This window comes from Spinacia oleracea, chromosome 2, assembly GCF_020520425.1.
Source record: "Spinacia oleracea cultivar Varoflay chromosome 2, BTI_SOV_V1, whole genome shotgun sequence".
NCBI classification, from domain to species: Eukaryota; Viridiplantae; Streptophyta; class Magnoliopsida; order Caryophyllales; family Amaranthaceae; genus Spinacia; species Spinacia oleracea.
The window spans coordinates 76,067,692-76,128,639 of NC_079488.1; the positions used below are offsets into that span (position 1 = coordinate 76,067,692).

General features: G+C 37.1%; 4 protein-coding genes and 1 pseudogene across 5 annotated transcripts in view; all 5 read left to right on the plus strand.

The window, feature by feature from the left end:
- Positions 1 to 491, plus strand: part of LOC110799091 (uncharacterized) — a 678-nt gene extending 187 nt beyond the window's left edge. Inside the window, exon 1 of the mRNA XM_022004294.1 lies at positions 1 to 491. This exon is cut by the window's left edge and continues 187 nt beyond it. Coding sequence (XP_021859986.1) covers positions 1 to 491 — 491 coding nt within the window.
- Positions 492 to 4,231: 3,740 nt separating this feature from the next.
- Positions 4,232 to 6,351, plus strand: LOC130459137 (uncharacterized). Its single transcript, XM_056836086.1, has 8 exons — positions 4,232 to 4,289; positions 4,422 to 4,640; positions 4,759 to 4,815; positions 4,861 to 4,941; positions 5,036 to 5,074; positions 5,162 to 5,597; positions 5,934 to 6,071; positions 6,117 to 6,351. Exons 1-8 carry the CDS (start codon positions 4,232 to 4,234, stop codon positions 6,349 to 6,351), a joined length of 1,263 nt encoding a protein of 420 aa, XP_056692064.1.
- Positions 6,352 to 6,360: 9 nt separating this feature from the next.
- LOC110799092 (uncharacterized) lies at positions 6,361 to 10,963 on the plus strand (annotated as a pseudogene).
- Positions 10,964 to 23,742: 12,779 nt separating this feature from the next.
- LOC110799100 (uncharacterized) lies at positions 23,743 to 55,885 on the plus strand. Of its 2 annotated transcripts, XM_056837054.1 has the most exons (16): positions 23,743 to 23,971; positions 24,071 to 24,148; positions 25,875 to 25,924; positions 26,057 to 26,110; positions 26,694 to 26,746; positions 28,563 to 28,635; positions 30,508 to 30,569; positions 31,551 to 31,619; positions 32,509 to 32,614; positions 33,197 to 33,264; positions 34,157 to 34,257; positions 35,707 to 35,802; positions 35,912 to 35,979; positions 36,366 to 36,411; positions 37,574 to 37,678; positions 55,709 to 55,885. In XM_056837054.1, exons 1-15 carry the CDS (start codon positions 23,903 to 23,905, stop codon positions 37,652 to 37,654), a joined length of 1,074 nt encoding a protein of 357 aa, XP_056693032.1. In that variant the 5' UTR covers positions 23,743 to 23,902; the 3' UTR covers positions 37,655 to 37,678; positions 55,709 to 55,885. The 2 variants fall into 2 exon arrangements, with proteins under 2 accessions (XP_056693032.1, XP_021859993.1); XM_022004301.2 differs by lacking the exon at positions 55,709 to 55,885 and having other exon boundaries at positions 23,744 to 23,971; positions 37,574 to 37,866.
- An 852-nt stretch (positions 55,886 to 56,737) lies between these two features.
- LOC110799096 (small polypeptide DEVIL 10) lies at positions 56,738 to 57,882 on the plus strand. Its single transcript, XM_022004299.2, has one exon. It carries the CDS (start codon positions 56,836 to 56,838, stop codon positions 57,016 to 57,018), a length of 183 nt encoding a protein of 60 aa, XP_021859991.1. The 5' UTR covers positions 56,738 to 56,835; the 3' UTR covers positions 57,019 to 57,882.
- The last annotated feature ends 3,066 nt before the right edge of the window (positions 57,883 to 60,948 follow it).

The window sequence follows — 60,948 nt, forward strand, 5'->3', positions numbered from 1 at the left end:
AGATCCGTGATCGTCTTTCGAGTTCTAGGATTACCAATTTCCAAGAGTTGTACGATCGAGCAATTAACGTCGAAAGAATTATCAAGCTTCGAGAAGAAACATATGGAAAACGAAAAGGAAACTTCAAAGAAAATCAATCGAACAATAAGAAACAAAATGTTAGCTATCAAGGAGGGAACAACGGAAACCAAAACTTTAACAAGAATCGTGGATGCGCCAAGTGTGGAAGATGGAACCATACTGAGAAAGAATGTCGAATTGGTACGCGAGATTGCTTCAAATGTGGTAGCAAAGATCACCAAATCAGAGATTGTCCGCAAATACATCGAGAGCAAGGTGATAAGAGAAACGATGTGAACAAAGGAAATGGTGGCACTACAAATTTCAACCGTAATCCCCCACGTGGACCAACTTCGAATGGAAGAGTGTTTTTAATGCAAGGAAAAGACAACGATGCAAATGACAATGATGATTTCGCTAGTATGGAGTGAAGAATGAAGCAGAATGACCTTTTGAAATCGTGTGATCGAACATCTAGAGAAAAATATTTTAGAATAAATGATGGAAATTTTGAAAGTAAAATGCGCTAATCGAATATCTAACTAAGATGTATTACCATCATTAGTTATATGAATGTTATGCTTATGTTAAATGTGAAATTTTCAATTAAAGAATTATGTGTTTAAGATATGCTTTATGGATTATGTTCATGCTGACATGATTGTATTGGTAATAACTAATCGTTACACATGGAAGTCGTCTTCGATGGAAGTTCTCATGAGCTCAGAGTACGAGATTGTTATAACAAATGAATTTTACAAATTATTTGACTATTATAATTATTAGATAAATATTTATTTTCATTATATATATATTTTCAGAATTATAATTTTGTAATAAACATTACTACTTCATGAAAATATTTTCAAACAAGATCTCACAAAGTAAAATGGGAGCCTAGTCTATGCTAACAAGTTTGCCCCTTTTATGTTCTTTGCTCCTCGATCCTATTTTATGAGGTAAAGTGGAGTTACAAAAGACGATGGCGGAATGTAATTAACCTTAATGACGGTTAGGGTTCAATATATAATTTTGCCCCTTTTGTATTCTTTGCTCTTCGATTATAGGACTCAAGTTGAAGCGGAGTCATAAAAGATGATGGTGGAATGAATGCTAGACACTGTCGGAATTGAAATGAGATTGTGAGATCTTGGTTTTAAAATAAAATATCATACTTTTATTCGAATATTTTCGATTTTCAACAATCATTTTATACGTCTAATTTTCAAGTTTCGAGGACGAAACTTTTTCTAAGGGGGTAAGGATGTAATACCCCGAATTTTTTTAAAACTCGATTAATTATGCTTAATTATTTTTATTAGCGCAAAACCGTTTTAAATCTCACTTTTTGAACTTTCAATTTTAAATTATTTTGACTTAGAAATTTAAATATTTGAATGGTAAGATTATTATTATTATTATTATTATTATTATTATTATTATTATTATTATTATTATTATTATTATGATTTCATAATTTTTGATTTAAAGTTGTAAATATTTTCGATTTAAGTTCAAGTAGAGGAGTAAAAATCAGAAATTTTCCTAACATTTTGCAATTACCAAAGTACCCTTTTTTTCAATTGAGAAACCAAAAATCAGTTTCTCTCTTACTCCCTTCTTCTCCCTCACGCCACTTTTCCTTTTTCTCCATGGAAGTCAAGCTTACTTTCCACTTGTCACCACCCTTATTCATCTAAATATGACTCATCAATTCCATGACACTAATCAGAATTTCCATACCTTAGTCATCAAATTCTGAATTCTTCTTCACATTTTTCAATCAATTAAGCTTCACATTATTTGTCAATCAATGGAGCTTCAATTGAGGTCATCTCCTATGTCATCCAACACCATTCATCACTATAAATATCCGGCCAATTGAACCAAAAAACATCAAATTTGAATTAACCTTCAATCAAGCTTTCACCATTAAAAATCATGGAGTTTTCACCATTCTTACCTCCCTTGTTTTAATTAAACCACCGTCGACAACACCACTGCCTAGCCACCACCACCACTGTCGAGAGCCCTTCCAAACACGGTGCACCTTCAAGTGCAGTCAGCCAACACCACCCCTTCACCCCTTCGCCTTCTCTTCCTCTCACACTCTTCTGTCTCTCCCTCTCCTCTCCGTGCGGGCAGCACCGCCGCCCCATCCAGAAGCCACCACTGTAGCCCCTTTTCACCGGCATTCTCCTGCGCCGCGAAAGACCACCTCCAGAAGCATTCCTTCCTTCCACTTCGTTCGTTCGCCGACTTCTTTGCTCTGCCGCTCTTCCCTTCGGTTTTGTGCTTGTGTTCCAGGAAAAGTGGTTTTTTGGAAACCCACTTCCTAATACAAAGAATTGGTTGACTTTTCTTTCCAATTAATTGGGTAAGTTTTTTGTACTCTTTTACTTTCTAATTCTAAAAGCCCAAAGTAATAAATGGCTAATGCTATGTGATTAAGTGAAGACTTTAAGTTTTTTTTTTATTAAAAAAAATAAACTAAACTAAGATCTACTGTCTATTTTTATTTTAAAACGTAAAAACTATACTTGTGTAGTTACTAATTGGATTGTTAATACTCCTAACTTACACGAATAATCAGTGCTCGGAACTCGGGAAGAACGGTCCATCAAAAAGGAAGTATAAACTACGGTTGAGGTAACATCTATTGCTAACACCCACAATCCCCTTATGAACTGTGTTTTATGAGATTATGAAATATGTTTATAATGATATGTTTTTATTGGATTGTGGGATATGAAATATGTTTATAAGTGTGGTTTATGAATGATGATATTTAAATGTGTTTATGAATGATTTTATAAGAATGATGTTTATGAGTTACGAATAAGATACGAAACATGATAAATAAAAGTGCAACAGGTTCTGGCAGTTAGTGGGGTTACTATTTCTAGGTCGTGCACGTACCGCCGTACCGCGGGACACCCAACAAGGGAGAGTGCTCCTTGAGGGTTACCGCAAGCTAAAAAAGAAACGAATTAGGTACGGGCGTATGTCCAACAAGGGAGAGTGCTCCTTGAGGACTATCGCAAGGTGGGAGACGTCCCGCAAGGCTAACTTGTCAGTTACCAAGTAAAATGGATGTTTTATGAAAGATAATAGGAACTATTAAAGTTTCAAGATATAAATGATGTTTTACTGCAATGAGTTTATTAAAGTATTTTACTATATTCTATTCTCCCTGATTGCAAATTAAATAAAATGAATTGAAATGAGTTTACGTTGTTAGGGTAGTATGTTACTGGGCCTCGGCTCACGATGTTGCTTTTGTTTTAGGTACGAAGAAGATCATGGGATGCCTTAGAGTGAGGATGCAACCATCAAATTCACGATCGGTGTTTAGTAAAGATAACTATGTCTCACTAGTAATAATGGATGTATTAACTAAACTCTAAGTTTAATTTCAAGTAGTGAGCTAGAATTTAATATTAATGTTTAGTCAATACTAGAAGTATTTATTAATAAAGTTTATTTAGTAATTTAAAAAGGTTATGTCGCCTTGTATTTTCCACGAGGGAAATACGGCATGTGACGCTCCGACTAAATTAGGATTTCCGCTGCTAATTAAAGATAATTAACCTAATTAATGGTGTTTAGAAGTCGGGGCGTTACACTTATGCTTTTTCGTTAGTTTCGAATCCCATAAAAGTGACAGATTATCCAATCCTATAAAAGTGACATATTTTTAAATCCCATGAAAGTGACAGATTTTTGAATCCCTTAAAAATGACAGATTTCTAAATCCCATAAAAGTGATGGATATCTAAAAGATAAAATAATAAAAGATATTGTAATCTAGGGAAAAAAAGAGTTTGACACTTTATTGATGATTACGGAAAATATAGTGTAATGACATATTTTTAAAACCCTAAAAGTGACGGATAATTATGGGATAAAACTAAAAAAGAATCATTAATAGTTTGCCGCCAATATCAGATTCTTAATTTATACATTTTTCACTGTAAACCCTAACAGTTTCTAAAGTAGAAAAATAATGAATCCACGTTTGCTAGATAATTATCATTAATAGGTCATTTTTACGCATCATTCTTAACCAGAAAAGTTTGATCAGAGGCAGAAAAGAATGCATTAAATGCTTAAGAAAAATGCCAGGATGAACAGAATAATCATTTTAAGGGAAAAGCGACAACGACTATCAATGGAAGCAAGAAGGACATCAAACCAGTCAAGAAGACCACTAAGAGATATATCAAATGGCAAGTACCCTTAAGCATTCTTTAGCATTTACATTTGAGCATTATAGAGGGTATTTGCATTGAAAAAAAAAAGAACATATTTTTTAGATAAGAGTATTCTTAATGTTTTGTTAATGTACCTCAACTTTGTAGTCTCCGATGATCATGGCCAATCATCTTCAAGTCAGAAGCAATTTCGTACTCCTGGAGAACTAGCAACATCATCTGTGTATCATAGCACCGAAAACTCTCATTGCATCAATGGGTTTGCTGCATCTAATCATTCACCTGAATCAATCAAACAAATGCCGACCAGTGGCATGAATATAACACCAGATAGATTCACAAGCGAAAAGAATATTAACCATGCAAGTACTTCTTTAGGTATCTATTATATTTTACAGGCTATTACACCGTAAAAATTCAAATTAAAAATTCAGTCAGATTCCGAACTACTTATACGTTAACACAAGTATCATTCTCATTATAGCATTTGGGCATCATATGGATACCGATAGCGACCATAACTCAAATGTTGATTATGAAGGTATTGGCCGACCATTTATCTTTTGTTTAATGTATTATTCTGTAGCTTATTACTATATCAATTTCAATACAGAACACGAGATCGTCGATGAACTGATTGAGGACGACTCAAATATTGACATTGAAGGTTTGAAACATCTCATCATTTCCACGCCCACCCTCTCTATTAGTAAAGCTAATTGTAAATTAATTATGCTACATTTTTTTTTTGGAAATTCAAGGTGGGAACGATATATATGCGGATGTTACTGGTTTTGACGGTACTTATTCCGTAACTATTTATATTTTAATAACTAACAATCACCTAAATGATATTTATGTTCCAAACGTATTGATTAAACATGTAGGCTATTGGGACATTGGAGATCCAACATACACATGTGAATATTGTGATGCATTCATGTGGTTTGAAGAGAGAGCAAGGAAAGATCGAAAAACAAACCCAAAATTTAACAAATGTTGCATGCAAGGAAAGGTTCAACTTCCTAAGCTCCGAGATCCACCTAAAGTACTTCAGGATCTATACACAAATCAAGATTCAGAGAGCAAGAATTTCCAGGAAAATACACGACCATATAATATGGTGTTTTCTTTTACTTCAATGGGTGGGAAGATTGATTCATCCGTCAACAAGGGACGTGGTCCATTTACCTTTAGACTATATGGACAAAATTACCACAGAATAGGGAGTTTATTGCCAACAACAGGATCATCACCGAAATTTTCACAACTCTATATATATGATACTGAAAACGAAGTATCTAACAGATTGCATGCTTACGGGTGTGTTGTGATTACCTTAAAATTATGTTGAAATTGCATATTTACAGATTATGAATTAAGCATAAAGAATTTTTTAATGCATTTACATATTATGCATAAGAAATTATATAGGAAACAAACAGATTATATTATGCATATAGACTTTGCATAAAGAATTTTATGCATAAACCGATTTATATTATGCGTAAAAAGATTTATAGTATGCATTGACAGATTTATAGTACCCGTGACATGCAAGATATAATCAATAGAAGTATTTTGAATCATTGGTGACCCCACTGGCGTGACTTAAAGTGTATTCCTAACTGATATTTTTTGCCATTTGTATTCATGCAGCTCAAACAGTGAAAGAAATGCAAGGAACGCATTAGATGATTCAATTGTTGAAAGGTTGCGAGAGATGTTGGATGCATACAATCCTCTAGCGCAGGCATTTAGGGTGGCTAGGGATCGATTTGAATCCAATAATGAGGAGTTTGTTAAGCTTAAACTCATTGGAAATAGGTAAAGTGATGGCAGAACTTACAATCTACCAACTGCATCCGAAGTGGCTGCTCTTATTGTTGGAGATATTGGGAGTTCAACAGGAGAAAGAGATATTATAGTTGAGACACAAATGGGCCAATTGAAACGTATAAACGAGTTACATCCATCTTATCTTCCGCTACAATATCCGTTATTATTCCCCTATGGAGAGGATGGATATCGACTTGGTATTCAATTAAGGGACACATCTTCCAACAGAAAAAGATAGAAATTGACCATGAGGAAATTTTTTGCATTTAGAATATGCGAGAGAAAAGATGAATCTGTCACTATTTTGTGGGCTCAAAAATTACTCCAACAATTTTTGGTTGACACATACACAATGATAGAATCTGAAAGGATGTGCTTCGTTCGGACGCATCAAAAACAGTTGAGAGTAGACAAGTACAAGAATCTGAGAGAAATACCAGGACAAAACACTAATTCTTCTTCTACCGGAAAACGCATAGTCTTGCCTTCATCATTTACTGGTGGTGCTAGATACATGGTTCAAAATTACCAAGATGCTATGGCTCTATGCAAATGGTATGGATATCCTGATTTATTTATTACCTTTACATGCAATCCAAAATGGCCAGAAATCGTGCGATATGTACAGAAAAGACTTCTTAAACCTGAAGATTGGCCAGACATTCTATGTAGAGTTTTTAAAATGAAGCTAGATCAGTTGATTAAAGATTTGAAGGGTGGAAAATTATTTGGAAGAACACAAGCTTGTGAGTTATAATATTTATATAATAAATATATTTTATGATTTTTCATTTATTTTAATCTTTAGTATATTCTTTAGTCTAATATGAAACTTTATATGTGCAGTGGTCTACACAATTGAATTTCAAAAGCGAGGCTTACCTCATGCTCATATTGTATTGTTCTTGCGCCAAGAAGACAAGTTTCCTAATGCGGATGACATCGATCGGGTTATTTCTGCAGAGATACCTGACAAGGAAACAAATCCAGAATTATATAAACTGGTTATAGACTCCATGATTCATGGTCCATGTGGTGAATATAACATGCGTTCCCCCATGCATGAAGGATGGGAAGTGTACAAAGAAATTCCCTAAAAATTTCAACGAGAGAACGGCCGTGGATGATCAAGGATTTCCTGTGTACAGAAGATGCAATAACGGTCGAACAGTAGAAAAGAATGGAGTTACTTTGGATAATATATATGTCGTTCCATATAATGCTTATCTTTTATTGAAATATGGAGCTCACATCAATGTTGAGTGGTGCAACCAATCACGTGCAGTAAAATATCTTTTTAAGTATATTAGCAAGGGTCATGATTGAGTAATTGCATCGTTGAGTCAGACAAGTGAAAGTGACGACACTATAAAAGATGAGATAAAAGCATATTACAATTGTAGGTAAATCTCAACGTCACTTAAAAGACCTTATATGGTTTTCTAACTTCTATTTAAATGTTGAATATTTCACATAGTTTCTTTCTTTTCCATTTTAGGGTGAATTTCATTGTGCTTATCATTAATCTTCGCAAGTTTACAGGTATATCCATTTTAGGGTGAATTTCATTGTGCTTATCATTAATCTTCGTAAGTTTACAGGTATATCTCTCCATGTGAAGCGGTATGGAGAATTTTGGGATATGATATTCACTATAGGACTCTACAGTTGAAAGGTTGAGCTTCCACCTACCCAATGAACATAATATTGTGTTTGAAGATGACGAGCCATTGGAGGACATCATGAACAAGCCGGGGGTTGATAAGTCAATGTTCTTAAGTTGGATGGAATGTAATAGAACAAATCAGAAAGCAAGAGAGTTAACTTATTGTGAATTTCCGACGGAGTTTGTGTGGAACAAAAACGGGAAGAATGAATTGACGAAAAGGGCACAAAGATTTTCTATTGGAAGAATTTACTATGTCCCTCCGGGAATTGGAGAATTGCACTACTTAGGTGCTTTGTTGACTACAGTAAGAGGTGCGACATGTTACGAAGAAATCAGAACAGTCAATGGTGTAACGTACTCAACATTCAAAGAGGCTTGCTATGCTCTTGGATTACTAGACGATGACAGGGAATACATTGATGGTATAACTGAAGCAAGCTTTTGGGGATCAACAGGGTATTTAAGGAGTCTATTTGTGACTTTATTGATATCAGGAAGTATGTCTAGACCCGAGTTTGTGTGGGAGAAAATATGGAAGTTCCTCAGAGATGATGTTCTTTTTAGGCAGAGAGTTATTCTTCAAATTCCCGGTATGACGCAATATTACGCATTTACAGATTATGAATTAAGCATAAAGAATTTTTTAATGCATTTACATATTATGCATAAGAAATTATATAGGAAACAAACATATTATATTATGCATATAGACTTTGCATAAAGAATTTTATGCATAAACCGATTTATATTATGCATAAAAAGATTTATAGTATGCATTGACAGATTTATAGTATCCGTGACATGCAAGATATAATCATCTTATTATAAATTCTCTAATCTTAATATAATCATCTAGATATCTACATATATTATTATGCGATCAATCGGGGGAAATCTGTCATTAGAAAAGATAAGAACAGAATCTGATTTGTTCGTGTAGAGTATCAGTGTCATTAGAAAAGATAAGAACATAATCTATTAGCCTATTTTAAGTTTAAGAAAATCACAAGTCAAAGCCATCCATATTGGAAGGAAATTAAGTCATCTTTATCACATCACACATTGCAGTAAAGTAAAATAGAATTCTGATTGTGAATTTGGGATGTCTTCGTTTTATGAATTTGAAGAACAGATTAAGTAAAACACATAAATATTGTACAGGAGGGAGGATTCGACTCAATGCAGCAACTTTCTTAGCACTGCACGGAAAATTTGGGTGGGGGATTAAGGAACAGAGCTGCCTGCACAACCATATTCATAATTTTGGTTATATCTTGCGGTATAGCTGATGCATACAATACTTTGCCTACTTTCTTATATACGAATTTAGTATTAGTCATTGGTAAATTTGATGCAATCCCTAAATATCTACAGATCAGACGGCAAGTATGCATATTTTTAATCCCCTGGCAGTAGTATTATTGGTAATAGACTTTTTTAGATTCAATAGTAACTTGCACATAACTAACACGCAACCATTTCCATACTAATGACATTGTTTCCTATTGTAGACTTGACGTTAAGTGAAGAGCGGCTGAAAAACCACACTTTGGCATACATAGAGAATTTACTACAGAGTAATGGACGAAGTCTTTCACAATTTCCGTCGATGCCATTACCAGATCGGGATTTGATTTCAGATGGGTTGAACAAACTTATTCATGAAGAACTTTCATATGACAAAATATCCATGGAAATAGAGCAAAAAAGATTACTTTCATGTCTTACGGATGAACAAAAAGGCGTTTATGATGAAATAATTGGTGCTCTTGCTGGAGATAAAGGAGGTGTTTTCTTTCTTTATGGGTATGGTGGCACAGGAAAAAACCTTCATGTGGAAAACACTTTCAGCCGCTATTCGATGTAAAGGGGAAATTGTACTTAATGTTGCATCAAGTGGGATCGCCTCTCTACTACTACCAGGCGGAAGGACCGCTCATTCTAGATTTGCAATTCCTATAAATGTAAATGAAGATACCACTTGTGAAATCAAGCAGAGAGCACCCTTAGATGATCTTTTGATTAAGGCAAAACTTATTATTTGGGATGAAGCCCCAATGGTTCACAGGTTTTGTGTTGAGGCTTTGGATAGAAGTTTAAGGGACAATATGCGATTTAGTAATCCAAAGAGTATGGAGCAACCCTTCGGTGGCAAGGTAGTTGTTTTTGGAGGAGATTTTCGACAGATTTTACCGGTTATCCCAAAGGGAAGCAGACAAGATATTTTTTATTCAGCTATTAACTCTTCATACTTATGGGACTTTTGTCGTGTACTTTCTTTGACACGTAATATGAGACTTCAAGCGGGAAGTTCGGATTCAAATTTGAATAAGATCAAAGAATTTTCAGAGTGGATATTAAGAGTAGGAGATGGTAAAGAAGGAGATCCTAATGATGGGGAAGCAAACATACAGATTCCTGAAGATATATTGATCAAAGATGGAGGAATAAGTCTCATTGAATCTATTGTGGATAGTGTGTATCCTTTCATGTTAGAGAACTTGGATAACCCAAATTACTTTCAAGAGAGAGCTATTCTTGTTCCAACAAATGAGTGTGTGCATGTGGTTAATGAGCATTTACTGTCCATGATTCCAGGCGAGGAAAAAATATATCTTAGCTCAGATAGTATTTGCGCATCATATAGAAATATAAGAGGCAATCAAGAGTTATATACACCAGATTTTTTGAACAGCATCAAAAGTTCCGGTCTGCCAAATCATACCCTAAAACTGAAGGTTGGTGTCCCAGTTATGCTACTTAGGAATATAGACCAACCTAATGGTCTATGCAATGGCACAAGATTAGTAATTACTCAGTTGGGTAACCACATAGTCGAGGCTAAAATTATATCGGGAAACAACATTGGTATGAAAGTGTTTGTTCCTCGCCTGCTCTTAACCCCATCGGACATAAAATTGCCTTTCAAGTTTCAACGAAGACAATATCCATTGGTTGTTTGTTTTGCTATGACGATTAACAAAAGTCAAGGGCAGTCTCTCTCACACGTTGGTCTATATCTTCCAAGGCCAGTATTTATAGCCATGGTCAACTTTACGTCGCAATCTCAAGAGTTACAAGGAAAAGTGAATTGAAGGTGTTGATTTGTGATAAGGATGGCCAGACATATAATACTACCCAAAATGTAGTATACAAAGAAGTGTTCCAGAATTTAGCGTAATGAGGTAATTTCAACTAATTCTTATACTAAAATAACTACATATTTTTTGATACACAGTTTTAATGGAAAATACTCTGTCGTAATGGATTTCCCTCTGATTTCAGCTTCTCCCGGTGCTCCAGTTCCAGATCCAGGTACTGTAGGTCATTATCCTTTCTTTTCTGGTTTCATGAAACCTCACTACCAAATCAACTAAGGTCTTTATATCTTTGTTTCAAGTTTCAGTCCTTGCTAATATATTAGTGACTAATTAATTTGATAAATGTTAATTGATACTCCGTCCTCCTAATTGCAGATATATTATAAGGCAAGAAAATCCAGGAGGCAAAGTGGACAATTATAGTAATTCTTTGTGTACCTTCAATTGTTTTTCTATCTTTATTATGCTTTATTTTTTAGTTGAAACACAGTAACTAAAACTCACATGATTGATAGCGTACCTTAATTAATTTCAGTTGGTCTTTTTCACGATTAAACTGTAAGATTAATTCATGCATGCTCAAACTTAAATCAGATTGGTCTCTAGACTGAATAATAAAATCAAATAACTTACAGAAATATAACATGAGTTGTGAAAAGTAAGCAATTTCATACTAAACGGTCGATGGTGCCTGCATCACAGAAATTAAACTTTGAGATAGATTCTCTCGGCTATAAGTCTTTAACCGGCCAAAAAACAAGTCCTCTAAAATAGAAACGTCGATGTCATAAAATAGAAACAAGTCTCTCTTTTGTTAATTTTTGAGAATTTGTATAGCATTCCCTTGATTATAAAATGGCTAAAAACAAGCTAATGCGTTCTCCAAAAAACATCTTCTCAAAAGAGAGATTAGAGCAACCTCAAGTTTTAATTGGTGAGATAACAATCCAGAATGGAGAAAGAAAATGCAATAGAAGGTGGAAATTATCCATCAAACACCTAAATAAATGTTTGAATGAGAGAAAGAAAATACAACAAAAAGTAGATTTTTTTTTTTACACTTTAACTATATAGCTGCTTAAAAAAAACAACTTTTCAGGCATGTTTGTCCCTGCAATAAGGGGAGCAAAATATCTAATAGAATTGTGCTTGTGCATCCAAAAAAATATTCAAGAAATCATCACAAGAATCATTTGCAAAAGAGCAGAACAAGTTCCCGCCCAAAGTTTTGTAATGCCCAAAACTCACAATGAAACACGGAAATGATTTACAAATTAAAAACAAAAGGCAATCATTGAATAAAATACTCTAAACAATATATCAAAAGATTAGTATGAAGCATATGTGAAGAACCCCCGTCATTGATGTACCCTAGACACAAAGATCGTTTAACACGTCTTGCATTCATTTTAACAGAAACTCTCATGCGTGGGAAGTAGGCATAACTTCGACACCGAGAAAATAGGACAAATCACCCAAGTCTTTTAATGAGAACCTGCTTGCAAAATTCTTGATAAAATTTTCAAGGTTAGTTGCATTAGGGCCAGTGACAATAATATCATCTACATATACGATGAGATAAATAGGTGTAGTAGAGTGATGCATAATGAACACAGATGTATCCGGAACACATCGTTGAAAGACTTGACCAACCAAGTAATTTTGGAGTTCGGTGTACCAAGCCTGGGGAGCTTGCTTGAGGCCATAAATAGCCTTACGAAGTTTGCAGACATGAGAAGGATATTTAGGATCAATAAATCCGGGAGGTTGAGACATGTATACCTCTTCATGTAGAGTTCCCTGCAAGAAAGCATTGTTAATATCAAGTTGGCGCAAGTGCCAATTTTGAGAGACAACCATACTTAAGAGAGTTCCAATGCTTGCGGGCTTGACAACCGGGCTAAAAGTTTATGTGTAATCAACTCCTGGTCTTTGTTGAAAACCCTTGGCAACCAACAGAGCTTTGTATCTTTCTATCACCCCTTTCTTTGTGTATTTAATCCGAAATACCCACTTACATTTTACAATGTTTTGAGCGGTGGTTGGGGATGCTAAATCCCAAGTATGTAACGTGGAAAGGGAATGGAGCTCCTCTTCCATAGCTTTTCTCCACAAAGGGTCTTGTAAGGCTTGGGCAACCGTCTTTGGAGCTTTTGGTTTTTGCTTAGTAGAAGTATTATGCACATACTTCTTATTGGGTTTAAAGATATTGTTTTTGGACCTAGTGATAATACCATTAGGTGGGTGGGTTGGGGTAGTTGTGGGTATTGGGCTTGCTGTAGGATTTGGCAGCAAGTTGGACAAAGGGGGAGTAGTTTGAGGAGATGGAGATACGGGTAGGGTAGAGGGGGTTACCGGGTTTGTGCATTCGGATCCCGATAAGTCGGGTTCTTGGAGCGGGTTGGTGAAGGGAAGTGGGCTGATGGTATGTGGGCTTGAGAGGCTATGATTTGCAGAGTGGGCAGATTGGGTTGGGGAATTAATTAGCGGGCTGGTTGGTGTGGAGTGGCCCATTTGATCTGGGCGTTCTGGTTGAGGCATATGAATTGGACTTTGTAGGATTGGTAAACTCATAAGGCACCATGAGTTTGGATGTGGGATTTTGGTGTTAGTGTCTGATTGTACAAGACACGAGTACGGGTATTCCGTTTCGACAAATTGGACATGGCGAGATGTGTACACCCTATTATTTGTCGGGTCTAAACAATGGTAGGCTGATTGGGTTTTAGAATACCCAATAAAAATACAAGGTGTAGACTTAGGATCAAGTTTATGAGTAGTGTAAGGTTTTAACCATGGATAACAAAGGCACCCAAATCCCCTTAACTTTAAATAATTTGGCGAAGTGCCGAATAGACAATGATACGGGGACTTGTGAGAAAGTTTAGGAGTACGGAGTCTATTTATTAAATATGTGGCAGTGGAGAAGGCAAAGGACCAAAATAAGAGGGGTAATTGAGCATGATGGAGGAGGGAAAGCCCGGTCTCAACAATATGACGATGACGACGCTCGGCAAAGCCATTGTGTTCGGGAGTGTGAGGAGGGGAGGTAAGATGAGAGACTCCATCGATAGTCAAAAGTGATTCTAATGCTGTGTACCCCCATTATCGGAATATAAAACCCGAATAGATTTTGAAAAATATTTCTCAACTAGGGCTTTAAATCTAATGAATACAGCTTTTGTATCGGATTTATTTTTGAGATGATAAAACCATATATATTTAGTAAAATGGTCAATAAATATGACATAATATTTAAAGCCATCAAGAGAGTGAACCGGAGAGGTCCATAAATCTGTATAAATTATGTCAAGAGGCGCATGAGAAATTAAAGTGGATTGATTAAAGGGGAGTTTGTGACTTTTATTGCATTGACAAGCATTACAATTAAAAGACAACGAACTAGAGACATCAAGTTTAAAATCCGAAATAATATTTTTAAAAATGGCTAAAGAAGGATGGCCTAGGCGATGATGCCAATTTATTGCCGGAGCTTTGATAGTAGATAATGCTAGGATAGGTGAGGAAGATGTCCACTCATACACCCCGTGTTTAGTTGGGCCCTTGATAAGATGTTCCCCCGTGATCCGATCCTTCAAAATGAAAGAGTTAGGTGAGAATTCAATAACAAGATTATTTTCGAAACACAACTGTGATATGGAAATAATGTTACGCGACATGTGAGGTGCACATAAAACATTTGAAAGATGAATAGATTTGGAAGGAGGGATAGAGAAAGAGGTAGAGCCTGTATGAGTAATGGGGACTCCAGTTCCATTACCTATAACAATCTCCTCCGTACCATCATAAGGGTGATGAAGGGCGAGGTTGGATAGATCATGAGTGACATGATGTGTTGCCCCGGTGTCTATGAGCCAGGTGGACGAAGGTGAATTGTTGCCGGCAGTAGCAACGTGGGCTTGAGGTGGTGTTGCTTGGTTCGGTTGAGGCGGCAGTGTAGGCTTTGTAGTTGGGAATTTTTGCTGAAAAATAGAGCATCTAAAGAGAGAGTGTCCATGAGCATGACACCACTGACAACGACCCTGGTACCCTGCTCCTCTTGTCATTGTCCTTCTTGTATGTGCCTCCTGTTTTGGTGTGGTTGTAGTGGGCCCGGTTGTAAGCATCATTGGAGGGAGTTGGCGTAGAATGCCGTGTGGATGTGGCATGGGCTGAGATTGGCAGCGGAGAAGGAGTAACAGCAGTACGGAGAGCAACTTCTTTGAGTAGTAGTTTCTCATGCAACTGGTCAAAGGTAATGAGGAAATCCCGATCATTGATGGCATCGATCACACTTTGATAGTTCGGATCTTGAATACCCTCAAGCACACGTTCAATTAAGTCTTCTGGTTTGTAGGGCTCGCCAAGGACAACTAGTTGATCTGCGCAAACCAGAATAGAATTCATATACTCAGTAATGCTTTGCGTACCTTTCGAAATGGACTTGAGGTTGGCCTTAATCAATTTGGCGTGACCACGAGTGTTGCGAGCAAATGCGTGAGCAAGAATTTCCCATGCCTCCCTTGCTGTTTTGGCCCTAGAGACAAGGGGAACAATGTTGGCTTCAAGGTTTCCAAGCAAAGCACCAAATAACAACTTATCCTGCCGCACCCATGTAGAGTGAACAGGATTGAGAGAAGATGTAGTGCCGTCGCTAACGGTGGCAACAGGTAGAGGATGAGAGCCATCAAGAAATTTGAATAAGCCATGACCCGAAAGTATGGCCTCTAGTTGAAGCTTCCATGAGAGATAGTTGGTGTTAGTGAGCTTGATGATATTGGTCAGATTGACGATGATGAGAGGAGAGGACGGCTGAGCGTCATTCAGGATGGTGTTGGAAGCCATGTGTGGCGTTGGAAAAGAGAAAAATAAAATAAAAAATAGGTTAAAGATCTTCCTGCTTTGATAGCATATAAGGATGAGATGAAGTTGTATTGCATTGAAATACTTACAAGCTATATATATTACAAGAGGAATAGCTATTTACGTATAGAGTATAATCTAACTAAGGAAATGAGAATAATATATCATGAGATGATTATATACAAAGAAAGGAGATAATCACGTAAATAATTATAGAAGATATTATCTTAAATAGAGAGATAATCATGGAGATATTCTAGGAGGAATAATATCAGTTGTTGACTTGATATTATTCGCTACACATACTATTGAAAATTGTACAATTATAAAGTATTCCATCATTCTATTGAAAGTACCATTCTATTGAAAATGAGTAGCATTATAAGTAAAAACAAAGTACCATTATAAGTAATAAAAGTATCATTCTATCTAAACTGAGTACCATTATAAGTAACAAAAGCACAATTCTGGAATCGAACACACAACGTGGATTCATTAAACCACATTAGCTATTTCAAATTTTCCCTGATTTTACCAAATTAAACCCGTTTATGTATTTGACATACATAACAAGTAGCCGCAGCGATAACGGGTAGACCATTGCCCTCTGTACTGGTTATATAATTTAAGTTGCACATAAACATATTACTACTATTTGACTGAGTTGGTAGCAAACATGTGTTTAATTTACCATGGTTAGGGGTTCGAAGCCCCTTCAAGCATGTATTTTTTAATTTTATATCGATGAAACTATATTTTCTTATTTTATTTAATGCTTGACAAATATAAATTTGCCCCCTAATTATGAATTTATGGCGTCGCCACTGATTCACGCCATGAAATATAATCTCTTTAGCGAGAAATGTTTATTTTATAAGGGAACATATGAGGTCAATTTAGTAATTGTACTTTTGGTATCCCCTATATATATATATATATATTTGTTTTTGTTTATGTATTTTGGTGGGGATTGTAGAAAAATAAAGAAGAGAGCAATACTATTAATTCAAGCAATATTGTTGCCATCGCCTTCGGAGAAGTTCGTATGTAGCATCTTCAAAACCCCATTATTATGAGCTTATGTCATGTCTGCTGCTAGATTTTGTTTTTTATTGGAGCTTATACCATGTCTGCTGCTAGATTTTGTTCTTATTGTAGCTTATGCCATGTCTGCTGCTAGATTTTTTATATTTGTGTTTTGTTTTATACAGAAATGGAGTCATGTGGATCATCCTTGGTAGGGAGGAAGAGAAAGAGGCAAACCGAACTGAGGAAGTCATTTCGGTTTGCTGTGATGTGTTTCAAAATACATCACAGGGGCATTTCTGTAAATAAATTGAATTTCAATTGTACATGTTTTAATCGTAATGGTACATGTTTTTATCGTAATGGTACTTCGTTTAATGAAATGGTACTTTTTTTTAATGAATGGTACACAAAATGCCTTGTGATGTACATCACAGCATGCCGAAATTCCGCTCCCAACAGAACTACTTGTTAATTTACTAGTTATTATAAATTCCATGATTGTCATGTACTTTGTACTACGCAGTTAGGTGTAACTCTACAAAGAATATACCGAATTAGAGACAAGAAGCATAACAGATTAGTTAATTTAAACTCATTGACCAGGGATAATGATGTAGCATGTAGGAGTGAACTTCGTATGAACAGAAAAACGTTCGGTGTACTTTGTGAGATGGTTAGGGATATCGGTGAACTAAACGGAACTCGAAATATATATATACTACGATGTATCATCAAACAAACACAACTTATAATATACGAAGTATCATCAAAATAACAACTTGACTACGAAGTATCACCAAACAACAACTGGATTACGTACACAAATAATAATCATATAAAACTAACATGTCATCACTCCACAAAAAAACCATTCATCAATCATAAATCAAACTTTAAAGATACAAATTATCATAAAAAAATGAGAAAAGAGAAGATAAAAATCAACCCTGCAGAGGGCTGCTATGTGAATGGAGGCAGAGTAATGTTGTTGGTGGAAAAAATATTGAAGATTACGCTTCCCTTTTTATTTTTGTCAATCCCACATTTTATTTGATACCTAGAGTATTGGTATGGGTCAAACTCACCTCCCCCAAGGTTTCTAAACTCCATACTTCATGGATTTAAGGTATGGGTTTAAAATTTCTAATTTTGCAAACTAAACACAAGGTATGGGTTTTAGTCATTCTAAACTCATTCATGATAGCTAAATTCCGCGAACCAAATGCTCCTTAAACGGAATCCCATTTTGGAGGAGAGTAGTGAAGAGAGGAATGTATATCCTCTTCAATGTTAACGAGTTTTGTAAAGTGATAGTATCTATCTATCTATCTATATATATTATACTAAAAGAGAGGAAATCAATGTGGAGCTGACAAATGTCGCTCTCTGATTTGCCTCTCTTTTAATATAAATATAATATATTTTTAAAAAAATTTAAAAAGTAGTATTTCTTTTATAGATTGTTTATCTTTGTTATAAAAATACTAAAGTATAATATGTTTCTAATAAATGACGTTTACCGCTACTTACCACCAATCGTAAGACTTACAATAGCTATCGATGCATTTCAACCGTTTAAATTTAAAGACCAATATAGTCAATTACTTTGTACGACTATAAGTTTTAATAGATAATTAAAGGACAAACAAAAAAATAACCAGAACATTAAGGGTTTTCCAATCAATAGAGACGTTACAATACATATTTAGTGATTACCACTCACAACTCCCCCCAAAGCATTGTCTTCGATTCTTTAATTTCTTCCAAGATCCGACTAACAATTAAATGTTATCTTAATCACTTTTCTTCCACCCAATTTTTTTTATTACTATATGTATCCATGACTTAAAAACCATTGATGACCTTGCAAGGTTGAAGAACAACTCCGATGAAGAAAGATAAAGAAACGGATGATTTCAATTAATTAATTAGGGCTAAAATAAGAAAAGTGAATTGCAAATTTGGGAACTCTTAAAAGTCAACTATCAATAACATCTATGGAGGGAAAGAAAGTAGACTTGATAAAAAAAAATAAGAGGGAGGTTAATGAAGTAAATACCCGTGAGTGATTCTCATTAGTTTGATCAGTAATATAAAATGTTACTAAGATATAATTTAGGTTGTTGTTATGGGAACTAACTAACTAAGGATATACTAGATATTTACATGCTAAATTTAAAATGTACATAAATTATTTAATGTACACAATCTAATTTACATAAAAATATAATCTATCATAATATGTACGTACATAGTGATACATTGCAGTTTCACTACATAGCGGTACACGCATTCACTGTCTCATTTGTTATTGTATACTTCGTAAATTTTTGTTAACTACTCCTAAAAGCATATTTTATATACATACTAACTACTAAGTATTATCCATCTATATATATGATATAAATGACAACATGCGATACAAATTTAATTCCAAAATAGTTGGGTCCAAAAGATTGCATCTTAGGATACATATAGTATTTTGTAAATTGCTTCTAAAATATTTGAGTCCAAGGATGTAGTCTAAATACTATACTCACTATATTTTATTGTTTATAGTTTTGTTAACCGTATAGAAAAATATTTTATATACACACTACGTACTAAATATTATATATGTCCATGTATATATATGATTTGAACGAAAATAGGCCCTAGAAATTTGCTTCCAAAAGATTGCATCTTAGGATACATATAGCGTTCTGTAAATTGTTTCCTAAATATTTACTTCCAATAGATTACATCCTAGGATACATCTTTAGATTAAGTTACCAATATATTTTTATTCTTAAACATTCATATACTATGTTAAATATTCTATCTCTTATTTACCAAATATAAAAATATTCTATCTCTGTTATTTTTCCTAAAACTAAAATTCGGATTACTTTATATGTTACTCGATTAAATAAAAAAAGGAATAATTATTACGGAATATCAAACATACGGAGTACTCTATTTGTTAGGACATGTGACTGCATCAATTATTTTGAAATAAATGAAGTATGTTTATTTATTTACAAGGACCAACATATTATCTAACCCAATTTACATTTTTGTTAAATCAATATATACTTTTAATTGAATTAGACATACTTCATATTCCTACTTCCACTCCCGAATGATCTTTACGTTAACTATTTGCACCATAATTAAATGCTATATACTATGTAATATTCTATCTCTTATTTAATTACCAAAAAAAATATTCTATATATTATATTAAATGAGAGGAAATCAATGTGATGATGACAAATGTCACTCATTCAGACCTCTCTTATAGATATAAAATAAATTAAAATAAAATACTTGATTCTATAATTAGTTTGTTAACATTTACCTCAAAAATATATTTGATTCTCTTTTCCTGAAAATAAAAAAAGATTTCATTTTGTACATAGAGAATATAGTTTTAAATTATATATCTCTTCTATATTTGTTAAAAAAAAACCAATATAAGATTATCTTTTTATAAAAAATTAATCCATTATACGGAGTACATTGTATATTGTTATAAAAATTCAAGAGTAGTCTACTTATTTGTATTTCGTACTTGAATAATTCGAACACAAATAAATTAGAAAATCATTCAACTACGAATAAGAGTTTATAAAAAAATCACAATAGTACTATGTAATATTTTAACAGCTAAACTAGTGTGTGGTTCGGGCGATGCCCCGATTGCTACATTGAATAGTTAAAATTTTAGATTTTTCTTGAGCAAAATATTTGATAAGATACATGTATAGCATGAAGTGAAAGCATTCATCAAGTTCGTCAACTACATAAACACACTAAGTCATTTATCACGAGAAATAATTTTTCAATTGCATCATCTTACAATTTGTATAATTTTTTTTCAGGAAATAAGTGATTCAAAATTTACAAACACCAAATTAGACTTATGCAGTCATGCAAGGCATTTATGTAGTTGATGCTTATGAGACTTATGACATCATGTTTATTCATGGTTGTCCTAATTCTTTAATTAATATTTTTTTCCAAAATAGTCAATAGAAAATAAAAAGTCACATAAAAGTTTAGTTGTTGTAAACTTCATGTTAACATTCATTTATAAATTAATGCGAAGAGATAAACCACAAATGGTTGTTGGTTAAGATGGTAATGAGAGTTATCCTCCACACTTGAGGTCGATCTGGAGTTCGAACCTCATTGTACGTACAGATTTTTGGTTGTCCATGATTTGACATATCATTTGGTGAGTGGATGATGTGGCGCAAAAGGAAGAGTACTACATATATGCCACATAGACATTTTTCTCAACGCATTTTAATATATTAGTATAGATGTGATAATTATAAAAAGTTATTGATCGTACTATTTATACGTAGTATATTTAGCAGCTAAATGAGATAACCGTTATTGATTGTACTATTTTGTACGTAGTATATTCAGCAACTAAATTCGATAATTATCACCGCCATTGATAGTTATATTTTACTACTTTAAAAAAATTATGTAACTTCTTTAAACATGAGAAAAACTTGTGTAATCTAATCTAATCTATCTACGTAATTCCTGAATTTTTAGATGCAACTATTTGATTTTTACACTAGCTATTATATTCACACATACCTCTACTTTTTCTATTTTGGTGATTATTAATACTTTTTGATGAATATAGTCAAGTACTACTCCGATGTATTTTGTTGGATTTGTCTAAATACTTACATAGTACTACCATTTTAAAAATAATTTTTACTAATTGATAATTTAAGATATTAAATAGCTGACAATGCCGCTCCGATTTACCTCTTTTATAATATTGTTAACTAACCTATGATAAAATAATTAATATACTTTTTATATATTTTACCTAAAATCTTCAATTACTTATGGTAATAATCGATTATACTACGAATTACTTATTTACCCATGTGAATAAATTTCTTAATTTAAACACTCAATTTTTTAATTCAAAAATAAATTAGAAATCTTATTTTTCATTGGCAAAAATATTTTAGCAAAAACTAATCCTCAATTTCTCCATAAAAATATTTTAAATCACAAATTAAAATAATAAAATATGTAAAGCGGGTTCAATGAACATTTGTATGTCTCCACCCTGTTTAGACAGGAATATATAAGTAGTGATTCGACGAGTGAAGGACATTAATTTATAGAGATAAATTGTTTCCTCTGGTGATGTGGTGGGTTTGGTTTTGGTTTTGAGTTTTAGCAAACATAATTTCTCTCTTTTATATATACTCCACAAAGTACAATCAATTATCTAATTATTTATTATTTTGACCACATGCAATTGCACGGTAAAAGTTTAAATATCGGTCAAGTTTTTTATTGGTCGGGTTGAACAGGTAAAACTGGGTTACGTCAGGTTTATATAAGTTTATATCGGTTAAGGTTTTTATTGGTTTAGAGTCATACAATGTGGGCAAATCAATAGCGGCATGAAATGGGTGGAGGATTGTACTTCGGGTCAGGTGAATTTGGTTTCAAATTATAAAATCTCAATTTTCAATAAATTTATAAACTATAATATTTAGGCCTTAATTAGGGGGACAAAGGAAATAACTAACTTTTAAAAGTGTTAAGAATTAAGATCGGTAGAGGGATTAAACAGGTTATGGGTTATGAGTTATAAAGGATTCGAATTAAACAGGTTATGAGTTTTAAACTATTCGGATTAAGCGAGTTACGAGTTAAAACAATTTGGGTTGTAAACGGGTTTTCCTCGGGTTCAAACGGTTCGATTGAAACAGATTGAGTCATTAACAATTGAATTTTGGATCCATTCGGCTTGGGTTGAAATGAGTGGGTTGCTGCGGAACGGTTTGTTACTGGGTTTAGTATCTTAATCGGGTTAATATTTTTCGGTCGGTTTGGGTTGAATATAATCGAGTTCGGTTTTGGGTTCTAGCTCGCGGGTTATTAACGGTTCAGATTATAAACGATCGGACCAACCCAACGGGTTCAACGGTTCAGGTTGTAATTAACATTTCTCATAGTATATGATGATGACTGAGTTTTATACCTAACATGAAATTATGGGTAATGCATGAATATGAATAAAAAATCTACATATTTTTCTACGTTTCTTTTCAAAATTAATTTACCTTTGCACTTAAAGCTCAAATATGTAAAACGTGCATCGCACGGGTACTTATACTAGTTACTATATACTAAAAGAGACACCAGGAATGACACGTGTCATTTTCTAGTGCGATTTTTTCCCGCCAAAATATATTTTTATTTTTTACTTTAAAATAAATAAATTGCATTACGTTTTTTTTAGGAAACTAAGATAAAAATATATTTTAATTACCATAGATGTATACTGCATAATATATTATTGGAGAAAAGCTAAATCAATATTATTTTTTCCTTTATGATATAATTTTATTTATGTATTATTATAACTTTTTAATCCGATAAGAAACATAAAAATATTGATAAATGACCTTCTAATGTTAGTCTACTATTAATAATATAATACATGGTAACTGGTAAGTAAGAATGTTAATTAAATTAATAATACATGGTAAATAGACTAACATATAAGTTTATTTATCAAGATTTTACTCAATTCAAATTATGTTGTATTTGACTAACTCGGTTATGCTCGGGACTTTTCAAAAATTAGTCTTGAGTCATTCGGGTTTGGTTAACGTTGTTAGATCGTTATACATATAGGTAAACGACTATAATTTTTAACTTTGTATAGTAATATGCAAATTTAGTTCATTTGAATATAATTTTTAACTTTGAATTTATACTTTTTCATATATCATTTTTACTTTCATGTTACGTTGCACAGGCCCTAAACTAGTTTTAACAAATCTAAAACCGAGCGTAAATCTATCGCCTCCCTTAATTTGAAAAACTAATGGACCAAAGTTTACTTAAGTACATAATAATGTGACTTTAGACTAATTGACATTTTCATTGACCAAATAGGAATATTTCTTTATTTCCCTCTCTAATATTTGAACCAACGAAGTAGTAATCCTACTTTAGAAACCAAATGCGTGCGTCTCTGAAGTTCTTCGCAATTTCTCTACACCTCTATTTCTCTACGCAAAAATCCACAACAATTTGCAAATCTCCCAAATTCTAGGGTTTTCTCTCTCCAATTTCAGGCTTCTGTGATGTCGATTACTTCTCAACTTCACGCCCCGACTGTTCGTCCGGTCACCATACCGTTTTCCGACATCCAAGTATTGCTTCTTCTTCATTTGATTAAAATATTTGTTATTTGTTCTAATTGTAATTAATTTCGTGATTAATTTTGGATTTTTTGTCGTGATTGCATGAAGGATAAGAATGAGGATTTGTCAGCGTTGATTGCAGAAGGTTTTGGACCTAATGGCCTTGGGATTATCTCCATTACCAGTGTAATTTTCTCATGATTTCACCTCTTTTTTCCTTCTCATATGACTTGTAATTAATTGCTTCATTATTATTTTTTATCTACTCAATTTGTAATTACATATAGAAGTACTTTGTTTGATTAAACTACAGAGCCTTTACTGAAGTTTGGTTGAATAGTAGCAGAAATCTCATGCCTCGTTGACCACAGTAGACTTTCATAGGATGTTATACTTTGTATCATGAATCATGGTGCTCTTAGCCTCTTTGGGAATGGATGCATGTTTAATTGGAAATTTTACGGGTCAAAAACTCTAGCTAAGCTTCATAAATCAACTGCGAAGCTTTGATTAATTGAATATTGAGCTGAATTTAATTTAAATATGTTGATACTGAGCTTTAACCAAATTAATAGTTTTAGTTATTACATAATACTCATCAGTCCTCCACTCCTTTTTTTAGCGAAAGAATAATTTCTTGAATGTTTTTTAGAACACCCGCGTAAACTTATAGCTTATACCGAGTACATAACCAGCTATGTACCACTTGTAGTAATCGTAGTTGGAGTCTACACAACATCCTATTTTGACTCCTTCTCCTACTTAGACTCTTATGGCCCATTTGGTAGCCGGTATTAAATGGTGGGAATGGAAATAAATTTAAGTGTTATTTGACAAGAAAAGAACATGATGATGTCCATGGTAATGAAATTGTCTCAAACTTGGAGTTTTTCTTCATAAATTTGCATTCCCACCTAATACCACTCCTCAAATGGTAATGGATGGTAATGGAAATTTATAAAGGAAACGAGATTATTTTGAGTGAACTAGCATTACCATGGGAATGCAAGTTGATTTTCTTTACAAATTTACATACAAATTCATTCCCATGGACACCATTTATGGCCGGCTACCAAACGGGCCGTTAAAGTTAATTTATCAATCAGATAAGTGGTGGATTTTTATTTTCTTATCCGATCCAGATGTTTTTGCTTCATATTGGGTTAGAACTTAGAATAAGATTGGATTTTCATCCCTAACCACAACTCCATGCAGTGAAGATTACTTGTTTAGTGGAGCTGAAATATGATAAACATTCAAGTGTGACATCACATAATAAAATCGTATACATGTTCATTACCATCATTTCCTTGATTGAGTGACCTTGTACAAAATAGGGTTAATGCTTAATTGCTTGTAACATCACCCATTCCCAAATGAAACTAGTGCTTCCTAAAGATTGTATACATGTTCATTATCATCATTTCCTTGATTAATGACCCTGCACCAAATAGAGTTAATGTTTATAAAATCACCTCATTACCCAATGAAGCTAGTGCCTCCTAAAGTTTGACATTGGATGTGAGAGCTAAGGCGAAAATATAAGAAGTGGTATACAATGGCAACCATAATGTATTATTGGAGTATAAAGTTATGGTAGGATCAGTATGTTGGAAGGCATGCCGTAGATCCATGTACACGAAAATTGTATGGCTTTTTGCTGTTGTCATGCTCAGAGAATGAAGAAGATCATTTTTCTGGAGGTTGGACATGGGATTTCATTGTGTAAGTTTAGGTCAATACAAGGCTCTAGCTTCAGTCATGCTTGATAATTTATCTTCCTTTCGTCATATTAGAACTGAAGTCGTAGCTTGCAATTATCTGCATATAAGTATGATTGGTGTTTATAAAAAATACAGTTGTCTTGCATACTTACTGGTCTTGCTTACATGTATGTTATATCTCTTCGTAGGTTCCAGGTTTTTCTTCATTGCGCCAGACTCTGCTGCGTCTATCAACCAAGTAAGCATTTGAAATTGCATCCCGATGTCTTGTGTAAGAGGACAAATATTATATGGGTAGCTTGCAAGTAGATTAGGAGTGGAGTATCATAACAACTTGGATAATCACATCTTGCAAATGTATGTTTTTCAGATTAGCCAAACTTCCAGAGGAAGAGAAGAAAAAACTTGAAGATCATGATAGCAGGTAACCATCTAACAAAGTAAGAAGTCCTCACTGTCACATCTAGCTTCTAGCATATTAAGCCATGTTCTTCTCTTTTATGCACTCATGCAATTTAATCTAATAATTGGTCCTAAGTGTTCAAAGTTTACCCTCCTCTATGATAGTCTTTTATTTTTTTTGCTGTGAAGGTAAGTATAGGAACAGAGGGGACTGATTTTTCTTTTCACCTTATTATGAGAATTTCATGTATGCTTTCAATTCCAATTCCGATTTACATATAGTGTTGTGATTTATAAGTAATCTTTTCTTTAAAATAAAATTCGCTTATCACTCATTTAATCTGACCTTTTGATATTGTGATTTGCCGCATCAAGGAAAAGAGACGAAGTAAGTGCAGCAACTATCTGCCTGACTGCCTCCAGGGGCTTGCTTAACACACCTGCACTTCCATAGATTTTAGAGCAGACATCCATATCTCTTGATTGACTTATGAGGACTTCCATTTTCAAATTAGCAATTTCACTATAAGGTCTTAAATCTGCACTTTTTGTTTCATGTGCTTTATAGTCTTTTAACTTCATGTCTCTTCAACTTAAATATTCAGGTACAACTTCGGTTGGAGTCATGGAAAAGAGAAGCTTGAATCTGGGAAGCCTGGTAAGTTCTTTTATTCCAAATTAAAAACACCAGACATCCTATTTCTCTGTAGAGGCAAAACTTTTGGAAGCTCTTCAAAAGGGGAAAAAACCTCTGGACTTGATAATGAATGTACAAGGAGTCAAGTTGATGCCAATTAACACTACCCCTAAATTGAGGGTTGAAATTAAACATACACTTCTTTTTGGAACTCTGCCTTACTGACAAATGTCCTTTCCTGTGTGTTGAGCTTTCAAATCGGTCATTCAATAGAACATCAACCCCAGCCTTAGGCTTTAGCAAAGTTCTTAAAGCCCTAATTAATATGTGAGAAAATGAAGGGAAATGAAAAAAGAATGATTGAACTCAGTGTAAGAAACTAAATTGAACACAAATTTAGAAACATGGAGTGGGCCTAAGTGCCTAACATCTTGACAAATTCACCTTGCTTGCTCTATGTATTGAGCAAAGATAGCTAGATCTTTTCAGAGTTCCAATCTTCTGCCCTTTCAAGGCAGGCTGTTCACTGCTAGCAGAGGTTGCAGGGCATCCTGTAGCCACTGTCATGCGTTCTCATGGGTTACCATGATTGGAGTCAGTCTTGAAAGCATAGTGAGAGTCTGGGCACTATTAGTATTGGTACACTAGTGACTTGGTGTCATTGACAGCTCTCACGTGCGCCTACGGTCCCCAAGAACAATCATGTGAATATATCTTACTCCAACTGAGCAGAGTCCTTTAGTTAAGAAACGGAATCTGATTTTTAAAGCTAAATCTTCAATGACAATAAAAGAGGAAAAAATTATATGATTTGTTTCATTTTCATCTAATTCCACTGAGTGGTGATGCTTATGATTTGCCGTCATTCTGGAGAGAAATGTTCCTTGTTAATGAAAACAAGTCTCCAACTAAGAGTCTGGGAGACACGGCAAACTTGTGTTTGTTGTTTGAAGAATCACAGTACACGGCAAATTCACCTTGCTTGCTCTATGTATTGAGCAAAGATAGGTAGATCTTTTCAGAGTTCCAATCTTCTGCCCTTTCAAGGCAGGCTGTTCACTGCTAGCAGAGGTTGCAGGGCATCCTGTAGCCACTGTCATGCGTTCTCATGGGTTACCACGATTGGAGTCAGTCTTGAAAGCATAGTGAGAGTCTGGGCACTATTAGTATTGGTACACTAGTGACTTGGTGTCATTGACAGCTCTCACGTGCGCTACGGTCCCCAAGAACAATCATGTGAATATATCTTACTCCAACTGAGCAGAGTCCTTTAGTTAAGAAACGGAATCTGAATTTTAAAGCTAAATCTTCAATGACAATAAAAGAGGAAAAAATTATATGATTTGTTTCATTTTCATCTAATTCCACTGAGTGGTGATGCTTATGATTTGCCGCCATTCTGGAGAGAAATGTTCCTTGTTAATGAAAACAAGTCTCCAACTAAGAGTCTGGGAGACACGGCAAACTTGTGTTTGTTGTTTGAAGAATCACAGTACAAGGGAAACAACAGCTCTTCTATATGGGTTTGTGCTTAATTGTTGAGTTTTGTTAGTTTGTTCTTGGTAGAATCTGTTAAAGTCTCTTATGTTTGAGGGAAAATCTGTTAAAAACTTAACTTGAACCTTCAGAGAATATATTAAGTATCCCGTCACTCTCCAATAAATTTTATTTGATGTAACCTTAGAGTAACATCTAAGAATCTTTTTCTGTGTATTTGACTAGTACTACATGGCCAATCTCTCCCTGGTAGTTTAAATTCTGGAGAAAGTTTTCTTACCATGCTGCTCTTCTGCTACCATCTGATTTTTATTTTCTGTTTATCTTCTTTAAACTGCAGATATGTTAAAAGGATCCTTTTATGCAAATCCTGTATTAGATGTGCCGACGCTGGACCAAACCCTCATTCAAAGGTAAAGGTGGTTGGAGAATTTGGGCTGTGGTACTCCTTTGCTGCACGTAACTGCTACCTTTGCTGAAATATAGGTAGCTTAGCTATAATTTTTCAGGAAAAGGATTTAATTATCCAGCATTGTACCGCTAAAGCTCCTTACTGAAAAAGTGAAAAGATGGCAAAATCAGAGGAACTAGATATACGGGTGATATAAGTATTTTTAGTCGTTGTTTTGAAGTACTTTGGCTAGGAATTGAAGTGGCTCATAGTTGTGAATAACCTGTGAATTGAAGTATCCATAGGCTCATAGCTGTAGAGGCCACAGGGTGCAGGGAGAGGTTACAGACTGTTGTGTTTCAGACTTTCAGTAGCAGAGCTAAATCAATCTAACTAAAATGATAATAAAAGTTTAATATGTGATTGGTAAGTCTATGTCATAAAACCATTGAGGCACCTCACGAAATAGGAAAACCCTCACTACCTTATACTTCCTCCATTTTTTTATAATTGCACCGTTTTCCTTTTTCGGAAGTTGCATATTAATTGCACCATTTCCTTTTTTGGTAAGTTTATCCACATAAAATGACATTTCTATCCTTATCATCATGTGTTAAATCACATTTGTACTTAGATCACATGGGTATATTTGTCATTTATCACCTTTTAACCCCCATTATTAAATCTTGTGCCCAACCCAAATGGTGCAATAATAAAAAAATGGAGGAAGTATCAAAGTTCAAAACAGAGGGGTACCATATAGAATGCCTCTCCGAAGAATAGCAGGTTGAATTTTGACTGCCCTTGTTGTGCTGCCTTTTTTCAGGCTCTAACTGAATTTATGACTATTTAGGATTTTATGTTGTAGACTTGTAGTCATTTGTTAGATATTAAAGAGCTCGATGTTGCACATTCCAACTTTTAATGTTGTAGACTTTAGTACTTGTTGTTGGAGGGAGCAACTTGATACAGTCTTGAGTTCATGCTGGTTAAGGTCTTAACTCTCAAGGATGGTACATTTGGACCTCACTAGACCTCGTGTATGGCAGGATCCACATGGTTGGTGGTTGTAGTTGAAGGGCTGAATTTGGAAGGCTACAGCCCACAGGTATATTTATGTACATGCATATTTTTGTATGAGATGGGTGTATCCAGGTAAAATGGTAGGCTCACCCAACCCCAGAGAGATTCTTCAAAAGTCACCTTCATATATCCTATTTAAGGTTTGCTCTGAATTATTGTCAACTCTTCTACACCATGCCTGATAGTATGTGTGTGCGTGTGTGTAAAACCACTACGCTACTGCTTGCAACATCTGAAGTTTGACCAGCAAACTGTGTATTGGTGCTTTAAATATTGTAGGAACTGACACAATCATATGGGTTCTTGCCTCTTTGCATTGTATGAAGTATTCTACCTACTAGATTGGGAGTTTGGGACTAATCAGGTCATTGTGTCATAAATGTTGATCTGTAAACGTTCAGACGATTTGCATGTTGCATATTGGTGTTAGAGTATTGACCTTTTGGCACGTCAGTCGTAGAAGAGCTTTCAGCGAATGTAAACTTAGGATCGCGAATGACCTTCTCTGTCCATCTCATTTTAAGAATCACCACAATAAGAAAATGTATAAGACAAGTAACTAGTGTAATATTGTTTCATTGGTTTTCTGCTGAAGTTGCCTTAGTCTTCAGACATTCACAGAATTCAAACTAACTTAGGGTGTAACACGATTTTGGTTAGTTGTTCCGTATCAATAAGATGTCTAACACTTACGTATTAACAATATTAGGCTCCACTCATGCTGACAAATTGTCTGGGGTACCTGATTCTTGATATTTCTCCTTGGGTTCTATATTGTACTTTCAACTCGTGCTCATTCTTTGCGTTTCAGATATCCAGCATATTGCGGGCGTAATATTTGGCCTCAGAGTACTTTGCCAGAACTAGAAGTTGGTAAGTTTTGCTTCCCTCTCTCTCTTCTCAATTCGTACACATACAGACAAGCACATTATATCTTGCTACTTACTCCGTATTTATATGGTGTCTAGCTGGTGATACGTCATTTTGGTGTCTTTTCATCTGTAGTTGATGTTGGCTGATAAATAGTTATGCAGCATAAGCAGGAGGTTTTTTTTTGTTAAATTTCTGTTATTTTCATTTCATTTATACCCGTATGAAAGTAATTATGCTCATGTTTTGTGGAGTGTGTGTGTGACCATTAACCATAGGCTTCTGGTGCTTAATTCTGGAAGTGAATGTTATATTCGTAGCACAGTTCTTTATTCCCCCCTACTCTTTTTTCCATATGTATGGTTTTTGCTAAGTCCATAGTATAAAGGGGCGTTGTTATACTCCGTATTATACTCTTTGATAGTTTGATGCGAACTAAAAGTTAGTACGGAGTATGTTTTCTTCCCTCCTTTTATTGTCTTTGCTATCTGCTCTGCTGTGCTGCTTGTTTATGTCTCCTTTCTTTTTTGGTTTTGCGCTTTCAAGCAAGTCGATCTAGATGAAAGTTTGATATATGCTTATACTTCGTATTATTTATTTAAGGATTTTGTATTGGAATATTTTGTTTCCTGGTTCATCTACACTGGCTTTCCAAACTTTAGATGATAGTTTATTTAAACCCTTTTGTTATTCTAAAATTTGATTTACAATGATTATCTTACTTTGAGTCATTGATTACTTCTGATTCTTATCTTATGGTAGACCATGAATTACTTTAATTGTTTCATTTAAATTTTGATCTAGATAAAAGTCTGAGCATCACTTATGACAAATTTATAACTTAATATTTATTATAATATTCCCTTGTCTTGAAAATGCAGCAAATTTTGATTTGATGTAAATTACTCTCAGATTCGCTTGGTTCCTTTATGTTTCTGTGCTTTCATTTTCTTGTTATGTATTTGCTGTCTTGGCAATGCGCAGCATTTAAAGCACTTGGAAGGATAATGCTTGATGTTGGCCTGATGGTGGCATATCACTGTGATCGATACGGTAATTCTGTATAAATATTTCAATTATTATATCTCTGAGTCAGTTGTGTTATGCTTCATCTCTTGTGAGTTGTAGTCATGTAGATCTCTTTTTCTGATGCATATTTATAGATTTAGAGGTGTTCCTGGTAATATCTCCTGTTGCAGCATGATATATTGATATGTACTTTGTACTTTTGTTCTCTTTGCCTTCTTTCCTGTTAATAATTCAATTATGTACTTCCTCCGTTTCGCAATAGATGCATCGTTTCTCTTTTGGACACTATTTATTAACTAACTTTGACAATTATTCTTTCACATTATGTAAAAACAAACATAGTCAAGTGAATTCTTGTTAAATTCGTATCAATGTGAAGATTCCAAATATCAATTTTTTTATAATTTTTACCTATACGCAATTAGAGATATTAATGATCAAAGAAACATGTTGGGATACGTGAAAGTAGAAATGATGCATCCTTTGCGAAACAGAGGAAGTATGTTCCTGTTTCTTTCAAAGTGATACACTTTATTAACCTAAAGACTTACTCCGCATAATTCTGAAGCTTTTGATTCAAGGTGACCTGTTATATTGATCTAGGTTAAAGCACCTGCAGTGTTTATACCCATTGTGATATTTGTTTATTTAATACAGAGTAGTTTATATGGTTTCCAGTTTCCTACTTGGAGTTTGCTAAATGAATGGAATTTAATGAATAGGCTAAAATTAGATGTTTGGCCACGGAGTAGGTCTGATATTTATAGATAACCTATTTAAGTCCTCCCATTTTCTTTAGAATTTTTAAGCTGAATTTGACGATGCTGTAAAAGCGGATTTGTGTTCCTGTGAATCAGCTTTTATTTTGTTGTATGGACATTAATTGTTTGCATATGATTTGCAAATTTTGCAGTATCTGAAGGCATGAAAGTAGGAGCAGATGAAGGCCTTGAACATATAATTCATCGCTCTCGCTGTCATAAGGGACGGCTACTTTACTATTTCCCGACACAGGAGAGGTGAATTTATCTTCACATTTTGACCTTGGGTATCACTTGATATTGAGGAATATTTTCTGCCTTGGTTTATCTAGCCTACTACTTGTCTACATTTAATAGTGATATGCCTGCCTTAAAAGATTAAAAGCTAAAGGATCAAGAACTTACTTGTTAAAAAATTCAGGCCTCTGGTCTACTTCTTGTGAGGTCTCCTTTTATGATTTGATAGACAAATTATCTATATAAAGCTCCTTCGCTTTTGTCACAATAAAAAGGGGGAAAATATCATCATTTATTGCCCATAACAATTACTCTGTAGAAAACTGAGTTATTTAAGTGTCTTCCAGATTTTTATATCCCAAAATATCCTAAAAGATGTGGATTGCATGCAAGTTTGTTTTGTCTCATTTTTGTATCCACTGGTATGTGAAACACTGAGAGAAAGCCACTAACCGGGACGTCTTTTTGGCAAGTTTTTCAATACAAAAAAGTACTTAGTAAATTAGTAATTATTCTTGGAGGAAGTATTTCCAGATTTTGTTTTAGTTTGAGATCATTTATTTTAGGGTCATTATTCATTGCTGACGAGCATACGTCCAACAGTGATCATTTGAAAAGCGACTCAATGTCTTCTTGGTGTGGATGGCATACTGACCATGGTTCCCTTACAGGTTTGGAATTTCTTGACACATCTGATTTACTTTTATTACCTCCATGTCAAAACATTGATTATTTTTCTAATTTTTTTTCTGTCAATTGAATATCAACCTTTAAACACTGACATTATGCTCTAGAATGCTCAAAATAACTTTTAAAGGGCTGTTTCTCAAATAATATTTCCTCTGTCCCTTCCCTATGCAAGCTGTCCCTTTTTATCTAATGCATCCTTATATGGTAAGCTTTTCTTCTTAAGTTTGGCCTACCACTCATTTTTTACTCCCCATTTTTTCCCTCTCCTTAAATGTACAACCCCCGTGTAACAAAAAAATACGGATGCAAGGAGCCAAGGAGTGTGCATTTTGTAAGAATTTACTTATTTAATTGAGAAAGCGAATGTTATGGTTTACTACATTTTTTTGTCCTCCTTAACAATTTTTCTGCTGGAGGTACGAGGAAATTTGAAGACATATAAAAAGGGGATATTAAGGTGCATTCTCAAATGAGTGCTTCTAGAAACTTCCCTTTCACTTTGTGATGGAGGTGGTTTATGCATAACAAGTTAAAGGTTGTCTTGAGGTTTAATCACAAAAATGAAACTAATAATGGACCTCAACGAATACTTCTATTGTTAAAGGAAAACCTAAAATGAATTAGGAATCCTAATTTGTGGTGCTGGATTATGTTTTCATTTCACCATTTCCTACTGTAGAAATGTAGGATTATCGCCCATCTGAAAGCTTTGGAAATCGCTCCTCCCAAATACATGATGTGCATTGATTTTGACTTTGTTGGACTATTCTATAATTTGTCTTCTCATTTCTTTTCTGCATTGTTGTGGCAACACCTCTAGGTAATATTGTAACTTCTGTTCAGTTTCTCAGTTGTGTAAGCTTAATTTTGCAGGTCTTACATGTGGCATGTTTTTGAAAGACGGAATTCAAGTAGCTTGCCCTGATAGAGCTGCTGGTCTTTATGTAAAGACCAGGAATGATGAAATCGTCAAGGTATCCTCTCAGTTCCTGGCTCTCCTGTTCCTATTGCTTGCAGTTTTTGCTATTGATCCTTTTATTTTATCTGTCTTGTAAGTTTTTTAGATGTTTTATATGGAGCATATATTCGATGTAGAGTACTTTCACTAAGAAAGACAGTAACCAATATGTTGGTTATGTATAGGTTTATGAGACATGGTTAATTTTTCTGTGAAGTTACTTAGATTTATACATGAATGATATTGACTTGTGTTCCTTTTTAACCCTTAGTGAAATAATGTCTAACAAGCAGCCTTTGAGGGCTTTAGCCATCCAATCGATCAAAGCTGCGCCTTGCATTAGTGACTTTTGCTATCCAACTCTTGATGAACAAAAAAATAGCAGCCGTAGAAGGTTCAACAAAGAAAAGCAAGTATTTTTAGCAGTCTCTTTCTCTCCAATCGATCCTGGTGAGATAAAGGGTTGTTTACCCAGTTGAAGGCATGACTGGTCCCAAGATAAAAGGGTTGTATACCCATTTGCAGATTCTTGAACCGTTAAATACTGTGTCAGAACATTAGGGACCTAAAGCATACCTTGGAAGCAGACTGACTGGAGATGAGGGAAATGGGCGAAAGGGATAAACCAAAGCACAATTAAGAGAAACAAAGAAACTGCTTGGCTTTCCTTCTACTGTAAATCTTCTCTTTGGAATATGCAAAAGGATGCATATGCCTGATTAAAGGTTCCTGATTTCTGTAGCTCATAGATAAAACCAAGTACAACTTGGCAACTGAGAACCAATGTATAAAATGGCTCAAGGCGCACCAAGGCGATTTGGTGTGTACCCTGCGTTAAGGTGCGCCTCATTGAAGTGAGGCACTCCTAATAAGCAGTAAAAAAATCTGTGAAAAATGGTGTGCGCCTCATTGAAATTGCCTAGCCTTGAACACAAAAGGCGCATGGCCCCTAATGCCCACCTAATTGAAATTGCCTTGCCTAGAACACAAGAGGTGCATGGCCCCTAACGCCTTGCGCCTACACACTGCTGAGAACAACCATTCAAATGGGAATAGATTCCGACCTTGGGATTTGAGCATAGGCAATCTAAACAGTATAGAGCTGCTGCCTTTTTTTTGCTGTTTTTTATTGAAGGCATTTGACTGATTGTCTTTCATAAATAAATAATCATAACCCTGGGGCCTAAAAGTATTGTTTCTAGGAAGGAAATTGATGTTTGGCTTAGAATTTTTTCAGAATACGGTTAGCCAACATGTTCACTAATCGATTACGATTTGTTATACATCTTATAGAATGTTGACTGCTAGAAAGAACTGAAGTGGTATCATCTCATGGATTTAAATTGCGAGAGTTTATGTTGATTTCATGGGAAAAGTCTGTTCAATCATTCAGTTTGCTTATGAAATCTGTTTATACTCGAGAATTATAGTTATGAAAGTCAGACATTGACCTGTCTATTTGTAGGTTGTGTTTGGAGAAGATGAAATAGCATATCAGATTGGTGAAACTACTGAAATCCTATCAGGAGGCTATCTTCATGCCACGCCACATTGTGTCCGGGTACTTAATGTCATTCTTTGTTTCCTGATCACTTTTAGTAGTTTTGCTTAGATTTGTTTTCTGTTTTATGCAAGGTCATATAAACTTGACAAACCACTATAATTTTCAGGCACCGAGTGGAAAGGGGGTATCTGGTCTTGAACGGTCGACTTTTGCATTATTTATGCAACCTGATTGGTATGCTATCCTTTAAGTGAGAAGTTGTGTTAATATTATCTGTATATGTTGCTGCCATTACCCTGGAGAGCATAAAAATTCTTCTTGAACTCCCTGTTGCTAACTGACCTAAGATGTTGGTGGTCGCGGGTGGTGTGTGTAGTATTCCTTCAAGCTTTATTATATAGTCATATTGAAGGAAGAGAATGTGTATTCCCTACACAAAAGCTTCAGCCTTCAGTGTAGAATAATCCAATAACCTGTACATTTTCTTTTTTCCTTTTGACTAAACCCTGATACAAGTTTGCTTCATGAAGACTTGTCATTAATCAGCCAAGAATGAACGCCTCCTGTTATTTAATGAAGTTCATCATCGTTCTGTGTTTAATGTGTTCCTCTCTTTGTAGGAGCGAAAAGCTTAAATTTCCAGAAAATATCCATATTCACAAAGAGGTAACCTTTGTTCAATCTTAATCCCTCTTTTTGTTGTGGTGGTTTGTCATGTCAGTATAGTAAAGGAATGCAGTGATTAGTTTTCTGATCTTCTGGGTTATTACTTGGAGTAGTAAAATCGAAAAAAGTGCTATCTAAGTTTCTGGCTTCAAACTGTGTTTGCATTGAGCAGTATTTTGAGATCTACTAATCTACCATAGAATCATCAGCATCCAATTGTTTATGATTTCTGGTCCTACGGTATTACAAAAGTTATGTATTGAGGGAAAGGCGTTGTATTCGTGTATATTTTTGTATGATTGTTAAATGTAAATATCCACAGTGCATCTCTACCCCTCACCCCCCTCCCATACTTATATTACTACTTTGTAGATGGCTGAGTGGTAGTGGTAGGAAAAAACATCGTCAAGGGTAGATTTGTGCTACCGTAGTACGTCCGTAGACATTCACATGAAACTTTGCATGTAACATTATACTATTTCTTTTTACTATTTCATTAGACTTTGACTATGTACTAAGGATTTATAAGGTCCTTAATGGCATTTAATCGTTTAGGAGTAATCCTGTGTGAGTTCCAATACAACTGGTAGATATAGTTAATGTCTGTTACAAGTGAATGGCTGCTAAATGTTGATTTGCACATACCTGGTAGTGGTGGGATGCTCAGTGCTTGCTGTCTTAGTTGTTGTTGTAGTTTGAAATCGGATTGCTCAAACTGAATGCATATTTTACAGAACTAAGTTCGAGAAGAAAAGGTAATCATTGGTTACTTCATGTTCTGGAATGCCCAGGAGACTCGAAATCTTTAAACTAACTGCTTAATTGAATGGAACTCTTTAGATGTTGTTCTATAATCAGGAAGGTACTGGAAGTAGCAGTATCCTGTAGGTTGTGTCATCTAGCCAGGCAGGCTTAAAACAGAAACCTAGTATAGTACGTTCGACATGCTTCTAGTTTGTACAATAAAGCGATTGGATTCCCGTGAAAACTGTTCTTAAATTTCTGCAATGGTCCCATCTTCCCAATTCCTATTTTAACCAGGGGCATTGGAAGTTTCTGTTGCAGAATGTCTTTTTTTTATCATCTCCTTTCTGCTCATTATACTGATAGTATTAGGCTCTGTTATTATGCACTGAATTGCAATTTCTGCTGTTTTTGCCAGTTGATTACTTCAAATAGTACTCTCACTTTTGGAGAGTATTCGGAGAAGCTTTTGGACAAATACTACCACCTTAAAGCGTGAAGAACTTATGGCCGCAGGGCAGAGGTAAATACATTTAGGGGCTTAGGGCATTATTCAACTTCCACACTTCAGGGTCTCATGAGTTATGAGTTATGACTTATGAGTATATCCTTCAAGTATAGACTTAAATAAATGTAAATGCCAAAGTACTGAACATGATATTGTTACTTATCTTATTATATAGAGTTAATCAAGTTCTAAATTCACATCTATATAATATACTAAAAGAGAGGAAATCAATGTGGTGATGACATTTGTCACTCATTGATTGGCCTCTCTTTTAAATTAAAAAATAATTAAAATTAATAATCTAAACTAAATTGTCTTATTTAAGGAAAAATATGTACCAGAGAAAATATTATTGTTTGCCAATATAAATCTTAAAGATTCTATTAACATCCTAAAAATACTAAATAAAAATAGAAAAAGTAAAAATATAGTTAAGTAAATATTATATTCCCACGCTTATGTAAACGTTATGTACGTAAACAAAACTTATAATCTAATTAAATTGTATTGTAATAAGAGTGTTTATGTTAAACTACCTATATACTACTGTTTGGGCTCCCAATTGATTCTCAATTGGGCCACTAAGTCCAAAGCCCAATGGCTCTAAACAAACAGCATCAAACCCACCAATGGCTAGTCAGCCATCCATCAAGGCCCAAGGCCCAAAAGCAATAAATGACCTATGGGCATTTATTGTGCAAACACTATAAATAGGCCGCCAAAGCTCACACCTCAAGGTACGTCCAATTTACCGCCTTAAGACTACTCTTCTAGAGAACTTCTCTCTAGAATCCGAGCATCATTCTTACTTAGGCATCGGAGGGGCTTTCCTCGGAAACACCCCCGAGGCTAGTAACTTTGCTATTGTGCAGGTGAATTCGGACTCCACTCATTCAAACAAGCAAGATCTTCAACACATACAAAAGGGCCTTCATTCGAAGCCCATTGTTTCCATCTTTACAACACCGGAACAATTTGGCGCCGTCTGTGGGGAAGAACACTTCAAAGCCTTTGAAAGACATCAATCACCTCTTCCCGCGAAAATGGTGAATGATGTTGTTAACAACAATGACGACGATATGATGGTGCGGTCAGATTCAGAATCTGACCAAGAGGGGCACCCTCAATCGATGGCGAGGTCACAGCCAAGCAGAGCTACGACCGCCACAAATGCAGGACCTCCGATTCCAACTAGGGAAGAGCTCACTGCGGCCATGACCATCATGCAAAACTTCCTCTTCAATGAGAAGCAGCAAGGACTGGCAAATGACCGCAGAGAAGAGAGGAGGACCAGGCGAAGGCTGAACGAGCCACCCAGTGCGGAAGTGTCCAGACCCGAACGAGAACTCCTTCCCTTGACAGGTACACACTTGACGTCGAGGTGGATGGAAAGCACGTGGGACACCCAAAAAAGGGCACAACAGCAACCAGATTGGTTTGCGAGACCATCGCCTACTCCAACAGCTCTCCAAAGCGAATCAACTACTCGTAACACTCGGATCCGAAGCTCGGTACTCAGCAGGTTGAGGCCCTCGGTCCACTCAAGGTTAAGACCTTCGATCCATACGAGACTCGGGGTAGGTGAGTCGAGCAGATCTGGCGAACGACCCGAGGTCAGTAGCCGAGAAAGAAGAAGAGACATGAGGCATGATCGAACCCCTAGCCCCCATCGTACGCCCGAACGTTCTAATCACAGAACCTCGGCAAACGAAGGCATCAGGGCTAGACTCGGGAAAAGAATCATGACTCCTACGTCATCCCCTTTCTCGGACGAGCTGATCATGGAAGAAATACCGAAGGTAAGACTGCCAGCTCACCTAACCTACAGCGGAATCACAGATCCGAGGGATCATGTCATCTCCTACGAGCAGCAAATGTTCTTGAGTCCCTACTCCGAAGCATGCTGGTGTAAATACTTCCCAACCACGCTAACCGGAGTGGCGGGAGAGTGGTTTAGATCGCTGCCGAAGGGATCGATCAAGAGCTGGAAAAAGCTGAAAAAGAGATTCTGCACACAGTTCGTGAGCAACAATCGCCCCGAGCGAACCACAGCAGAACTGACCTCAATCCAACAAGAAAGAGACGAAAGTCTGAGAGAATTCATGGCCAGATTCATGAAGGAATCAACAAACATACCAAACTTGCAGCCAGACGTGGCCATCTTCGCCTTGAAGCACGCGCTCCAGGAAGGGAAGTTCCGTGACGAACTCTCAATGAAGAACCCCTCCAGAATAGCTGACGTGCTCCAAATGGCTGATGCGTTCATCAGAACCGAGGAGTTCAACAAGGCCGCTGCAAGACTGAAAGGATCGTCGGATCCGAGAGACACAAAGAATACCCAGAGCAAGCCCGAGGGTAGCTCAAGGAAGGGGAAAGAGAAAGTAGGAGCTAGAGAGATGAGCCCGAAGAAAGACGGGAGAAGGGGTGAACTTCAACCCAAGTACACCAACTACACTCCACTAGCTCTGCCCCGAAAGGAGATATTCAGCCTCAACAGAAATGACGAAAAGTGGAAACTACCTGGGAAGCTCAAGTCCAACCCAGCTCGGAGAAACAAGAACAAATGGTGCGAGTTCCATGATGACTTCGGTCACCATACCGAAGAATGCAACTCGCTGAAAGACAACATTGAGGACCTCGTTCGCCGAGGCTACCTGAAACAGTACTTGTTAGACCGAAGGGAGGAAAAAGAAAAGGCCGCAAGCGGCAAACAACACGAGCAACCCCAGAAAAGGGTCTACGAAGCAACAGGGCACAAGAAAAATGACATCCTAGTGGTGTTCGGGGGACAGAAGTCTGGCCAGGCCAGCAAAAAACACCTAAGAGCCCTCTCCCATCGGGTCAACTTCAGCGCGGTGGGAGACAACCAGCCACACCCCCCGAACATGACCTTCACTGCTGATGATTGCTTCGGAGTCCAGTACAAACATGACGATCCTCTGGTCATCTCCATGGACCTCAATAACCACAACGTACATCGAGTGTTAGTCGACGGAGGAAGTGCCGTCAATATCATCTTCAGAAACTGCTTCGAGCAGCTGATCCTCGAAGAGCCAGAGGAAGCACTGACGAAAGTCAGTTATCCTCTGATCGGATTCAACGGATCCGCAGCTATCCCTCGAGGAAAGATCACCCTGCCAGTCACAGTGGGCGAAGGCCAGGCAGCAAAAACCCTTCGGGACGAATTTTTGGTGATGGACTGCGACTCCGTATACAACGTAATCATGGGGAGAACCATGATTCACAAGATGCAAGCAGTCCCCTCCACATACCACCAGCTGATGATATACGTCTCGGATGCAGGATTCGCCGAACGAATCAGAGGTGATCAAGAAGTGGCGAGAAGAACCTGCCACACTGCTGTCCGAAAGCCCAAACTAGAGGACGGCCCCGAGGAAGAAAAAGGAGCTAAGGGAGAGGAAAGCGAGGCAAAAAGGAGAAGAGCAAGCACGAGCAGCTTGTCTCCCGCAGAAGTTGATGCCCGCCCCGAAACCCTATCTCCCGAACCAGATCAAGAAATGGAGGATATCTTCCTCGAAGAGGATTCAGATAGGAGCGTCCGAATAGGCAAGGGCCTAAGCTCGGGGCTCCGAATCGATTTGATCCGATTACTCAGGGATCATAAAGACATCTTTGCATGGTCAGCAGCAGATATGCCAGGGATAAATCCGAAGCTGATTTGTCACAAGCTGGACGTCAACGCTGAAGCTCGGCCAGTCAAGCAAAAAAAGAGGAACTACTCCTCGGAGAAAAACAAAGCCATCGCCGAGGAGGTGAAAAAGTTGCAGGAGGCCGGATTCATTGAGCCATGCATGTATCCGAAATGGCTGGCCAACGTGGTGATGGTCAAAAAAGCGAATGGCTCCTGGCGAATGTGCGTGGATTTCACAGACCTGAACCGAGCCTGCCCCAAAGACTGCTATCCCCTGCCAAGGATAGATCAATTGGTTGACTCCACCAGCGGCCATGCACTGCTCAGCTTCATGGATGCCTTTTCAGGCTACCACCAAGTATTCATGCACCCCGATGACAGGGCAAAGACAGCGTTCATCACAAGCGCAGGAGTGTTCAACTACAAAATGATGCCTTTCGGCTTGAAAAATGCCGGAGCCACCTACCAGAGACTAGTTGATCACGTCTTCGCCGACCAGAAAGGGAGGAATGTGGAGGTCTATGTGGATGACTCCATCGTAAAAAGCATCAAGGAGGAAGACCACGTCAAAGACTTGGCAGAGACCTTCGGAAACCTGAGGAAGCACAGCATGAAGCTGAACCCAAAAAAATGCGTCTTCGGGGTGAAGTCAGGTAAATTCCTCGGATTCATGGTGAGCGAAAGAGGAATTGATGCGAACCCGGACAAAGTCCAAGCGGCATTGGATTTACCCGAGCCGAAGACCAAGAGAGATGTGCAGAGGCTAACCGGCAGGTTAGCCGCACTAACAAGGTTCATATCAAAGGCCTCGGATAAGGGAGCCCCCTTCTTCAAAGCACTGAAACCAAAGAACCTCCCCGGAGGAGAAGCAGAACCAGTCAAGAAAAAAGGGGTCCCGAGGAAAGTGGATCCCGAACTGATATGGGAACATGAGCAAAAAGAAGCTTTTCAGCAACTCAGAGCCCACCTAGCTCAACTGCCGACACTGGCCAGACCAAAGGAGGGGGAAACCCTGTACCTATATGTCGCAGTTAGCCCTGGAACCGTCAGCGCAGTGCTTCTTCGGGAAGAAGAAAAGAAGCAACAGCCAATCTACTTCACCAGCCGAACACTCACAGGGGCCGAAACCCGGTACCCACTCATCGAGAAAGTCGCATATGCAGTAGTGGTAGCTGCACGAAAACTGAGGCCATACTTCGACTCCCACCAGATCACAGTGCTAACTGACCAACCGCTCGAAAAAGTACTCGACAAAATAGAGAGGTCAGGAAGATTGGCTGCCTGGGCCTTCGAACTATCAGAGTTCGGCATCAAATATCAGCCGAGGACAGCAATCAAAGCACAAGCATTGGCAGACTTCTTGGCCGAGTGCTCATACCAGGAAATGTTGGATGATACGAAAAGCACTTGGGAGGTCTTCACTGACGGATCTTCCACAATAAACGGCTCAGGGGCAGGAGTTGTACTGATCCCCCCGACGGGGAAAAGCATAGAGTATGCATTGAAGTTCGGCTTCAAAGCAACCAACAACGAGGCCGAATACGAGGCCGCAATCGCAGGGATAGAGCTTTGTTTATCCCTGGAGGCCGAACATGTTCGCCTCAAAACTGATTCCCAGCTTGTAGCCAACCAGATCCGAGGGGAGTATGAGGCCAAATGGCCCAGCATGACAGCCTATTTAGCAAAAATTAAATCCTTAACGTCAAAGTTAAGATCCTTTGAAGTCATCCTCATTCCCCGAGGACAGAACACGCAAGCAGACGCACTGTCAAAACTCGCAAGCTCAACACTCATCGACCTAAACAGGTCGGTCCACGTGGAAGTTCACCAAGAGAGAAGCATCGACTTGCTACCCACCACAGTATGCAGCTTACGTACCGAACCTAGCTGGATGGACGCAGTAGTTGCATACAAAGAAAGGGGAGAACTTCCCGAAGATAAGCTGCAAGCGAGAAAACTGAAAAGATTCAACAGATGGTTCATCATCAGCGCCGAAGGAGAGCTCATGAGGAAATCATTCTCTGCTCCGCTGCTAAAATGTGTGGGTCCAACAGACGCTGACTACATCCTAAGGGAAATCCACCTCGGGATATGCGGAAACCACATTGGAGGTAGGACATTAGCACATAAAGCCCTTCGGGCTGGGTACTGGTGGCCCACTATGGTTTCCGAGGCAAAGCAGATGGCAAGGAAATGCGAGAAATGCCAAAAGTTCGCACCAGCCATCCATCAACCAGCTCAAACCCTACAATCAACACTGTATCCCTTACCATTCGCACAGTGGGGGTTAGACATCATTGGTCCCTTCCCCTCAGCGACGAACCAGAAGAAGTGGTTGATTGTAGGAGTCGACTATTTTAGCAAATGGATCGAAGCCGAAGCTGTCTCCTCCATCACCGAACCTCAGGTCCGCAAGTTCATATGGCAGAACATCATCACAAGGTTCGGCATACCAAGACTGATGGTCTTCGACCACGGGAAACAGTTCGACAACACCCCGTTGCAAAAGTGGTGCAAACAGTTCGGCATACACCTAGCGTACTCGGCAGTCTGTCACCCACAAAGCAACGGGCAAGCCGAAGCTGCTAACAAACTCATCCTCAACGCACTCAAGAAAAGAGTCGAGGATGACAAAAACAAATGGTTAGAAGAGCTACCCGGAACGCTATGGTCCCTTCGGACCACTGAAAAAGAAGCTACCGGACAAACACCGTTCCACCTTGTATACGGATCCGAAGCTGTAATTCCTGTGGAAATCGGAACAGAAAGCCTGAGGATCCAGGCATACAACAGGTATGATGGGCTCCAAGGAGAAAGCAACAATCAACTTCTATCCGAAGCTCTCGATCTACTGGACGAAGCTCGGAACGATGCAAGGACACTCAACGCAGCCTATTTGCAGAGGGTCAACAAGCATTACAACCGAAGAGTCAACGCCAGACCCCTAAAAGTCGGTGATCTAGTACTCAGAAACGCCGCCTCGGTTCAGAAAGGACGGATCCATGGCAAACTCTCAGCCACTTGGGAAGGACCATACATCATCCATTCCGAAAAAAGGCCAGGCACGTATATGCTGAAACAGTTAGATGGAACAATTCTGAAGAACCATTGGAATACCGATGTTCTCAAGAAATATTTTGTATGATCTCTGTCTGTAAACCAAGTAAGTTGTTTAATGAGAAGAGGAAAGCCATTGGCACCATGTGTTTCATTAAACTTATCTCTATAATTATTGTCCCTTTATATATATATGCAGCCTCGGATCTGATCAATCCGAGACTAAAAACAGGTTGACTTTGCCCATTCCTTGATAAAATGCAAGAAATGACCAAATCATACACTTCAGGGAATCGTCCAGAATCCTCGGATTCGCGGTACCCTAATAAAATTTGTTCGCAACAAACAGTCGCTCGAATCAAGTTATAAAACTCCGACTCAGATCCACGGATCGCCGAAGGCATAACTAAAGAGGCAGACTAGCGATCTCTTGCCCAGGTTTCCGAACCACAAGAGATCGGAAGAACAATCCAAACCTCTGAGCAGATCGACGGATTTGAAGAGTCTGGAAACTAAAGAGTCTCTTAGCAGATCTACGGATTTGAAGAACTCGCAAAACTAAAGAGTCTCTTAGCAGATCTACGGATTTGAAGAACTCGCAAAACTAAAGAGTCTCTTAGCAGATCTACGGATTTGAAGAACTCGCAAAACTAAAGAGTCTCTTAGCAGATCTACGGATTTGAAGAACTCGCAAAACTAAAGAGTCTCTTAGCAGATCTACGGATTTGAAGAACTCGCAAAACTAAAGAGTCTCTTAGCAGATCTACGGATTTGAAGAACTCGCAAAACTAAAGAGTCTCTTAGCAGATCTACGGATTTGAAGAACTCGCAAAAGTTAAAAAGTCTCTTAACCGATCTACGGATTTAAAGAGCTCGCAAGATCAAAAGGTTTTTAGCAAGTCTACAGAAAGAGGAGCTCGAGAAATCTACGGATTTAAAGACCTAAAATTGCGAAAGAACAAGTTGAAAAGAAGCAGCCAAGTAACAAACATTCATTTTTTATTCAATATTTGGGGGAAGTACAAATACATTGAGAACCTCAAAAATTGAAAACAAAATGAAACAGTTAAAATCGGCAGCCATCAACAGACAATACCGGCCTACCGAAGTACTAAGAAAGCAAAAAGAAATGAGTACAACGCAGCGCCGAGGCAAAAGGGGGAAAGGCAAGCACATGTTCGGAAGTCCTCAACTGGAACCGACCGACTCTGAAGAAGACGACTGCCCGAATCCCTAACTCTTGGGAGTCTCAGGAGCATCCCCCAGGGGAGCATCCTTCGAAGAACCCCCAGCAGTAGTATCACCTTCGGAAGTCGCCTTTTGGGCCCGAGCCTCTGCAAGAGCAGCTTGGCGCTCAGCTTCAGCTTCGTCTCGATCGGCCTGGCACTCCACCAAGTGATCCTGGGCCCTCATCCAGAGCGGAACCTTCTCATTCCAAGGGAAATGAGGCATATGCTTCGCGAACATCCGCCGAGCGCCCAGGATGCCATTCCAGTATTGCTCCCTACACTGATCAGCAGTGTAGAGGTCAACTCTCTCTTGCTCCAGTTTCCGAATGGCAGCATCCTTCTCTCGGATCTTCAGCTGGAGAACGGGCACCTTGTCAGCTTGGTTCTGAATAATCTCCCGATGCTTGACAAACTGCTGAAGCCTCGCCTCCGCTTCCTGGCTCTGCTTAATGGCCGCCTCAAATTTAGAAGTCATCTCCTTGAGAAGACTGTCTTTTTCTTCAAGTTCGCTCGCAAACTTGGCAGCCATTTCTTTCCTCTCCTTGTCGAAGGAAGCTATCTTTTCAGCATCCTCCTCGACTCGGAAAGTAAGCTTCCCAACTTCGGCCCCGATCTGCTCAGCCGATTCCCTAGCCTCACGACTGTACTGAAGGTACAGTAGCTTGAGGTCCACCATCTCGGCCATGAGCTGCCCAGCCTTCTGGTCCAAGACAGGGATATCACGAGCATAAGCCTCCTGATACCTCCTCAATTGCCTCTCCTCAACCGAGCTACACTCGGAAGCGAACGAGGACCAGAAAACAGCCTGGGAAAGAAGAAAAGACAAGAAAAGATGAGGAAAGAAGAAAACAACAAACCAAAAACGGAACTCAAAACAAAATTTCCAACACTTACCTCATTCAGATAATACTGAGCCATCATAGCTGGGTTCCTCTCCTCAGCTCCAGGAACCCTCCACTGCGGGTTGGCCCGAAGAAGATTCTCCCGTGCAGCTTCGGGACCCACCAAAGATCCCACGTGAGCCATGGGGTTCTCCCCCAAAACCGGAGCCCTAGCATAGCGAGCCATCGCCTCCCTTACCTCCTCGGGGATCCGTTTCAGCGGAACATCCGAGCAAGGGTCAGCGTGGATCAGTCTATCCAGGGCCGAGGTCGAAGTAGAGCCCAAGGTCGAGTGGCGCCTCTTCCTCGTCAGACCCTGCTCGGGTTGCTCCTCCTCAGCAGAAGGGACCTCCTTCTCAGCTTCGGGAACCCCCATGTAAGCCTCGGTGAGATCCACCATCTCCTTATCTGGACTTCTCTCCCTTTCGAGAGAAACGTCAGCAGATTCTTCCTTCCGCTCGGCCACAGTAGGGACATCCGAGCCAGGAACAAGGTCGGCTTCAATTGCCTCCATCACCTTGGTTATATCCTGGATCTCGATCCCCAAAGCAGCAGACGGCTTCAGCGGAGAGGGGATGGTATCTTCCTCAGCCAACGGTTGGTCCACGGGCGGCGGTTCCGCAACCACCACACTCTTCAACTTCTGCCCTGGCAAGGGCATGAAGTGAAGGAGATTTTTGGGAGGAGGCATGACTTCCGAAACTTCTTCCTACAGGGCAAACGCTCAAAGGTCAGTTTCAGAAAAAGAGAGAACGGACCACAAAGGCTCCAAGTCAGAACAAATACCTTCTCCGAAGACTGAGAAGCTTTCGCTTTCTTCGGATGCGCAGAAGGCCTCAAAAGAGTGCTGCCCTTCCTTTTGCGCTGATCCTAAACAGAGGAGACCAAGGGTCAATAAATGTAAAAGAAGACAAAGGAAGGAATAAAGAAAAAACGCGAAGTACCCGGTTCCTAGATAAAGAGATATCTATCCGAGCCGGAGATGAAACCGAAGGAGCGGCACGCGGCACAGCGTCAGTCCCAGGACCCTAAAAAGATGGTCCAGGACCAAGACGTTAGCCGACGGCCAACCAGAAAGAAAGACAAACAAAAGACTTCGAGAAATAGAAACACTCACCGGATCCGAGGTTGTCCTCAAATCAGGGAGCACGACTTTCACTGGAACAGCTTCGGGAGAAGAGGCAGAATCCCACGGATCAGCTCGAACTTCAGATATCCGAGCGACACCCGACGGAGACAGCACGTAATCCTTCAAGCGAGGATTACGAGGATTCTCCTTCCCGAACTTGTAATCAGGGGCCGAGTCGTGAATGGTCTTCAGATCCAAAGAAATGCCCAAGACCACAGGATCAACGCAGCTAAAGCCGTACTCTGCAGAAACAAAGCACAAAGCAAAGTCAATAAAACGAGACAAAAAGGAGGAGGACAAACTTACTAAAGCACGGTCCCAGCCGAAAGACACCTACCCCTGTCAAAAATCCTACTGAGACCGGCAACAGCAAGAATGTCCTCCCGCAAGATATAGTTGAGGTTCGGGAGCCAGTTGGACGGCAGTTTGTAGTTGTCCTCCCGAGCCAAAAACCACTGGAGGAGATCCACGTAGTGGTGATGGTTCCGATCCGGAGCAGCCACGCTTCGCATATCAGGATCAGGAGTCACAAACCACTTCGGAGGGCGGTAAAAATGTGGATGCTTCGGATCTGTCGGCACACGAACAAACAACCACTCCGTCTTCCAATTATGATCAGAGCTGAGGTAAGGGTAGGCCGTAATATAGTTCGGCTCCCCCTTCCTTCGGGATCTTTTGTTGATGATGGTCCACCAACCATACCCATCTCCCTTGGAAGCATGGTTGAAGGACAGATCGTGCAGATCCCGAAACACGGCAACAGAGCATGGAAAGTTAATAAAATCGCACACCCATCTAAATCCGATGATGTGCCTCATAGATTTGGGGGTAAGCTGGGCCAAACTGATGTTGTACGACACCAGGAGCTCGGAAACGAAGGGATCCAAAGGAAAGCGGAGACCGTTCTCCAAATGATGAGTATACACAGAGATGAACCCCCTCGGCGGATGAGTCACCCGAGGACGCTCCTGGTCGGGAAGCTCGCACCAGTACCCCAAGGCGTGCTGGATTCCGTATAACTCTTCGGCTCTCCGATGGTAGTTCCCCAGCTTCGCCTCCACCAACCAGTCACCACTGACCGATTTTTCCAAGGGACCATCGATCTTAGTGGTCTCATGCAGAATCGGGGCATACTTGCCCTGCGGATCAGCTTCAGTCCAATGAATTGGAAACTCAGGGTAAGAGCGGCGCACACCCGAAGAACCAGCTTTCTTACCAGAAGTTGCGCGTTCAGACACGCTAGATCCGCCAACAACATCATCTTTTGAAGCATCCCAACCAGTCGAACGCCTCTCCACCGGCCTCTCCGAAGGCCGACCCCTCGAAGTTTTCGGTAACCTTCCCGAAGGCACGTTCTCCCTCTCACTAGAGGAACCAACGACGAACTTGCTCTTGCCCCTATTCTTTGCCATGGCCGCGAATTCTCGGTCTAGGGTTGAGATTGAGGGGTAGAAGGGAAAACGAAGAAAAAAAAGGAGAATTCAGAAACAAATTACCTTTTTCCGAAGCGGAATTCGCCGATAAAACGAACAACACAAGTTCCCGAAGTCTAAAGTTGGCCGAATTTCGTAGATCTGAAGAAGCAAATTGCACTGCGATCGCCGGAATTTAGAGAGATAATGGGTTTGAAAGAAGGAATAAAAAGTTCAAAAAGAGCAAAGCACCCAGTATTTATAGAAAAGAAAAGGGCGCATCAACTTCCTCAACCCACGATCTCCACGACACGGTACAACTCCCAACACTTGTCATCAATGCAAATCATCTCTTTTCAAAAAAGAGAGGGAACTTTCGGACTTCTGACAGCTGGAAACCCACCCATTTAATTCTAAATGGACCGGGTCTGGGGGGCATGTTGTTTGGGCTCCCAATTGATTCTCAATTGGGCCACTAAGTCCAAAGCCCAATGGCTCTAAACAAACAGCATCAAACCCACCAATGGCTAGTCAGCCATCCATCAAGGCCCAAGGCCCAAAAGCAATAAATGACCTATGGGCATTTATTGTGCAAACACTATAAATAGGCCGCCAAGGCTCACACCTCAAGGTACGTCCAATTTACCGCCTTAAGACTACTCTTCTAGAGAACTTCTCTCTAGAATCCGAGCATCATTCTTACTTAGGCATCGGAGGGGCTTTCCTCGGAAACACCCCCGAGGCTAGTAACTTTGCTATTGTGCAGGTGAATTCGGACTCCACTCATTCAAACAAGCAAGATCTTCAACACATACAAAAGGGCCTTCATTCGAAGCCCATTGTTTCCATCTTTACAACACCGGAACAACTACTACGTACTTTGTATATATTAAATTGTTAATATTTTTTTTGACATATAAATTGTCAATATTCAATATTAATATTTAGATTTTATTCCGTGCTTATGTAAACAACGAGGAGAGAGGAAAAGAGATATCGAGCAGTTGTCGAATTAAGATCAATTTAATACATAGGCATGCAATTGAATACGGAGTACTTGAATTCAACTAAGAAAAAGATTATATTGTGAATAAGAACTAAACTTTAGCACGGAATAATTGATAAACTTAATATATCTATCTATCTATCTATATATCTACATATCTATATAATATGTTAAAAGAGAGAAAATCAATGTGGTGATAACATTTGTCACTCATTGATTGACCTCTCTTTTAATTAAATAAAAATAACTAAAACACTTTAATTAATGAAAAATATTATTGATTTTCATTATAAATCCTAAAGATTATGTTGATAATAAACATACTAAAAAAATTTCTGGTTCTTTTCCCCTTCCTAATTAAACAAATCATTTATGTGGATGATAAATACTTCAATTCAATATCTTATTCCGAAGTATATTTTTAAAAGATATTGTTGCCAAACTAAAAATTATCTTTTATATTTATGTGTAGGTGAAGTAGTAAACATTAAATGGTATTACTACGACATGCGGTGTAAATGTCAACGCAACTGATCGGTTTCATATTATGTCCATGCAAAACTAATTTAATAAAAGTACATGTCGTAATATTGACACAAAAATTTAACTAAATAAATACTCCATCTGTTTATGTTTATATTGCCGAGAACATAATAAAAGAAAGTTATTGCACAATTATGGATAGAATCATAATAAGATAAGTGGAGGGCCGGGATACATAAAATATGCATTGGCCGGGTAAGTAATAGATGAGAAGGATGAAGATTAGACCTGTCAAACGGGTCGGTCGGGTCGGGTTGTAAAAAATTACTTTCGGGTTCGGGTTAAATCGGGTCGGTCACTTTCGGGTTCGGGTTTGCAAATGCTTGTTCAAGACCCAGAACTTTCGGGTTCGGGTTGACCCAACGGGTTGAGAGATTTTAAAACGCGCATTATATTTTCATTAATTTAGGTTATAAAAATACAAAATATTGGGACAAATTAACAAATTTTCCTAAGAAAGTTTATATTTAGTCAAATTCAACCATAAAATGGCGTATAATTCAAATTAAAATCATATTACACACAACAATAGTAAAAACAACGTGTCTATTATGCTTAAATTTTTCTCATAATCTCATTTATTACTATAAATACAATGATTTTCAATCGGTCGGGTCCAAAACGGGTTCGGTCGGATTTTGACCCATTCCTTTTCGGGTTGCTCGGGTTCGGATAAAATCGGGTTACGGGTCACAAAATCTTGTTCAGGACCCAGTATTTTCGGGTCGGGTTCGGGTCGGTTTTTGGGTCGGGTCGATTTTTGACAGCTCTAATGAAGATCGATTGGATTTATATTGTTTTCTAAATTTTTTTGAAAAAAAGTGTAATAAAAATCGAAAGATAATATAAAAAAGACATAACAAGATAAGATAGGTGAGCATATACATACATATAACTGTGAAAAAAATTAATTTTGTATTTTACGATTTATTTTAAGTTCGATTTAAAAGTTGATGAATAAGATAAATTTTTAAATGAGTCAATTGAGTTAAGAGGGTGGAGTATGACATTTTTGAATGAATATTTGGTCGAATAAAGTGGGTACACATCGTAATGTAACATATTTGATCTACTAACAATATATCATATTATATCATATTGGGGGTGAAGGGGCAAATATGATTTTGGAATTTCTAACTCGATAAGCCATCGTAGATTTTATAATGGTTATATCTTATAATTAAGGGTTTATATTTCATAATGTTGACACAAAAAGGTAACTAAATAAATACTCCCTTTGTTTATGTTTATATCGTCAAGAATAAAATAAAAGAAAGTTATTGCACAATTATGTAAAGAATCATAATAAGATGAGTGGTGGATACATAAAATGGGTATTAAACGGGTATGTAATATTCCGGCCCTCTGTTCCATATTGATGTTCCAATTTATACTTTTCACGTTTACCAATGCATATTTTGGATCATTTATATCTCTAATTATGTATTTGTAAAAAATATTAATTTTTTGATATTATTGAATTATTAATTGAGAGAACCAAGAAAGACCCCCACATAAATATGTTTTTTTTCTTATGTATCGGAAGTAATTTAGAAGATTATGTTCAGTCAAAATTCTAAATTGGAACATCATTGTGGAACGAAGGAGTAGATGAGAAGGATGAAGATCAAATAAATTTATATGATATTATTATCTTCAATATCTCTATAAAATATTTTATATCACAATTAAAATAATAAAATCGGTGAAGCGGATTTAATGAACATTTGTCTGTCTCCACCCTATTAGACGATAATATATATGTAGTGACTCGACGAGTGATGGATATAGAGATAAAATTGTATTCTTCTTGGTGATGTGGTGGGTTTGTTTTGGTTTTGAGTTTTAGCAAACATAATTTATTTATTTCATAAATACTCCAAAAAGTACAATCAATTATTTATTTACTTATTTATTATTTTGACCACATATATTATAAGTGAATGAATCAAAGAAAAATGGAGGTTGGGTGAGTTCTCTTCACCTTATTTGAAATAAAATTTTCAAACTTATCTGAACTTTTATAAACTTATTGGACTTGGACCTGATTAAATCTAATGAAATTTATGGATTTGATAAGACCTGTTTTCAAGAGAATGAACTTGAGATTGGATGGGTACTTAAATGGGTACAGGTAACACAATAAAAAAAAAGATAGTATTTGAACTTAATGTCGGATCTGAAATGGGTCGGATTGAACAAGTATCGCTAGGTTACATCGGGTTCAAGTTTATCTTGGTTTAGGCGCATACAATGTGGATAAATCAGCAGCGTAGTGAAATGGGTAGATGATGTTGTACTCGGGTCATGTGAATTCAGTTCCAAATTATAAAATCACAAATTTTAGTACGTTTATAAATTCTAATATTGAGGCCTTAATTAGGGAACACAGGTAAGAACTAACTTTTAAAATTGTTAAGAATTTAGGATCAGTACCGGAATTAAACGGGTTATGAGTTGTAAAAGATTCAAAATAAACGGGTTATGGGTTGTAAATGGTTCTGATTAAGCGGGTTACGGGTTGTAAACGTTTCTGATTAAGCGCGTTAGGGGTTAAAACAGTTTGGATTTGTAAAATCGTTTTCCTCGGGTTCAAACGGTTTGGATTGGATTGGGGCATTATAACGAGTTTCAGATCCATTCGATCGGTTTGGGTTGAAACAGATCGGGTTGCTGCAGAACGAGTTTGTTATCGGGTTTCAGATCCTAATGGGGTTAAGATTTTATGGTCGATTTGGGTTGAATATAATCTGATTTGGTCTTGGGTTACAACTCGCGGGTTAATAACAATTTGGGTTCTAAATGATCAGACCAACCCAACGGGTCCAACGATTCAGGTTAAGAATTGACATCTCTCAGCTCATATTACAGGATGATAACTGATTTTATACCTAACATGAAATTATGGGTGATGCGTGAAAAGAAATAAAAAAAAAAAATGTACGTATTTTTCTGTGTTTCTTTTCTAAATTAATTTAACTTTACACTTCAAGTTAAAATATATAAACCGTACATCGCACGGGTCCTATACTAGTAGTTTCCTATAATGTAAATATTGATTTCCGATTTAAGTTTTACTAGGTTTTTCATACTGGCACAGTGGCACTATAATATTGATAAATCCTATGAGACAGAGGAAGGAACTCAGGAAATTTCCCTGATGAAATTTGCTGATCAAGTTTTATGTCGGCATTATGCTTATCCAGGCTGGGTTTGGGCTGCCACTTTCGTAGCACGAATGCCCGGCAGATCCACCCTTGGAATGGGCCACCATTTGGTCAAAAGTGTGACCCGCCCTGTTATTCTAGCAACTAGGGCTGGTTAAGTGGGAGACCTGCCCCCGTATCCGCCCCAACCAGGAGGGAATGGATGAAGATTTGGTGGGTGATGGGAAGGGAAGACGTAGCGGGATGGGTGTGGGCTTTTAGTATAAGGTGTACCCCCCTCGTACCCGCCCCACCCACCTCGGAAGTCTTTTAGTTTAAAATATACTGTAATACTCCCTATGATTTGTTTTGTTATATTTCATGTAATATTATTTTAAAAAAAAAAATTATCATAAATATTAAATTTAGTAGGTAAATAAGCAAAAGATAAATTAAATGCATTTTATTTGTACTCTTATGCAATTATTTTTTTAGCATTACAATTATAACTTGGTAAGGTGAGTGGATTTTGGGGCGGGTAAAGTGGATACCCAAATGGGTGGTGAGGCGGGGATAATTTTAATTTTGTACCAGTTGGGGCAAGAATAAGAATGAATTTTATAACTGCCATGGGTGATGGGGATGGAGATAGAGATAGAGAGATCTGCATCCGTATTCAACCCGCTCCATTGACATTTCTGAGTATTGTTCTGGTGATGTTGAGCATGTGGCATAGTCGCTATCATAATGCGACACATAGCTGGCTATTAGCTATGGTGAAACTGTAGTATGGAAGTCAAGGCTTAATGTAATTTTGGTTCTAATTATGTTCTAGATATTTGCTTCCATATGCAAGTGAATAGTCTATTACCGTGTTCCAGGAATATACCTTGATTTTGAGCATATGTTCATTGCACTAGCTAAATTGTTGGTTGGATAAGGTAGGACCAAATTAATGGCTTCTTATATATTAAGTTGACCAGCAGGGACCAGGCGGCTCAATGGGGTTAAATCATCAGCAATTTTGGCCCAGGGCATACTTCTGGCATTTTTTTGACCATTTTATTATAACCTCCCCTTTGTATAAATTATTCTAGAGAGCCGACATTTTATATTGAAGCCAAAGTCTAGAGAGCCGACCTAGTTAATGCTTAATTAGTTGGTTTAGTGGTTGATTTGGAAAAACACAAAATTAATCAATTCCCTTTTATTTGAATAATCTAAGATACGTTAGAAAATTTGTTTGGTAAGGATCAAGGAGAGTTCGGATCCTTTGTCCTAAATTCATATCACACCCACTGTTCTAACTCAACAAAAATGGATTAATTTCATTCGTTGTGATGAAATTGGTAACTTGCTAGTTAAGATGGAAGAATTCTAATGAGTAGTATAAGATTTCTCACTGAAACCAACGTTTTCAAAAAATCATTCTTAAATTCTCAATTAATAAATAAACCTCATGTATCAAAATAAGGTTGTGTTCTATTCACCTGATTTCCACTTATTTTCCCTGAACTTATCTTATCTGAACTTATCTGAACTTAACTGAACTTATCTAAACTTATCTAAACTTATTAGAACTTATCAAAACTTATTTTAGTTATAAATTGTATTTGGTCAACCCTTATTTTTCCTGAACTTATCTTATCTGAACTTATCTGAACTTAACTGAACTTATCTGAACTTATTTTTCCTGAAATAAGTGAAAATAAGGTGAACAGAACAGGGCCTAAAATACATCACTCTATAATGACATTTAACAAGGTGGTAGAGAGTGTGCATGACTGCATGAGTCAAACAACAAATATTCTATTTGTATAAATTGCTAGCTGATACAGAGTAACATTTTATTGAGTTGAGATAGTTGGGACAGAGGATCCATACTCGACTAAGGAGCAATTAATTAAGAACCTTATTTCCTTGATTACATACTTTATCCATGACTCTTTCTTGGAAGCATGTTTACACTCATCTTTGCATTAATTTTCAGGTGATATGTGATGGCTTGATTAGCAACGACAAAGTTTTTATGATGTAAGAGAGAAATGTTCAACATTGGGATTCTTTCAAAAATTAAAGTATAGACAATATTATTGAATTATATGAAAAAGAAACATATAAACAATATTTTAGAATTTAGACTGATAATTGAGATTTTTATAGTGTAGAGAGAGCTATAAGGATAATGATGTAAACAAAATTTAATCATATATCTTAAAACCATTCCTTAACTTTAATGAACTAAACTAATTGATATCCACGATTCAGATAACAATCAGTATCACTACCTACTTAATTAGTTATAGGGATTGAAGCTCTAACAATCATTTGCGAAACCACTCAATACCAAAAAAAAAAAACACACACACTCAAGTGCTCACAAACAAACATTGATAACGTGGATTAGACGTGGATTAAAGGTATGATACGCTCATACACTTCACAAAAGAGCGTCACAATCAGTTAGAAACTTTTGAAAGTTGCTATCCTACACGACTCTTCAATTCATTTCCTTTTTGTTAGTACATGTAAGCATTTTGTCACGTTGTTTTATTTTTCTATATTTATGGACCACAATTTCAACTTGTCAATCTTATTTTGTTTTTTTAAATGAGCGATAAGACTAATATAAATTATAAATACAGAGATTCAAACTTGAAACTTATTGTGAAAAAAGTCTTAATGTTAACCGTTATGTTAACACCTCATTGATATCTTGTCAAATTATCAAACAAATACTCCGTTTGTCACTTAAAAAGTATCCCATCTCTAACTTTTAGAGTTTACTTTGTGTAGAATTGTATAGAGAATGTTGGAAGATTTATCATTTAGCATGTGGGGCAGTAAATAAAGTCGAGAGAAATCACGAGGGCTATGTTAACTAAAATAGAAATAAAATATTAGGACGGTCCACAGAGAAAAATAGGATAATTTTTAAGAGACGGATGAAAGTGTTTGTAATTTTTACTCCTATATATATATATATATATATATATATATATATATATATATATATATGTCTTTGATTTCACATTTGATTCATTCAACTCGATCGTTTCTCTAAAAACCATATAAACACACTTTCCTCTGCTCTTCCTCAATCTGCAGCCACCAACCATGAGCTTCTCCTATCTCATTCCTTCACAAAGATCATACTCTCAAGGCCATGGCCACCGGAAAAACAGCTTCCGAAGGCGGTGTTTAACGATCGTTAAGCAGCAGAAGACGAGGGTTTACATCTTACGGCGTTGTGTTACTATGCTTCTTTGTTGGCGTGATCACAGTGTCTCAGATTATTGATTCAATTAAGATTTAAGAATGTTATATATGTATTTTAGAAGATGATGATACCTCTCCATGAGTTTTCCGGGGTGTACAAGAATTGTCCAAGACTATATTATACAATGGAGATTCTTCCGGTAATTAGAAGATTTTAGGACCTCGTCTAATGTAGATGGGTCCGGTTTGGGAAGTTTATTAGAACCCTTTAGTGCGTCAAAAAGGAAATTATATGGTGTACATATAGGCCTTAAAACATTGCGGCCAGTGGATGTCAACTAGCGTAGTTGATAAAGTTTTACAAGGATGGTATTCAAGACTTGAGATCGAATCTCGTCTACAATCTACATCATTTGCCCTATATGGCTCTCTCACCATCAAAAAAATCTTAGACTACGGCTTTTCGTAGTCGTGAAAATGCACGTATAAGTGGTAATTTAGGCGTATTTGACTAGTGTTCATGATGGTGATGATGTAACTCACATTTTATGTAGTTGAACACAATGTCATGAACGAAACATTGAGCTAATAGCTAGAAGTGTACTCAAGTTTGTCGAATTTTCTACTTTGTTTCATTTCTTAGGCTTGTAAGCTAGGTTCGAATCTCACGGGGAGGGTTTGGCCGTGGTGAAGAACGAAAAGAAGTAACAATTGGTTTATGGGGTGAGGCCACCTTCCAAGATAAACTTTTCAAGAATGACGTATTAGATTTATTTTGAAATAATAGAGAAACTTTAACTTTTGACATTATTTATAAATTTTAATTTGAATATCATTTATGATTTATGGGTAAGGAAAAATATAGTCGTGTGTGGTATTATTCGATTCGTCTCGATATATACTTTGGCAAACGTGAAAAAGCAAATTGTCCTCGTTATTTTAAAATGGGTGGAGTATTTTTAATGTGGTTGGACTCTTCTCCAAACTTTCAAGAATAATGTATTTTATTGACCTCTTTAAAGATTAATACTCGGTATATCCATTTTTATGTCACATTCGAACAAACAATTCATGTGATAAAATTTTGGTACTTATAAATGTAACTAGTTTTTGGGTGGAAGTGTAATGGAGTTTAGAAGTTATGTTGTTTTTAAGTAGGTGTTAGAAGGTGTTTAAACCAAATGACAATAATAAAACTTTAGGACCTATGAAGTCTTATCTTTTTAATCATTACATTTTTCTACTTATGTTCATCTCCCCAGAAAAAATAGATACACTTTAAATCACCTATTACCACCAATAACATATCATTTGTACAAAAATCAAATAAAATTGTTAAATTGTACGACTATACTCATGATATCCAACGAAGGGAAAGACTTAAAAATTCTAACTATTAAACTATATTGACCAAAATTTTCTTATAGGAGAACTTAAACTAATTGTACGTTTCCTAACAACAAAAATATACAAATAAAACCCACATAAAAGTCTCAAAATGTTGATGACGATTTACCTACCTTTAATCATTTGCTTGGAAACCATTACAATATAAGATTCTCCTTCTTTGCAAAATGAATTGCAACTAATGAAGAAAGAAAAATAAACAACGTATTTCCAATATGTTTAAGAAAAATCAAGAACAACGTGCTTAGAGAGAGAGGGGGGGAGGTGGTACTACAACTTGAATTGCATGCATGAAAATAAACAATTGAAATGTTGAATTAAAACACCCACTAACTTCCTACTGTTTCAAAAAGAATTAGTTAAAAATTCTATTAGTGGGAGGTTAAATTTTGAATGAACGCTACAGAAGAATGAGAGAAGATTTGGGAATTGAATTAATTGACATTGAAAATAATTAAGGTTGGAGAGTTAATGGGAAGATGAAGAACGGGAAAGACGAATTACGAGACGGTTGTTTAGGCATAATCAAGTTGAGTACTCCCTCCATCTCATTTCTATAGTCCTGCTTTTATTTTGAGCGTCCCAAAATTAAGAAAAAATTAAGAACAATGTGCTTAGAGAGAGAGAAGAACAATGTGCTTAGAGAGAGAGAGAGAGGGGGGGGGGGGGGATGAAAATAAACATTCGAAATGTTGAATTAAAACACCCTATAATCTCCTACCATTTTAAAACGGACCAGTAAAAAAATTCTATTAAGTGGGAGGTTAAATTTTGAATTGATGCTACAGGGGAAGGGTAGAAGATTTGGGGATTGAATTAAATTGACAATGAAAATAATTAAGGTTGGAGAGTTAATGGAAAGTTGAAGAATGGCGAAGATGAAGTAGGGATCAGTTGTTTAGGCATAATAAAGTTTAGTATTGATCCTAATTTTTGGTACTCCCTCCATTCCATTTTTATAATCCTGTTTCTATTTTGAGCGTCCCAAAATTATAGTCATGTTTATATTTTTGGCCATTAAGTTTTCCATTTTCGTATGTACTATGATAATTTAAAATGTATTGAAAAATAAACAAAACTTCCCCATGTACTATATTTCAGTTCTTCATGTACTACATTCCCTTTTCTATGTACTATATTCCAATTTCTCATACAAATCAATTATCAATGCACTATATTCCAATTTTCCGTGTACTATATTCCATTTTTCTTAAAACCCGTGTTTTTTTTATCAATGGGGCTACAAACATGGACGGAGGGAGTTCAATTCTAATAAATTAGGGATTAGTAGTATACTACGTGAAAACTAATGACAATAAAGTGGAATAATGAATGTCCATTATTTTTTTATAACAAAAAATAAATAGTAAGATTAATAAAGTTTTGACACGTGTCTTCAAGATGGAGTTGCTTACGTGTCATTGAAATGATGATGGTTATGTTTTTTAAATACTAGGTATAGATTATATCCTTCATTCTCATGTTTCTATTTGCTCAATACTTCATGTTGGAATGTGCCTGTGTAGGAATATGTGATTAAAGATTTAAAGAAAGCACTAGGTCGACCTGAATTGTGACACAACAAGGACTAATATGAAAAAAAAACACGCTACGACACGATCATAGTCGTAGGTTGTGCTTGAGCCGTATTTTTATGGGAGAAGCACGTCAAGATATAACCCAACAAATCATATTAAATCGAGTTAAATTAGATTTAGGCACGAAGCACGATAGGACACGACATATTGACACATGGGATTAGCTTGTGCCTGGATTGTCTTTCCAAACATTATTGGCACAAAACAAATTAGTAGATATTGGGTTGGGTATGGTGCGGGGCTATCCGAACCTAAGACGCGTGCTCAATAGGAGCTACGACCCAACACTTCCCACGACCGTTATTATATGTGATGTGTCTATGTGACATTTACCTTCAAAGTTTGCACAAAAAATTGAAAACACCTTTGCCACATTATACTTCCTCCATTCTTTTTTAAATGACACAATTGTACTTTTGGCACTATTCATATAATATACTTTGACCATCAATTGTGATTTATACTTAACAAAAAATATAGTCATGTGGGGTATTGTTATAATCGTCTCATCCTATAGTTTTATAATATCAAACTTTTATAATTTTTAACCATTGATAATAAAAGGTACGGATTTTTCATGAAATAACCCCGAGGTTTGCGTTAATGCACCAAATACCCCTAATGTTTCCAGAATGCACCAAATACCCCCGACGTTTAAAACAATAACACAAAATGCCCTCAATGAGCATTTTCCGTCAATGCCGTTAACTTTTCCGTTAACTCTTTAACTTTAATTTTTTTTTCCCCTTTTCACTCTTTCTCCTTCCCAGAAAGTGTTTCTCTTCCAACTCTCCATTGATGCTGCCATCTTGATTGAAAATTTCTACAACCCAATTCCAAAACCTACCAATTAAAGTAACAGTTCCCATCTTTTGTCATTCTAATCATCAAATTCATACCAAACCCAGTAAAAATTATCCCTAGAAATTAAGAAAAAAGGCAAATAAATAAAATTCTTAAAAAATCCCCAAGAACACCGATTTGAACTCCTTGTCAAAAATCAGAT

What these genes read in the sequence shown, in the direction of transcription:
- LOC110799096 (XM_022004299.2), top strand. Translation starts at nt 56,836, where the DNA reads ATGAGCTTCTCCTATCTCATTCCTTCACAAAGATCATACTCTCAAGGC.
- LOC130459137 (XM_056836086.1), top strand. Translation starts at nt 4,232, where the DNA reads ATGGAAGCAAGAAGGACATCAAACCAGTCAAGAAGACCACTAAGAGAT. An exon ending in CTCAAATATTGACATTGAAG is followed by an intron (nt 4,942 to 5,035) that starts GTTTGAAACATC and finishes TGGAAATTCAAG; the next exon opens with GTGGGAACGATATATATGCG. An exon ending in AACAGATTGCATGCTTACGG is followed by an intron (nt 5,598 to 5,933) that starts GTGTGTTGTGAT and finishes GTATTCATGCAG; the next exon opens with CTCAAACAGTGAAAGAAATG.
- LOC110799100 (XM_056837054.1), top strand. Translation starts at nt 23,903, where the DNA reads ATGTCGATTACTTCTCAACTTCACGCCCCGACTGTTCGTCCGGTCACC. An exon ending in TTTGCCAGAACTAGAAGTTG is followed by an intron (nt 30,570 to 31,550) that starts GTAAGTTTTGCT and finishes GGCAATGCGCAG; the next exon opens with CATTTAAAGCACTTGGAAGG. An exon ending in TATTTCCCGACACAGGAGAG is followed by an intron (nt 32,615 to 33,196) that starts GTGAATTTATCT and finishes TACGTCCAACAG; the next exon opens with TGATCATTTGAAAAGCGACT.